Source organism: Nicotiana tomentosiformis, chromosome 3, assembly GCF_000390325.3.
Source record: "Nicotiana tomentosiformis chromosome 3, ASM39032v3, whole genome shotgun sequence".
NCBI lineage: Eukaryota > Viridiplantae > Streptophyta > Magnoliopsida > Solanales > Solanaceae > Nicotiana > Nicotiana tomentosiformis.
The window spans coordinates 19,556,200-19,628,288 of record NC_090814.1 but is presented as its reverse complement, the minus strand read 5'-3'; the positions used below and the strand labels follow the sequence as shown (position 1 = coordinate 19,628,288).

Below are 72,089 nucleotides of genomic sequence, written 5' to 3'. Positions count from 1 at the left end.
AGGTAATTTTGCAGAAGACGAAGAACTGTAAAGGTTAGAATGAGAAGAGTTGAAAGTAAAAGTTTAAGGTAATGAAGGAAAGAGGCTATTTATAGGTTACACAATGATAGTTCAAAATTGGCAGTGGCCGACATTGACTTACGGGTATTTAATGCCTTGGTAACTGAACCGACAGACATTTGTCACATACGTCACAATCGGGCTTTACGCAGACGTCAGTGTATACCTAGTCATAGGTTGAAAACTCATATCATTTCTTGCCATATCCTTTTCGAGAAACGAGAGGACTATCTGTATACGGTCAAAATCGATTTTTTGCCCTTCATGTAATTAGTCAAGACTGGAACATGATAGACCGAAGGTCGTCTTCATTATATCGAGATGAGATCTGAAGCCGGGTTTCCGAGCTCAAGATTCAGGGACCGATCAATACCGAGCTCGAGTCCAAATCGAACTATGATGTGAAATGGTGTTATCGAACTCGAGATCCAGATCAGTTAATACCGAGCTCGAGTCAATATCGAGCTCGAGTCAATATCAAGTTCGAGATCTAGAGATCGGCCAGTTCCAAGACCGACCAAGATCGAGCTAAGAGACAAAGAGCCGTTGTAGCCGCACCAAGGGAAAGAATCTCGGCGGGAATTAAGAAAAAACTAATTAACTAGTCTATCATGGGATCTCCACTATGTATTTTTAATTATATCCAAAGTAGAATCCCCCACTATAAGAAGAGTGGCTATCATTTCTGTAAAGACAGATTAGGAACATTAAGATATAGGATCCCCCACTATAAGAAGAGTGGCTATCATTTCTGTAAAGACAGATTAGGAACATTAATATATCTATACACTTTCATATTTCAAAGATTATTGATATTTACACAGAAGTATAGCAGAGATTATCCTTTTTAGGTTTTGGATATTGATTCATCTCGCTTGTTTATAAATCGTTCTCCACTTAATTTGGGTTGTATTTCATTCTTTTTTACAGTCAATATTCGATATTTTTCTACTTACTTTTTCGATTTGTACCAAGTCATACCACGTATCCTTAGAACTACGTATAAATTCAACTCTATCCGTTTTTCGGGTAAGCAAAAGTGATTTGAAAACTTTTTTTACAATGGATGTAGAACAGATATATCATCCTATCATGAAATAAGAAATACTCTATACTGAAACTTGCAAGAAAGGTAAAATAGTTATCAAACCTTCATAATTTTACCAAAATCGTGTTTCGCCGTAAATTAATTAGATTTTAAGCAAACACGAAAGTTCCACCAAGAGGATTAAACAAAAAACCTAGTAAAGCATCTTGAGATAACAATAAAAATAGAGATACACAACTAATATCCTGAAATTAAAAAAAAAAAAAAAAAAACTAAAAGAACAAAAAGAAGTGTTGCATACTTGTGTTCGATAGCAAAGAATGCATCCAAATGGAGCTTAGATATATACTAACTGCATTTTCTCATTATTAATAAAATATAGCTCTAGAATGGTAGTATAATGTACAAATAATTCTTGTATATATACAATATAGCGCTATGCACGTGATTCAAGATTTTAATTTGATGGTTTCAATCTTTTAAGCTATTATTACATGCATTGTACTTGTGACGTTTTAGATAATATATATTTGTTAAAATTTTAATAATTTTTCAAACACAATCTATATTTCGTATAAAAATAGTGGATTCAGTTGGGGCTGTATCAAGCCTAAAGTCAACAGCATAGCCGGAGAAGAAGGGGTAATCAAGATCATATAAAAGAATTAATTAAGGAAAACCCTAAGTACCTAAAAGAACAAGAATATTGAAAAAACAATTAAATTGTGATCATCATTAGACTAATTAACTCCATTGATATTTCTCATCTCTCAAGTTATTAACTAATCAGCAATTAATTAATTAAGCAAATTATGATTCTCCATAGGCATCCATGTGAGCAGCATCTAAAGGAAACTGATTAAACTCTTCCATCAAACCATCCAAGAAACCTCCACCAGAATTTGCATTCCTCCATATCTCTTCTTCACCTTTTATTCTTTCTCTCCACTCTGAGGGATTAAGAAATCCAGTCCTTAGCTCCATTTTCTTGTTAAGAAAGGTGGTCACACAGTTCAACGGCTCCTCTAATAACTTATTATTTCTGCTGGGAAGAATTTGCTTCATGTTGTAAATATTGCTTTCTTTCTTCTTCTTATCTGATGGCGATGGCTTCCCTGTGAGCCTTTGAACAAGTTCCCGAAAATTCGCCACGTCTGTCTTGATGATCTCTGGTGCAAATACGTGAATTATTCGGATTTGGGGCTTCATTTTGGTTATTGTTTGTGAATTCTTGTTCATCCTTAGTGCTGAACATGATGATGGACGACTTTCCCTTCTTATTATGCCAGCTTTTTCTTCCATGTTATTATACATCATTTTCTTGGTTCCTTCTTCTTGTTAATTTATTGGACTTTTTTGAGGTTGAGAAAAGGAAAGAAAGAAAGAACAATGGTATGGTTGGTGAATTTGTTTGGAATTGTAGGAACTACTCAAAGGGTTTTTATATATGTATAGATTAGGGAGCAGAAGGGTTTTCTCTTTTGTTTTTTAATTTTTAAATCAAGGACTAGAGAGAAATTTTTAAAAGGAAATGAAGTTGTCCGATGGAGGCAAGGATTGGATGAATCCTATTATGACATATAATAAAGAGAGAGTCAATAGAATGTAGAATAATTGGTCCCCATTAATCATACAATATATGAATATCAAAGAGAGAGATCCTTAAACTTACAAAAAAGGACCTTCTTGTCATTTACTGGATTAATAACATAAACTATACTATTAGAGCTTGTTTGATAGAGATACAAGATAATTAATTTCGAAAATAAATTTGAGATGAGTTTATCTCACGTTTGATTGAGATAAAATCACGGTATAACTAATTCCAGAATGATAGTGTTATTTTTATCTATATGGAAGAACAGGATAACAATCCCGGGATAACTAATTCTAGGATAACTTGCTTCCCAACCAAACGAACCCTAAGAATTGGAGTTCTAGTTCTTCAAAGGATCAGTATGAACACTGTTAGTTTATTAGTTTATGCTTCAAGTTTGAGCCTCAAGTTTTATTATTGTAACAAAATGCAACTACTTAGATGTCATGTGCTTATTTTTTGTTCCTTCTCTCTATGTATATCTGTATATATGGGCTAATTCACAAACTGTAAGAGCAGAAACTAGATGTTTCCATTTGGCTAGAGCATGACATACTCTGCTGGCCAGAGTTCTATTTTAATTTCTTTCATTTGTTTTGCATAAGAATGGAAAAAGAAACTTTGAACTCATCAATTGAAAAACTTAATATAGCACATAGCTCGGATAATCTCATGGGTTGTGAGTTCGAGTCATCCCAAGAACAAGGTGAGAAGTTCTTGGAGGGAGGGAGCCGAGGGTCTATTGGAAATAGCCTCTCTACCCGATGGTAGGGGTAAGGTCTGCATACACACTACCCTTCTCAGACCCCGTTAATGAGATTATAATAGATTGTTGTTGTTGTATAGCTCGGATAATCTTAACCGATGTAATACAATAGTGAATGATAAATAGTTAACTAGAAGAGAAATAGAAATGCAAGAGGAGAATTAGAGTAATTGGTAACAAATAACAATGTTTAGTAGGGAATATAGCTGACTCCATCACTAAGTTTAGGGTAACAGACGGACGAACTTTGGGTGGATCAAAATGGACTGAATCAATAAATAAATTATTGTCCAACCCTGTTACTTGGACTGAAATGAGATGATCAAAATTAAATGGGCTAAACAATGGATCATAATCTGCCCAAACTTGAATAATTGGGCAGATTATATTTTTATGAGCTAATTTTGTCACCCCTAATAAATTATATAGATTCTTGTGGTTTTTGAAACAAAATAAACCAAAGGTCATGGCCTGCATTATTAATGGTTCTCCTGTGAGGGACATATCCGGTACATAATCTCCTGATTGCAAGACATGTTTCCAATTTCCGAAATTAATGACGGCCACTTAGACATTAAAATTTGCCGATTAATAATTGTCTAAAGAAATGATGTTAATTTAAAAAATCTCCAATCCAAAACCTTCAACAAACGGAAGAGGTAGGGGTATTTGGTGATCCGATAAAAGTACAAGTTGTTCCTAGTAAATTAACTGCATTCTAATTCCTAACACTTTTTTTTTTCTTTCCAACTGATACATTATGGGTGTGTTTCACTATAATAAAACAGGCAATTAGCTGAGACCAAATCCCTAGGTAACTCGTAAAAATCCCTAGTAACGTCTTTTTAGCTAAAGATGCCCCTAGTTGAATACCGTTCGCCCGCCTTGCTAAAATCTATCTGGTGGTATATATTGGTTATTCATAGTTAATTTTAGAGGATATTTTGATTCTCAAAACAAATTTTAGTAGGGTTATTCTTAGCTAAACTCATACTAAATTTAGTAATATTATTTCTAAATTAAGTGTTCATACTCCAAACTTAATTTACATTCAATTGATCACTTGATTAGAGAGGCATAATAGGAGCTCAGTGAACGAATATTTAACTGTTTACTGCTTTGGGATAAATTATAAAAAGCGTTTCACTATTTTTCTGAAATCTGAGTGAAAGGGAAAAGAAAAACTTCACAGATAAGTAAACTGAAATGGCCCTTAAAATGTATGTTATCTTATGTTAAATTTTTTCCTATTTAAAATTTGCATTTAACTGTGGTAGCTCAGCTACAAAAAGAAGAAGAGATAATATTAAAAAAAAAAGGAGATTATTAAAAGAGAAATGTACCAAGAAGCTCTCAAACAAAGAAAGAAAACAAACTCTGAATTTTTATATTGTTGCTTACTTTTTAACAATATTCAAATTATTATCAATTCTCTAGATTAGTAACTTGCAGCATGTTGTCTTCACATGTATTTAACATATAGATTTACATTCTTATCAAAACTTCTAAAGCTATTTAATATCTTTCATTTCGACAACTAAGAATCATATTAGATTGATAAATTTAGCATCAAGAGAATGCTAGCGCGCTCTTTAAAGGGGTTACACAAGATTGGGATAATTTTTAGGAGATTATAGATTGCCTAAGATTTGGGGTAATTTTTAAAAATTTGCTAACAGTAAAATAAATTTGGCCGAATATAATAGTAGGGATAACTTTGGTTGGATAATATAAGAGGGGTTAAATATAGATAATATTTGAAAGTATAGGAGTAAATTTAACGCTTTTCCTATTGGTTTTTATGGAATGAAGGGAATATTTCTATGATTTTTCAGTGTTTCATACGCTAAAAGCCTATAACGTCGAAGACTATTTGACTATTGTTTAACGTAAAATTGGTGTTATAGACTGAATCAATTAAATTTAGATTTTTAGGGTACAAACAATCGATTTAACTCACTTTCTCCAATATAAATGATAAGAATTGATAATACAACAAGTAAGAAAATCAAATATAAAGAAAAAGAAAGAGAATTCTTATTGATCAAGATAACTCCTTTTCCAGATCACGTTCTGATTGATTCGAGCAGAATGCAGTGATATAGAGAAAGCTGTAAAATAATTTCTCAAATGTGATACAATATGGGGAAAATGGAGATTTAAATAGTAAAATTATCTGTAATTGTTCCTCTAATATCTCGCCTACCATTATCCCTATTAATTGTACTTTTTGTACATTACACTGAGAATCTATAAATGCTTAGTGAGTTATACCAAATCTCGCTTTATTCAAGATTGACTAATCCCTCTCTTTTTCGTAGCCATGAATCTTTTCAGAAAGTCTTCTAGTGTTGACTCATGAATGATTACGGTATGAACGATCTCGGTATCAAATAACTCCTAATTTACCATGAGACTCCATCCAATTATCTCAACAAGTCCTTATACCTAACACGAACTCGCTCTAAGGCTCAAAATACCAAAAATAACATCAAAAGGAATCAAGCATTAAACCAAATATTTTTCAAGTTCTAAAGTTTAAATTTCTAACTTTCGACTAGAAGCGTCGAAATGACCTCGGGTCAGCCGAGAACCAAATCAAAAATACGTACAAGTTCAAAATTATCACATGAAGCTAATGAAATATTCAAATCTCCAATCCGAGGTAAGTTACTCAAAAGTCAAATATTGGTCAATTCTAATAACTTAAAGCTTCCAAATCAGAATTCTTCTTCCAACACTATGCGAAACCTCTTAGAAATCAAAACAAACCACACACGCGAGTTATAAAATGTCAAACGGACCTACTTGATATCTCAAATCATAAAATAGAGTGCTAGAACTCAAAATGACTGATCGGGACGTTACAACTCTATATGCGAATATGCTCCATCTTCCAAGCTATCTCCACAAGCATAAGAAAATGTAGTACCTTTCTATGTCTCTTGCACCATCCCAAATAGAATAACAAAATTGAGACCCTCAATAAACCTCCTCACCTTCTTTATCTCGATGGGAGTTAAGAAAGCTACATAGCAGGATAACTCAGTAAACTTCATCTCATACTCAGGAACTAACATGCTCTCCTGGCACAAATACTCAAAATGGCTGCGCAACTTATCCTTCTTAGTAAGTGGAATAAACTTCTCCAAGAAGAGAGTCGAAAACTGAGTCCAAGTGAGAGAAAGTGACCCAGTTGCCCTATCCCGCTCATAAGTGTGCCACCATCTTTTGGTTGGACCCTTCAACTGAAAAATAGTGAAATTAACTCCATTAGACTCCACAAACCCCAAATTGCACAGAATGGCATGGCACCCGTGTAAGAAATCATGAGGATCGGCTATGGGATCACCATCAAAACATGAAGAATCTAACTTCTAGAACTGATCCATCCTCTTCTAATCCTCCACAGTCATAGCGGGCCTAATCTCTGGTGGTGTTGCAGTAGTAGTTACTACCCTTACTGGTGGAACTCCTAGAATCTAAAACATAGCAGTAACTTACTCAAAGAATGAGTAGTTAAGGTCCGTGCTATCCTTCCAACATGATGTAATGTTCTGGCAGGTTGTTTTGAGTATTTTAGCCCTGTTCCCCTATCTATTTCCTCATCTATGTTGTATTGTGGTTATGTGATTTGCTGGGGTATTTGTAGTCCCAAAGCTGGAAGTTTAAGTTGAAAGAGTTGACCGTAATTTGACTTTTGTATAGACGACTCTTGAATAGAGTTTTGACAGTTCCAATAGCTCCGTAAGGTGATTTTGGACTTTGGAGCATGTTCGGATAGTGATTTGGAGGTTCGTAGGTCGTTTCGGCTTGAATTGCGAAAGTTAAAAAGTTGAAGGTTTGGAAGGTTAAAAGGTTTGACTGGGAGTTGACTTTATTGATATCGGGGTCGGATTCTGATTTCGAAAGTTGAAATAGGTCAGTCATGTCATTTATGACTTGTGTGCAAAATTTGAGGTCAATCGGAGTTGTTTGGTATGAATCGACATTAGGTTTGGAAATCAAATGTTCATAGTTTTAATAGGCTTGAATTGGGTTGTGATTCATCGAATCGATATTGTTTGACGTGATTTAAGGCCACAAGTAGGTCCTTTATGTGTTTTGGAACTTGTTGGTATATTCGGACAGGTTCCCGAGGGTCCCGGGGGTGAATCGAATTGAAATCAGATCATTTTGGACTTAGTTGTTTTCCTGAAGTTTAAGTTGTTCTGGTGTCATCTCACCTGCAGTGGAAGTGGCCGCAGGTGCTGACTTGCGGGTGCGAGTGAAGCATCGTAAAAGAGGAAAGGGCTAGCCCAGGCCTAGGGTCGCAAAAGCGGAGACCCTCCGCAGGTGCGGGTGCACAGGTGTGCCCATGTTCCGCAGATGCAGAAGCGCAGGTGCGCATTATCCTCCGCATAAGCGGATTTCCTGGCCTTAGTGGGAACCGCAACTACAATGGATTTTTTCGTAGGTGCGGGGTCGCAAGTGCGGCAGTGAGCCCGCAGAAGCGAAAATCGCTGGGCATAAAAGGGAGTGTTCTAGGGTTTAATTCGATTCTTTATCTTTTAACTTAAAGAGCTCGGTTTGTAGCGATTGTTTGAAGAATTTTCAAGAAAATTATCGGGGTAAGTGATTATAACTCGAATTTGGCTATTATACATGAATTCATTATTATTTTTATCATTTAATTAGTGATTTGAGTTGAAAAATTTGGGGGAAAATTGTGAAACTTCTTAGACCAAATTTTGGGAATTTGAAAGGCTATTTGAAGTCGGATTTGAGTAATTTTTGTATGGTTGGACTCGTTATCGAATGAGTATTCAGATTTTATAAGTTTCGTCAGGTTCCGAAACGCAGGCCCAGGATTGACCTTTTGAGTTGACTTTTTGTTTCTCTTTAAAGATTTTAACTTTATTGTTCGGAATAGTTTCCTATAGTTTGTATTTATGGTATGAAGTTATTTTGGCTAGATTTGAGCCGTTTGGAGTTGGATAATCGCGGAAAAGGCTTACTAGTGGATTGCGTTAGCGTGTTTTGAGGTAAGTGTCTTGCCTAACTTTATGTGGGAGAATTACCCCTTAGGATTGGTGTTGTTTTCTGTTAATTGTGATATGTGAAAGCCGTGTACACAAGGTGACAAGTGTGTACACGGGCTAAATGTGGTAATTGACCGGTTTTAGCTATGGAAATTCTTTCCTTGCCTTTAATTGAGTTTTCATAATATGTTATACTCATCATCATTAGTCTATCTTCACATGCTTTAATTGACGTCGTTAATACTTGTCTTATCTCTTACTTGCTAATTATCTTTACATGTTTAGTTAAAGTTATTGTTCTCTAAATTCCTTATTGATTATTTAACCGTTGAGTTCCTTTACTTGAAGTTGTTATTTCTTGGAATATCTTATTGTTGAATTTGGTGTTGAAGTTATAAAGGTCGTGATTCACATTGAGGAAAAGTTGTAAATTTGTTAAAATATCATTCTTGTTGAGTTATTCACTTTCGGTTGCTATTGTTGAGACTCTTGTACATATTGTGGTTGAGCCATGGGCTATTTATTATGGAAACACTATGATTGTTGACTTCTTTGGCAAGTTGTGGTATTGTACACTTGAGATATGATTTGTGATATGTTGTGATATTGAAACACATACGGTGAGATAAAGTGGGCTTGATACGCGTGTTGCTAGTAGGGGAACTGCTTGAATCCACGCGGTGTGATAAGGTGGGTTAGAACGCGTGTAGCTATTTCGGGAAAATAGTTTTCAAAACTAAATGCAAGGCACCCACGGTGATATAAGGAAAGATTGTGATTTGATTTGTGAAATGAGACTACGAGGCGGTTCCTCGGTAGTGATTCTTGTTCATACCTTTCATTTACATCAGTTAAACTCTACATGTATGCTAGACTTACCTAGTCTTAGAGACTAGGTGACATTACGACATTCTACGGAAGGAAATTTGGGGTCATGACAAGTTGGCATCAAAGCTCCAGGTTCATAGGTGTTACGAGTCACAAGAATATTTAGTAGAGTCTCGCGGATCGGTATGGAGATGCATGTACTTATCTTCGAAAGGCTATGGAACTGTTAGGAAACTTCACTTCTTTGATTCTTTATCGTGCAAATTTGTTGACTTTGAAACTCTGAATCTTTGTCTTTCTATTCTCTCATAGATGGTGAGGACACGCACCGCTGGATCCGACGATTAGACACTCGTGCCCCCTACTAGAGCAGCGAGAGGCTGGGGTCGGGGTAGAGGCCGAGGAGGGGCACCTGGTGCAGCCAGAGCACCTGCCCGAGCTGCGATAGAGGAGCCACCAGTAGCTCTAGTTGGGGGCCAGGCATCTGAGGCGCTTGTTGCTACCCCTGCACTTCAAGAGACTCTCGCCCAGCTCTTGAGATATTTGGTACTCTAGCTCAGGTGGGGTTGATCCCACTTGAACCAGCCACATCTCAAGCTGGGGGAGGAGCACAGACTCTCGTGGTCCGTACCCTAGAGTAGCGGGTCTATGTTGACCAGGTCCTAGAGGTTATACTAGTGCAACCGGTTGTCCCAGTCCAGCCCGAGGGTAGGGCAGCAGCGTTTGAGGAGGAGCAGCTCAGACTCGAGAGGTACAAGAAGTACCACCCTCCTATTTTCAGCGGCCTAGCTACATATGACGCACATGCTTTCTGGAAAAGTTCCACTGTATTCTCCGTACCGTGGGTAGAGTGTAGATGATCGGGGTTGCTTTCACTATTTTCCAGCTGTCAGGACCAGCATACCAGTGGTGGCGGGCTTGTGAGAAGGGTAGCCCCACCGAGGCATCTTCACTCATATGGGCTCAGTTTTTAGAGATGTTCCTGAGAGAGTTTGTTCCCCAAAGCCTTCAGGATGCATGGCGCGCGGAGTTTGAACACTTGTGCCAGGGTGCTATGACTGTATCAGAGTATGCTATCAGGTTCAGCGAGTTGCCCAGACATGCACCTGCCTTAGTTTCCACATTCAGAGAGCGAGTCCATCGATTTATCGAGGGGCTCAATTATGGTATTAGATTCAGCATGACTCAAGAGTTGGAGACTAATACCCATATCAGTAGGTGGTAGAGATCGCACAAAGATTGGAGGGTATGTGACGCTGGGAGAGAGAGGACAAGGAGGCCTCAAGATTTTGGCGGATATATTGGTGCTCATGCCCCAATTGCATCCCGTTATAGTAGAGGCTATGTGAGCCGTCCAGTTCATTCAGCACTTTCAGCTTCCAGTGGTATTCCGTCATTCCTAAGTCTCAGGTTGTCCATTATGCACAACTACTGTCTAGTGCACCTCCTGTACTGGGTGCTTTCAGCGGTCAGTCCGGCCAACCAGGCCTGATCCAGTTTCAACAGCCATGCCCTCCGAGAACTAATTTTGAGTGTGGTGATACTCGTAATATGGTGTGGGACTTCCCCAGACTTAGGAGGGGAGCACCTCCATAGACTACTCAGGCTCCACGTATTCCACAGGTCCCTCAGACTTATCAGGCCGTGGTTACCGCACCTGTTGCCACTCCACCTGCACAGCCAGCTAGGGGTGGAGGTCAGGCGGGTAGTGGTCGCCCTAGAGGGGAGGCCAGGGCAGATGTTATGCTCTTTCGAGTAGGACGAAGGTGGTTGCATCAGACGTAGTTATCACAAGTATTGTTCCGGTTTGTCATAGAGATGCATTAGTCTTATTTGATTCAGACTCCACTTATTCATGTGTATCATCTTGCTTTGCTCCGTATTTGGGTATATCTCTTAATTCTTTGAGTTCTCCTGGTTATGTGTCCATGTCTGTGGGAGATTCTATTGTTGTCGATCGTGTGTAGTCATTATTAATGGTTTTGAGACCAAAGTTGATCTATTGTTGCTCAGTATGGTAGACTTTGATGTTATTTTTGGCATGGACTGCTTGTCACCCTATCATGCTATTCTTGATTGTCATTACAAGACGGTGATATTGGATATGCCAGGTTTACCGCAGTTGGAGTGGAGGGGTACTTTGGATTATGTTCCTAGCAGGGTTGTGTCCTTCCTTAAGGCACAACAGATAGTTGGGAAGGGGTGTGATGCATACCTAGCCTTTGTGAGAGATTCAGTGTTGATACTTCCATTGTTGAGTCAGTTCCAGTAGTGAGAGACTATCCAGATGTATTTTCTATGGATCTTCTAGGCATGCCTCCTGATAAGGATATCGATTTTGGTATTGACTTGTTGCCGGGCACTCAACCCATTTCTATTCCACCATATCGCATGGCCCCAACGGAATTAAAGGAGTTAAAGGAGCAGTTGCAAGAGTTGCTTGATAAGGGTTTTATTAAACCTAGTGTGTCACCTTGGGGTGCTCCGGTTCTGTTTGTGAAGAAAAATAATGGTTCTATGCGCATGTGTATTGATTATCGGCAGTTCCACAAGGTTACAGTGAAGAATAGATATCCATTTCCACACATTGATGACTTAATTGATCAGCTACAAGATGCTAGAGTGTTCTCAAAGATTGATTTGCAGTTGGGGTATCATCAGCTGAAGATTCGAGATCCGGATATTCCGAAGACTGCTTTTAGGAATCGGTATGGTCATTACGAGTTCCTTGTGATGTGATTTGGGATAACCAAATCCCCAGCAACATTCATGCACTTGATGAACAGTGTATTCCAGCCCTATCTTGATTCATTCATCATTGTGTTTATTGATGACATCTTGTATACTCATGGAGCCGGGAGGATCGTGAGCAGCACCTGAGGATCGTGTTCCAGATCTTGAGGGAAAAGAAATTGTATGAAAATTTTTCAAAATGTGAATTCTAGCTTGATTCGGTGGCGTTTTTGGGTCATGTGGTGTTGAGTGAGGGGATCAAGGTAGATTTGTAGAAGATTGAAGAGGTGCAGAGTTGGCCCAGACTGTCTTCAGCTACTGAGATCCAGAGTTTTCTTGGCTTGGCGGGGTATTACCGTCGTTTCATAGAGGACTGAGGAGTGTGAGGAGAGCTTTCAAAAGCTCAAGACTGCTTTGACTACATCCCCAGTGTTGGTGTTTCTCACGGGTTCGGGGTCTTACACTGTGTACTATGATGCGTCACGTGTTGGCCTCGACACGGTGTTGATGCAAGACAGTAGGATGATTGCTTACGCGTCTAGACAGCTGGAGGTTCATGAGAAGAATTATCCTGTCTATGACTTGGAATTAGTAGTTATTGTTCATGCCTTGAAGATTTGGCAACACTATTTGTACGGTGTCCCTTATGAGGTCTATACCGACCACTGGAGTCTGCAACATATGTTCAAATAGAAGGATCTTAACTTATGGCAACAGAGATGGTTAGAGTTGCTTAAGGACTATGATATCAGTATTCTATATCATCCCGGGAGGGCCAATATGGTGGTCGATGCCTTGAGTCGAAAAGCGGAGAGCTTGGGCAGTTTAGCATATCTACCGGCAGTGAAGAGGCCATTAGCATTGGATGTTCAGGCCTTGGCCAACCAGTTTGTTAGATTGAATATTTCAGAGTTCAGTCGAGTTCTGGCTTGCATGATTTCTCGGTCTTCTCTATATGATCTTATCAGAGAGCGTTAGTATGATGACCCCCATTTTCTTGTCCTTAAGGACATGGTTCAGCACAGCGATGCTAAATAGGTTACTATTAGGGATGACAGTGTGTTACGAATACATTGTAGGCTATGTGTGCCCAATGTAGATGATTTTCTGCGAGTTGATTCTTCATGAGGCCCATAGTTCGTGGTACTCCATTTATCCGGGTGCCGCTAAGATATATCAGAATTTGAGGAACCACTATTGGTGGTGGAGAATGAAGAAAGACATAGTGCAGTATGTAGCTCAGTGCCTAAATTATCAGCAGGTGAAGTACGAGCACCAGAGGCCAGGTGGGTTGCTTCAGAGGCTTGAGATTCCTGAGTGGAAATAAGAGCGAGTTACCATGGATTTCATTATTGGGCTCCCACGAACTCAGAAGAAATTCAACGTAGTATGGGTGATTGTGGATAGGTTGACCAAGTTGGCTCATTTTATTCCAGTGGTGACTACTTATTCTTCAGAACAGCTGGCTCGGGTCTATATTCGCGAGATTTTTTGACTTTATGGTATGCCGGTATCCATCATCTCCGACCGGGGTACGTATTTTATATTGCGATTCTAGAGGGTCGTACAGCGTGAGTTAGGCACATGGGTTGAGTTGAGTACAACATTCTACCCCCAGATAGACGGACAGTCCGAGCGCACTATTCAGATATTGGAGGATATACTTCGTGCCTGTGTTAGGGAGTTCGGGGGTTCTTGTGAACAGTTATTTCCGCTTGCAGAGTTTGCCTACAACAACAGTTACTAATCAAGTATTCAGATGTCTCCTTATGAGGCCCTATATGGGAGACGGTGTCTTGGTTGGTTTAAGCCGGGGTAGGCCAAGTTATTAGGCACGAATTTGGTTCGAGATGCCTTAAAGAAGGTCAAGTTGATCCAGGATCGGCTTCGTACAACCCAATCTAGATAGAAGAGCTATGCTGACTGGAAGGTTCGTGATATCGCATTCATGGTTAGAGAGCGGGTCTTGCTCCGGGTTTCACCCATGAAGGGTGTTTTGAGGTTCGGGAAGAAGGGCAAGTTCTCACCCTAGGTATATCGGACCTTTTGAGATTCTTGAGAGGATTGGTGAGGTGGCCTACAAGCTTGCATTGCCACCTAGTCTAGCAACAGTTCATACAATATTCCCTGATCCGCTCCATGTTTTAGATTTCAGCTCAGTCCAATTGGATAAGGATTTGTCTTATGTTGAGGAGCTAGTGGCCATCTTGGACAGGCAGGTCCGAAAGTTGAGGTTGAAGAGGATTTCTTTAGTGAAGGTACAATGGAGTGGTCAACCCATCGAGGAGGCGACTTGGGAGACCGGGCATGAGATGCATAGGTGTTATCCTCATCTTTACACCACTTCAGGTATGTCTCTATACTCGTTCGAGGACGAAGATTTATTTTAATAGGGGGACTATGTAATGACCCGGTCGGTCATTTTGAGTATTTTAGCCTTGTTCCCCTATCTATTGCCTATTCTATGTTTTATTATCGTTATGTGACTTGCCGGGGTTTTTGGTTTTGGTTCAAGTGAGTTTCAGAGTGAAATGGGACACTTAGTCCCAAAGTTGGAAGTTTAAGCTGAAAGAGTTGACCGTAGTTTGAATTTTGTTTAGATGACTCCGGAATAGATTTTTTACGGTTACAATAGCTCTGTATGGTGATTTTGGACTTAGGAGCATTTCCAGATATTGATTTGGAGGTGCGTATGTCATTTTGGCTTGAATTGACAAAAAATAGAAAGTTGAAGATTTGAAAGGTTGAGAAATTTACGTGGAGTTGACTTTATTGACATCGGGGTCGCATTCTGATTTCGGAAGTTGGAATAGGCCTGTCATGTCATTTATGACTTCTGTGCAAAATTTGAGGTCAATTGGAGTTGTTTTGGTATGAATCGACGTTAGTTTTGGAAGTCAGATGATCATAATTTTAATAGGCTTGAATTGGGTTGCAATTCGTAGAATCAATGTAATTTGATGTGATTTTAGGCCTCGAGTAGGTCCGTTATGTGTTTTGGAACTTGTTAGTATATTCATATGGGTTCTCAGGGGTCCTGGTGGTGAATCAGATTGAAATCGGATCATTTTGGACTTAGCTATTTTGCTGAAGTTTCAGTTGTTCTAGTGTCATCGCACCTGCGGTGGGATTGGCCGCAGGTGCAGACTCGTGGGTGTGAATGAAGCATAGTAGAAGCGGAAAGGTCTAGCCCAGGCCTGGGGTCGTAGAAGCGGAGACCCTCCGCAAGTGCGGGTGGTGCACCTTATCCTCCACAGAAGCGGATTTTCCTGGCCATAGTGGGAACCGCACCTGCGATGGATTTTTCCGCAGGTTCTGGGTCGCATGTGAGACAGTGAGCCCGTAGAAGCAAAAATCGCTGGGCAGAGAAGGATGTGTTCGAGAGTTTAATTCCATTCTTCATCTTTTGACCTAAAGAGCTCGGTTTGTGGCGATATTTTGAGGAATTTTCAAGGAAATCATCTGGGTAGGTGATTCTAACTCGGATTTGGCTATTATACGTGAATTCATTGTTATTTTCATCATTTAATTAGTGATTTGAATCGGAAAATTTGGGGGAAAATTGTGAAACTTTTTAGACCAAATTTTGGGAATTTGAAAGGCTATATGAATTCGGATTTGAGTAATTTTTGTATGGTTGGACTCGTTATCGAATGGGTATTTGAATTTTATAAGTTTCATTGGGTTCCGAGACGCGGGCCCAAGATTGACCTTTTGAGGTTACTTTTTGTTTCTCTTTAAAGATTTTAACTTTATTGTTCGGAATAGCTTTCTATAGTTTGTATTTATGGTATTAAGTTATTTTGGCTAGATTTAAGCCGTTTGGAGATGGATAATCGCGGAAAAAGCTTACTAGTGGATTGCGTTAGCGTGTTTTGAGGTAAGTGTCTTGCCTAACTTTGTGTGAGAGAATTACCCCTTAGGATTGGTGTTGTTTTCTGTTAATGGAAGCCGTGTACGCAAGGTGACGAGTGTGTACACGGGCTAAATGTGGTAATTGACCGGTTTTAGCTATGAAGATTCTTTCCATGTCTTTAATTGAGTTGCCATAACATGTGATATTCATCATCGTTAGTCTATCTTTACATGCTTTACTTGAAGTCGTTAATACTTGTCTTATCTCTTACTTGCTAATTGTCTTTACATGTTTAGTTAAAGTTATTGTTCTCTCAATTCCTTATTCATTATTAACCGTTAAGTTCCTTTACTTGAAGTTGTTATTTCTTGGAATATCTTATTGTTGAATTTGGTGTTGAAGTTATAAAGGTCATGATTCACATTGAGGCAAAGTTGTAAATTTGTTGAAATACCATTCTTGTTGAGTTATTCACTTCCGGCTGCTATTGTTGAGACTCTTGTACATATTATGGTTGAGCCATGGACTATTTATTGTGGAAACGCTATTATTGTAGACTTCTTTGGCAAGTTGTGGTATTAGACACTTGAGGTGCGATTTGTGATATGTTGTGATATTAAAAATCATGCGGTGAGATAAGGCAGGCTTGATACGCGTATTACTAGTAGGGGAACTGCTTGAAGCCACGCGGTGCGATAAGTTGGGCTAGAACGCGTGTAGCTATTTTGGGAAAATAATTTTCAAAACTAAATGCAAGGCTCCCACGGTGATGTAAGGAAAGATTGTGATTTGATTTGTGAAATGAGACTACGAGGCGGTACCTCGGTAGTGATTCTTGTTGATACCTTTCATTCACATCAGTTGTGTTTTGTTTGCATCGCTTCCTTGGCATCTTTATTATGTTTTTTCTTCTGTGATGTTTTAATTGCCTTAGTTCAGTGTAGCTATTCTTGTTATATTTGTTCATTGTATCATTTCCATTATTTTTCATTATCAGATTATCATTTACCTGTTCAGTTTTCTTATTTATTCCAGTAGGTGTCTTGACCTGGCCTTGTCACTACTCTAACAAGGTTAGACTTGATACTTACTGGGTACCGTTGTTGTGTATTCATGCTACACAGTCACAACCCAAAATCCAACTAGTCGTTATGGCACCTAACCCAACCCGCTAAGTAAGCCAATTAGCAACAATCTAATTCAAAAGAGATTTACTGAGAGAAGTAAAGATAATATAACTGAACTTTTATGCAAGGAATTTCCCAAGGACTGGTAGTACAAATCATGAGCTTCTAAGATTTAGAGTTTACAAAGCTGATATAAAACAAATACATCATCTATTTGAAATATACATGAACGGATTTAAAATGCTAAAGATACCAAGAACAAAAGGCAGCTATGACAGGAATGCAGGTACATCTTCAAATCCAACTCCTGCCATACACAGCAACATCAACATCCAACATCTGCACGAAAGGTGCAGAAGTGTAGTATGAGTACAACCAACCCCATATACTCAATAAGTCACAAACCTAACCTTAGATTTAAAGTAGTGACGAGCTAGGACAAAGGTCAAAGTCCAACACCAATAGCCAATAACAACTCATAACAATATTGTCACGCCCCAAAACCGAGGAGCGCGACCGGCGCTCAACCGAGTGAACCTGACCGAGCAAGCCTGTTAGGTTTCCTACTACCCAAACTCATCCACTAATAAAGATAATACATATTTTCATTAATTAGACAAAAAGGTGTTCATGTTCACAATACCAATTCATTACCAATAGTTCCATCGTTTTTAGTCGTCTTCACTAGAACAAGTAATACAACCATAACATAACGTAGTTTGTCTTTTCCAGCACCAATGCACAACCCACACTATGTCTACGGAGCCTCTATAAATAAAGAAGAGTACAATGATAATGCCGGCGATAAGGCCCCGGCTATACCTCAAACCGAATACATAAATTACAAAAGATACATGACCCCAGAATGAAGTGGGGCTCACTGAGTCAGCTGGAAAAAAGGTGTACTGCTATCTCTGATCAATATCTCCTGTTGTGGAACCACCTGCATCCATTTAAAGATGCAGCGCCCCCGTCAAAAGGGACGTTAGTACCGTCGAATAACACTAGTATGTATAACTAAATAGTCCCTCAATAGAATGACAAATAATACAAACAAGATTATCATAATATCAATGAAAACCTTAATTAACATCAAACCTCAATTTAGGATCAAGATAGTGTTCAAATTAATTCTCATATCTCACATTGGAAAATTTTTAGTATCGATATACCATTGTCCACAATACCATTATTCACAATACCATTATTCACAAAACCAGTACCACCGTACTCTTAGCACGGAGTCCGATCACGACCCGATCGGCTAGGCCATCTCATTAGATATATCAACCATAATTTCTCTCAATATCAATACCACCATCTTTAACACGGAGTCCGATCACGACCCTATCGGCTAGGCTATCCATTAGGGACATCGACCGCAATCACAATTTCAAATTATAAATTTCCAGCACAATCACCACCATGTGTGCGGCATAGTATCCGATCACGACCCGACCGGCTAGGCTGTCTTATTTGAGACATCAACCTTTTTATATCAATCATCGCATTTCGTATTACTTTCACATCTTTTCATCTCATTGGCACTAATGGCCATAATTATAAGATCATTCTTGGCACATTGGCCATATTTAGTATTTCATGCTCACCTTATCAATTTCAATTATCATCATCATCATCAACAACAAATATAATTCAAATCAAGGTGTGTAGTACACATGTGAGCAGTTTAGAGTCTAAAGCACATAGAGATATTTCACAAAATTTGGCATAATAGCCTTCATTTGAAATTGACATAAAGTCGAAAAATTATTAATGCACAACCTATATTTTAACACATCCTCAATTGGTAACATAACATGAATAAAGCATTTGGGATGCTTGTTGAACATATATCTTTCAACACAATCTTACTCGGAATAGCCAGTTTCATAATGAATCACTCGGGACTTACATAACTTACATGAATATCGTGGGATTCAATTCTAAGAGAAGCGTTTAGCCAACATACCTCACTTGAGCTTCCTTAAACTCTAAAACGTTCCGAAATTCTTAGCAACTTCAATCTATTGTAGAAATATAACAAATTGAATCAAAATTTGGAAGATGATCATGGTTCTAGCTCACTTGAGCATTTTATCAAACACTAGATGTGAATAAGGTTTCAATGTCCTTTTTTAAGAAGGATTCCATCATCCCACAACCCAAGCTTTACCATTTTTAGCTCAACAATCTTTCTACACCCCTTGATAACACATGCATGTACAATAACCAACCTTCTTGCCCAGAAATTCTCTTGCTTTTTATCCATTTCTACACAAAATTTGAAATTGAGGGTTAGGGGGTAGAAACTTACCTCTAGGATGAAGACCTAGTGAGTTTCCCTTCTCAATCTTCCAAAACTTGGGCAAGAATTGAAGAACAATTATTGGAGAACACCTTCTCACTCTAGGGCACCCTCTCTTACTCTAAATTGTCAGATTATCTCTCAAAAATGGCCCAAAATGTGTATTTAACAAAGTAGGGTCAGATTTTAAAAACCCAAAAATAAGCTCCGGAACAGGTTCTGGTTATGTGGACCGCATATTGGTGTCCAAAGTTGGCCAAAATCTGCCTGTGTATGCGGTCCGCATAACTGTTATGCGATCGCATAATGCATCGCAAAATAGTTATGCGGTCGCATAATCGATCGCATAATTTCCCCGGACTGGCCCTTCTCCTGCTCACTTCTGCGGCCATTATGCGGCCCATAGAGTGATTCTGCGGTCGCATAATGGACCGCAAAATTACATTTTTCTGCCAAAAATTTTTCTTTTACTTTCCTGTGCATTGTTCAACCCAAAAAGTCCGGCACCATGAAATATTATTTTCTTTGCAAATTTTACCGGGTTTTACACTTAAGTTCTTCAAAATTTTTCGGGGTGTTACAAATATAATAAAAGTGGTACAAGAAATAATTCAAAGATATAATGCTCAGCTCGTCCATAGTTCCGAAAAATAGGCATGCTTTTCAAGTATAACAGTGAAAACCCAAATCTTTTACTGAAATCACCAAAATATGAGAAAATCTAAAAATTTGTATTTTTCCCCAAAAACGTTCAACAATAGGTAAGATGTTTCATTATCAAATGGCATGAGGAAAGTACATCTCTATGCATGCATGGCAATGTGTTTGTGAAGTCATAAATGACGCAATACCATACGACATAAGGAAAATGCATTTCTATGCCTGTATATCGAGTGTGCATGTCGAATGCAATGCAACACAGTGATAAAACCATATGCATACTCTTAGAGTATCAATTCACTCAGTCCTCCCAGTCAATCAGTCCTCACAGTCACTCAGTCCTCATAGTCACTCAGTCCACCCAATCACTCAGCACTCGCACTCAATAGGTACCTGCGCTCACTGTAGGTGTGCAGACTCCTGAGGGACAGATCCAACCCAAACGCTATAATAAGCCAATCATGGCATGAATCAATAAAGCTTGCTGCAGCGTGCAGCCCGATCCCATAAATATCACTCACAAACAGGCCCTCAGCCTCACTCAGTCATCAATCTCTCCAGTCTCTCAAACTTACAATGTCATGAAAATCAGCCCAAAAATAATGATACGATGTATCAATAAATAGTAATAGAGATTGAGATATGATATGCAAATGAATGAGTATGACTGAGTATGTAACTGCAATTTAAGCAAATAACTCCACAACAGATATGACCTCAGTAGGTCCCAAAAGAATAAGCATATAGCCTAAATATGATTTCTAACATGGATCACAACTCAATTACGCTAACACGTAGAAATCTCATGGATAAAAACAAGATTAGGTAACAATACATTACCACAGAAACAACCGAGTCATAATTCACAAGGTACATGCCCACACACCCATCACCTAGCAAGTGCGTCACCTCAACACCAAACACATAACACATATATTCGGGGTTCAGACTCTCATCAACAAGTTTAGAAATATTACTTACCTCGAATAAGCCAAATCCAATACCGAGCAAGCCAAACGATGCTCCAAAAATGCCATCCCGCGTATACCTACCTTCGAACGGCTCAAAACTAGCCAAAAGTAACTCAAGATTATCAAATAATGCCAAAGGAAATAAATCCAATCGATAAAGGTCGAATCTTTAATCAAAATCCCTAAGCCAACCAAAACGTCAAACTCGGGCCCACATCCCGGAACCCGACAAAACTCACAAAATCCGACAACATATTCAATTATGAGTCCAACCATACTAGTTTCACTCAAATCCAACTCCGTATAGATGCTCAAAACTCAAAAATTTACTTTATGAAATTATAGACAAAATCCCCCAATTTCTCTTTTGAAATCATCAACCAAATTCCAAACACGAGGATAGATTCATGAAATATAATCAAAACCGAATAGAGAACATTTACCACAATCCATATGGTGGAAATCCTCTTAAAAATCGCCTAAATCTGAGTTCCCTAGCTCCAAAAATGTTGAAATGAGCTTATAAAAAAAATTGCTCAATAAAAACACTAAAGTGGTTGGTAAAAGTTCAAATCTGGTCGCTAAAGGTACCAAATTTGGGCGCTAAAGGTGCGCACCAGAACTTGCTTGCACCAACAATTAGTTTTTCACTAAAAAGAATCTAAATCCCTCATACGAACTTGTAATTCGACGATTTTTACTCTTATGAGTCACAAATAATAATACGAACCTAATCGTTCAGTCGAAACTCAATTCGGAGCTCATTTTCTCAATACGATATCAACTTCACTCGTTAAATAATTAACTCATACTTCGCAGTGAAAACCCAATCGCGACATAATAAAATTAGACCAAACATTCCATATCATTCTTATAAATCATTATCAAACTCCTGGAAGTCTCAAGATCGAATTCCGATCTCTAGAACTAAAAAATGGACCTTTGGATCATTATATGCTTATGCTCAAAACAATGACAAAACACCAAACACGTTAAAAACCCATCCAAAACTCTCATGAGCTCCACGGGATCCCAACCAAATACACTAACAAGTCATAAAATATGATACGAACTTGCTCGAGCGATCAAAACATAAAAATAACATCAAAACTACGAATCACAACAAATTCAAGCTTTATAAAATTAAAACTTTTAATTTTTCAAAAGCTAACGAAAAATGTGCCTACGCACCTCATAATAACTTCGAATTTTGCACACAAGTCATAATATTGTTATGAAGCTGCTCGAACTCTCGGGATCCGGTATCAACAAAAATCCAATTATGGCCAAATATTGGAATTCAAAGATTTTCAAAGTTAAAATGTTTTCGAAAAATTACGCCAAATCACTTTGGAACCATCAAAAATAAATTCCGGGGTCAAATACTCAAAAGTCAAACTTAGTCAACTCTTCCAACTTAAAGTTTCTGGAGGCCTCAGAGTCACCCTTTATCTAGTTCTATATCATTCTTCTTTTATTAGATACTGTTGTATAGGGATGTTCGGTATACTCATGTAGATCTTGTGACTCGGTATCACCGGATTTTGGGAGTTTTGTTCAGTTGAGTTGCAGAGTCCTTACTTTTTATGATAGCTATTGGTTAAATTGAAAGTTTATCATTATCTCAATTAAACTCTGCAAGTATGCTAGGCTTACCTAGTCTTAGAGACTAGGTGCCATCATGACATCCTACAGAGGAAAATTTGGGGTCGTGACACCTGGGAAGTAGCTGAAACCACAGGTATTATACATGCATGTCCATACCCTCAAAGAAACTCAACATATGAACTATAGTCTCCTAAAGTACTGGAGTAGCGATAAATCCTACGAGAACAAATGATGGACATGATGGAACAATCTAATATGGGACCTAATCTACCTCTAGAGCTGCAGGTGACCCAATTGAAGCCGCTCTAGCATGAGCACAAACAGCTACGGGTGTTCCACCTCTCATAGGTGTTTTCATACGTGCATAGATCTGAGCTCCAGCCCTACCCCGACCCTCGTCTATCCCGGCCCCATCCTAGGATACTAGCTCCTGGTCAATAGATGTAGATGCACACATCCTCACCATCTGTGAGAGAATAGAAGAGTAAAGATTCAAACTTCAAGATAAAACAAGGTTGCGCGATAAGGAGAGAAACAAAGAAAAGTTTTTTAATTGCATTGTAGTTTCTCAATGATAAGTATACCCGTTTCTATACAGATCCGCAAGACTCTACTAGATATGCCCATGACTCATACAATTTGTGAACCTAGAGCTCTGATACCAACTTTGCACGACCTAAAATCTGATTATGACCGTGATGGAACCTAACCCAACTCTCGTGGTGAATCAACACACACAAATAACCATAACAAAGCAATATAAAGGATTTTCAACTGCCATAATATAGATAAACGCAGAAATAAGTCTGAAATCAACATCAAGCGAAGAAATAGTACATCAACCCCCAAGAATTGGTAGTACAAGTCATGAGCCACTAAATGGTATACAACATAGATTCAAAGTACAAAATATATTTTGGAACAAGAAAAAGTAATACAAGATAGAAGGAGACTTCATAAGCTACGAATCCAAGCATAGAAGCTCACCAGGAAGTCTCTAAATTCACGCTCCTAAGCTCCCTCCTAAATACCGCTATGACCAATTCTAGGATCTGCACAAAAATATATAAAAGTATAGTACCAGCACTAAAGACAACATATACTGAGCAAGTATCAAGTCCAATCCCAACGAAGTAGCGATAAGGTTTTGACAAAAGATACTCATTTTTCTAAACAAGTGTAGTTCATAAGCATACATAATAGTAGAGAAGTAACTAAGAAATAGTATATGAGATAAAAATAGTTAAAGCAGGAGATAATATGTATATTTCTTAGGTAAAATGATCAAACACATAAAATAAGGCACTGCATCCGCATATAAAGATGATATGCAATAATTAGAATGTGTATAAATACTTCTACATGAGTCTAGAATATACATGCATATAATGCTCAACCACTACATTAACTGGCACATCTTCGGTGTCCAACAACTGTATGTTGTCTAATAACACTATGCACATATAGCCCAAGGTGGAGCGGGTAATCACGTGACTCAAGAGGAATAAATACAAATTCAAAATCAATATCAATATCTCATAAATCAGTTATCGAGCTGCACAGAATAAATGATTGTGCCATAATCATAACAATCGCACAGAATATCCCGTCAAGCTATAATCAGAGAACCAAATATAGATGTATGCATATGAACGAGAGATAAGAATATGTAATGCATGACATATTATAAAATATGCATGTATGTATATAAAATATGACTATGGCTAAAATACGTAATCCAACGTACAAAATAGCCTATTATTGTTCAAATAAAAAATCGATAACATAGACATGATTTCTAGTAGTCATACAAATAAATAAAGGCACATTACAAGTAGAACATGTATCGAAAAAAACATAAAGAAGCCTAAAATCTATCCTAAATATGGTATAATATTGGTATCTGCATATACACTCGTTATCTCGTATGTACGTTACCATCAAATACATAGCACTCAAGTTAAGGTTAGTCACAATATAGACCTTCTTCGAAATAAGCTTTAACTTTCTAAAACACCTTTTCTTTTATCCTCAGCCTCCAAATGCCCAAATGTTTTCAATTTCAAATAATATAAGTTTGATCTTTAACCAAATCTCAAAAGTAAATAAAAGTCAACTGCGGGCTCACGTGTTCAAATCCCAAAACAAAAGTTAGATCTCGTGACCCATAACCTCATAAGTGCAAATATGTAATTAGTTTCTAAATCCGAGTTCAAATTAGTGATCACAAAATTCTAAAATACATTGTCTTAACTTTCAAGTCAAAACCCTTTTTTTCTCTTTTAGATTCATTAATTTAGAAACAAAATTATGATAGATTCAAGTAATAATCATAAATTAAGATTAGGATTTTCCGGTGATGTAGATTAAATCTCCTTCAAAATCTTCCAAATTTGTATTTTGTAGCTCTGAAAATGATAAAATGAAGTATATGCACAAAATAGGATTACATAGCTAAAGGCTAAAATTTCAGCAACTAGAGTAGCTCATCTCCTTCCCTCGCGTCACGAGCCCATTGCGAGGGCTCATCTATTCCCCTCACGTCATAAGTCAAGTCGTGAGCCTCTCTAACCTGGTGTTGATTCTGGTGATTTTCTATTTTAAACCACTCCCGAAACTCACTTGAGCCCCCCAGAACCCCTCTAAGCCATCCCGGCTAGTACATATACTTAATACAAACTTATCCAATGGTTTGAAATACATATGAAAATATCTTAACTAAGAATCAAGGTACAAACCAAACTATGAACTCTCTTAAGTTATTTAACATCCAACTTTCACAAGATACGCCTGAATTGTAAATGAGCCGCTCGAGCGATAAATCAAATATATGTATAAGTCAAAAATCATCATACAAACCTATCATAGCATTCAAATCACAAAATCAAGCTCTTTTACCTAAAATATTGGCTTTGTTCAACTCCTTTCAACTTAAAGCTTCAAGTTAGAAACTAAGCGTTCTAAATCATTTCTGAACCTCTCGGAATCCGAACCACACATATCCACGATTCATAAAATACCCTCTGAACCTATAAGAAGTTTCAAATAGGAAAATGGGATTCTAAAACTCAAAACAACCGATTAGATTGTTACAGTTTATGATCTCTTTTAGAAGAAAGTAAGTCAAACCTGACCCTCCATGATACATTGCATGGAATGTTACAGTTTGTGTCACATAATGGTTATTATGTGACATAAAAAAATAAAAAATTTCTGCAAGGATGGATTCCGCCTATAACATATTTTATGGATAAAGGTTTCCATCGTTTTCGGATACCAACCAAATAGATAGTAATGTCAGAAACGGGTTGGGATCAGCTCACTAATCCAGTAATTATCAATGGAGTCTCTGATTAATGCTATGTGTTACTTAAATCTTAGAAGGCCATGGATTGATTCCAGCTCGTGTATGCTTTTCTTTTAAGGAAACTGATGTTTTCTACTTCAATGCCACACAAAAGGGGGGTGATTTACGTGGTGTCTAATTTTCGTGTGCACTGATTATAGAAGGACATGGTTCTTCTAAGCGTTCCTTATACTACTGTTACGAAAATAGTAAATGCGGAAAGTAAAGAACACTAGTATTTTTACGTGGAAAATACCCGGCTCAAAAGTAAAAAAAACCACGACCTACTGCTCAGTAGGATTTTTTCCAACACTTCACTAAATCACTGAGCCAAAATAGTATTTACAAAACTCTTTGTAAACCTAAGGATTAACTCTAATCCCGTTGTGGCAGCCAACCTCTAACTGTTGCGACAGCTTCAAGTTAACTCTAACTTGAATACTCAGAGTACCTAATACAATTGCTTCTAGATAAAGCTAAAAGGTATAAATTGAAAACACCTACTACAATTGAACTAGAATAAAAGACAGACGCTTGGAACTGGTTCTTCTATTTGGTTCATGTAGCTCCAGGTTCGCACACTTGAATCACACAAGAATTGCTTGCAAAATGCCTTCCTATTTTGCTCTCAACTCACGTTTAACTTCAGCGTTTGTGCATACCTGTAAAATAAGAACATCCTGCAATATATAGAATTAGTAGAATAAGAAATAATAAGAGTTCTAATGCTACTCTTCCTTGGTGGAAGAGTTCTAGTTATCTTCAACTTCTAACTCCTCCCTTATCTTGGATAAAGTTCTCTTCGAGTAAGGAGTCCTTCTCCTCATCATTTATGCAACCTTTTTGATCAGGAGATATCAGATATAACAACTTAAGCTTATCTCCTTCACGTGCATCCCTTATGCTCGAATCTGCTTGTGTCTGTCTACACTGTATGGACCTGGTTCATACTGAAGTTCCTCTGTCAATCATAAAAAAAAACTTCACTTGGGCTAACAAATTCCCCTTTTTTGATGATGACAAACTCTGTGCTTTTCATAAGCATAGGCCCTGTGTCAACTTAGCTCAACATCAACACAATATTAGAACATTTTCCATTTTAAAGACACTAATCATCAAGGACCAAGTTCATTAGGTTATAAACATCACAATCCACTAATCATAAAGCACAAGCACAATCTATCTTCCCCCTTTTGGCATCATCGAAAATTTGTATAGAAATTATGTTAGATAACCAGATTTTAATAGAAATCAGTCATGATCACTGGTGCGACTTCAAATGCAATCATGGAGTCAAGTATCATTTATCAATCTAATGATATTATCCATCTAAGAAGCATCAACAAACAGTTATAGCACAAAAACAGTCGATTATCATTGATACTTTGTCATCCACAAGCATAAAGAGAAATAAAAACACTGGATCATGAGCAAAAGAAACAAAAAAAAATACCGAACAGGGTCACTGGTTGATCTATACTGAGCTAGGAAGGCTTAAGGCTGGGAAGGACCAGGTTCTTGGTTTTTGGCTTGAAGCAGTTTCAGCATATCCTAAAGAATGCCATCATTCTTCTCCTTTTCTTTTGCCAACTTAGCTCTGAGAGCATCTCTCTCAGTCTCCACTTCTGCCAACCCCTTCTTCAGCCTATCAATTTCAGCATCCTTAGCCCCACTTTCTTGCACCAAGGCTCGGACTTTGTTGTTCACAGGTACCTTTTTGGATGAACCGGGTTCTTTGGGAGTGGTGTGGACTTCATAGTCACAAGCAATCAACGTATTTGCCCCAAAGTGATCTTTGCTTGTACCAACCTCCCATTTCTTTATGGGTACCTTAAAGTTTGCAAGTACAACCGTGAGAATAAAGCCATAGGGTATGATGTGAGTTTTGGTGCCATTCAGAACCCTATCAAGAAGCTGGATAATGAAACCAGGCTAATTGATTTGCCTCCCACTGTCCAAACATTCCATAAGGACCAGGTCCATGAATGTTTCAATGTGCCGCCTTTCCTGCCTAGGCAGCATAACTTTGTTCACAAACTCGAACAACACTTTGTGGGGGTGGCTTCATCTTATCACTTTTGTAAATAGCCTTGGGCTCAAGTTCTTCATCATTGTCACCAAACTTTCTTGTAATGGCAAGGGCAGTAGGGAGATTCTCTAGACTCGGCCATTTAAGCTTCTTATAATCATTGTACCCTTCAGCAAGTAGACCTAAGATCTCTCACATTTCTCTATCATCAAAGCTCACTGTCACCCCCCTTTACCACACTAGTGACCCTACCATCTTTGATCTCACAATTTGCCATGAACTCAACAATCTCAGTTCTGGCCAGCTTTCTATCCATCTGAAGGACCATGTCCTTCCATCCTTGTAATTGTAACTTCTCTAGCAGCACTAACATACCTTCCTCCTCCAAGTCCCCGAGGAGTCTACCTTTCAAGATAGTTCTCTTCCCAAACATAACCATCTTGTCCCGCTCAGCATCAGATTCTTTTTTTCTTCTTCTTCTCCACTCCATTCTTCTTCCTCTACTATTTTCACTTTTTTTGGTTTCAATGCAGATCTGGTTCTTTTAACCAAAGTAGATGGCTCCGCACACTTTGTTTTTAAAACAGACTTCTTTGTGGAAGTCTTGGCTTTATTTGCCTTTAGAGTCACAACCTCCATTTTCTCTGTCTCCTCTTCATCCCGAAGGACCAGGTCCATCTCGTCAATTTCAACAGCCTCAACAGGCTCAACCACCTTCTTTTTTCCTTTAGCAGCAGCTTTTCTCTTATTTTCTTCTAAGGCTTTTTCTAGTTCAACCTCACTCTACTTCTTCTGACTCCTTGTAGCTCTTGCTCTTGTAGGAGGAATCTCTACAGGGATAAAAGAGGCAGCCTTTCTCTTCGTGTTTGCCCTAGCAGTGCCAGGAACTTTGACTCCTGAACTCCTTTTCTTTTTTGGGATTGTAACTGTCAGTCACCCTTTTCAGTAGGTCTGCGGGGGTTTCCTGGTCAGTTGGAATAGGTTCTTGAACATCCTTCCCTAATCGAACCAACCCCTCAGCAGCTTTTTCAGACCCACTTCCCCTTTTTTCTTTTACACTTTCTTCAGTGGATTCCTTACTCCATACTACCATTGCTCCTGTTTCTTTAATCAGACTAGTAGGAGTGGGTGAACCTCCAGCCACTCCTTTTTCCATACCCCTCACAACTCCTTGAACACCCTCACTCTTTTTTCTTTTCCCTTTTTATATTTACCACATATTCTTCCAGACTCAGAAGTCTCAACCCCAATCATAGTTCCCACCAGAATGAACCTATTCTCCAGATTAGGAGCAACCTCAGAGATGATTGCAGTAGTAGTATTTGGGCTAGATGTTACCTATTTTGTGTTAGACGAAATAGTTTCTTCCCCCTCAGTAGCAGATTTGAACGATTCATCAGATTTCTGGGGTTCTTCCAATCAACTTGCTTTCAATTTTCATTAATTTTCTTGAGTTGTTCTTTACCCGCAACAACCTTGCGAGCAAGCATCTTGACTCTATTTTTCTTAGAGGTAGACGTGGTTGAAGGTGTGATAGATAGTGTAGGTATGATTTCTTTGGGTGGTGATGAGGGATTTTCAGAAAGGTTTGCCATTTCTGTGTTTGGGAATTTGGGAAAAATGGGTTTGTGTGTGTTTTGGAAGATGAGAGAAGAGAGAAATTCTTGACGGATTGAGAATTGAGAAGTGAGGAAGCAACTAAGGCCTAATCAATTTAAAGTGGAAGTGTTTGATTGGGTAACGGCAGCCTTTGCAGAAGTCTAATCAAACTGGAATTGAGTTTGAAAAGACGTAGAAGAGTGTCCCTGAAATCTAGTCACTTAATGTGGTTTGGACTCTGTTGAATAAAATCGGTCCATTTCGTAACTGATAAGATCGAGGGGTTTAGGATTGAATGGGACTCTCCTCTTAATCATAATCCAAATATAATTATTTCAAAATATGCATAGTGGAGAGTACGTACCAAGTAATCTTGATGAACCAGGTTCTTCACTGAGAAATCTCTTGTGTAAGTCTGAGTTTTCCAAGAAAACAGATATAATATCATTAGAGATTAATGAGTCATTTTAGCACATGGCACAAGAGTATACTTATGAAAGTATGAGTCTGAGCAAAATCTAATCTAATTATTTACAGAAATTCACAATTTTTCTTACCAATATTTTGAGTTGGAACTGGATCCTTTTAGGTGATCTTAAACATCCCTAATTCTAACATATTCCTTTCAAAGTGATCTCTACTTAGAGCTTTTGTGAATATATCATTTATTTGCTTGTCAGTAGCACAAAATTCTATAGTGATCAAACCTTTTTCATAGTTGTCCCTTAAAAAGTGATGCCTAACATCTATGTGCTTCGTTCTTTTGTGATGAACCGGGTTCTTAGTCATACTAATTGCACTGTTGTTATCACAAAAGATGGGGATACAAACTATATCAATTCCAAAGTCCATTAATTACTGTTTGATCAACAACAATTGAGCACAACATGAGGCAACAACAACATACTCAACTTCAGCAGTAAATAAGGCCACATAATTTTGCTTTAAGGTGGACCAAGACACAAGACATGAGCCAAGAAAGTGTGCCATACCTGAGGTGCTCTTTCTATCCACAAGAAAACCTATATAATCAGCATCAACATACCCCACTAAGTTAAAATTACTACCTTTTGGATACCATAGACAAAGCTCAATGGTGCCTTTTAGGTAACTCAGGATCCTCTTGACAACAGTCAAGTGAGACTCCTTTGGACTTGCCTGAAATCTAGCACAAAGGCCTACATTGAAAACAATGTCAAGTCTGCTAGCAGTGAGATACAACAAAGAGCCAATCATTCCCCTATACAACTTCTGATCAACAGATGAACCAAGTTCATCTACATCAAATTTTGTGGCTATTGCTATAGGAGTGTCAATTTCTTTGGAATCTTCCATTTTAAACCTTTTAAGCAACTCTTTCACATACTTCTGTTGATGGATCATAGTTCCATTTGAATTTTGTTTAATTTGTAAGCCTAAAAATAAATTAAGCTCACCTATCATACTCATTTCAAATTCACTCCCCATTAGTTTAGCAAATTCTTTACTTAACTTATCAGTATTTGCTCCAAAGATTATATCATCAACATATATTTGAACTACCAGGAGATCTTTACCTTTTCCTTTCAAGAATAAAGTATTGTAAATTTTACCTCTCTTGTAGCCATGCTCAAGCAAGAATTTTGATAATCTTTCATACCATGCTCTTGGAGCCTGCTTGAGCCCATAAAGTGCCTTGTCAAGCTTGTACACATGATCAGGACATTTCTTGCTTTCAAAGCCCGGAGGTTGCTTGACAAACACTTCTTCCTTTAGATAGCCATTGAGGAAGGCACTCATGACATCCATCTAATGGAGAGTGAATTCCATATAAGTAGCAAAAGCTATAAGGAGTATAATTGCCTCCAATCTTGCAACTGGAACAAAAGCCTCATCATAGTCTATGCCCTCCTCTTGACTATATCCTTGAACCACCAATCTTGCCTTATTCCTCGTAACTGTTCCATCTTCATCAGTTTGTTTCTGAAGACCCACTTTGTGCCAATTACTGATATGTCCTTGAGTCTTGGTACCAGATGCCAAACTTGACTTCTCTCAAATTGATTGAGTTCATCTTGCATTGCATTCACCCAAACTGCATCTTGCAAAGCCTCAGCAAAAATTTTAGGTTCAATCAGAGATAAAAAAGCATCAAAAGCACAAAGATTCTTCAAAGAAGATCTGGTTTTGATTCCAGAGGTTGGATCTATGATTATGTTCTCAATGGGATGAGAACTTTGATACTTGTAAGGTTTCACAACCAGCTGGTTTCCCTTAGATGTTCCTTCAAAGTTTTGTTGTCGAGGAACAGGTTCATGGATAGGTTCCCTTGAGGTTTGAGGATTACTTCCTCTTTGTTCAGTTCCCCCTGTCAAGTTGCCCTGAGCTTGGATGCGCATACATATGTTTAAGTATTCTAAAAAATATAATTATATTATATATGATCTAGGGAGGGAAGCATAAATTCACGTGCCCATGTACCCTCCTAGATACGCCCTGTTATTAGGGAACTACGTAAAAGTTAAGTAGTTCAAAAGAAAAAAGCATTGGATTACTTTTTTTCTAATCACTTAGTAGGCGTTTGGACATAAAAATTATAATTTTAAAAAAAAAAAATAGTATTTAGAATTTAAAATTATGTTTGGACATGCATTTTACTTGAAAAAATATTGCAGTTTTGTGAGTGGGAAAAATAATTTGAAAAAGTGGTCTTTTGAAAAACTCATATTCGAAAAACTTTCACTTGCAAAATTTTATGGACAAACATATTTTTGAAAAAAAAGAAATTTTTTTATGGATAAACGATATCTTACTCAGTAGTCAGCAGAAAGGGCCTCTCCGGTTTCTTATAGTTGCAATCTTGGGACACAATTCTTAGAAATATCAGAATGTTCTAATAGGTGCTGCTTGCATTACTCTCAATGCAAGAGGTGTGCTAGCCGCTTCTACAATTTGGTTGTTTCTGTTGGCCCAAGTGAAGTTTATTTTGATGATTGACAAAGGAACTCCAGCATGAACCAGGTCCATACACAGTATACACAGACATGGGCCGATTCGAGAATAAGGGATGCATGTGAAGGAGATAAGCTTAAGTTGTTATATCTGATATCTCCTTACAAAAAGGTTGCATAAATGATGAGGAGAAGGACTCCTTACTCGAAGAGAACTTTATCCAAAATAAGGGAGGAGTTAGAAGTTGAAGATAACTAGAACTCTTCCACCAAGGAAGAGTAGCATTAGAACTCTAGTTATTTCTTATTCTACTAACTCTATATATTACGGGATGTTCTCATTTTACAGGTACGCACAAACGCTGAAGTTAAACGTGAGTTGAGAGCAAAATAGCAAGGCATTTTGCAAGCAATTCTTGTGTGATTCAAGTGTGCGAACTTGAAGTTACATGAACCAGATAGAAGAACCAATTCCAAGCGTCTGTCTTTTATTCTAGTTCAATTGTAGTTGGTGTTTTCAATTTGTACCTTTCAGCTTTATCTAGAAGCAATTGTATTAGGTACTCTGATTATTCAAGTTAGAGTTAACTTAAAGTTGTCGCAACAGTTAGAGGCTGGCTGCCACAACGGGATTAGAGTTAATCCTTAGGTTTACAAAGAGTTTTGCAAATGTTGTTTTGGCTCAGTGATTTAGTGAAGTGTTGGGGAAAATCCTATTGAGTAGTAGGTTATGATTTTTTCACTTTTAAGCCAGATATTTTTCACGTAAAAATACTTGTGTTCTTTACTTTTCGTATTTGCTATTTTCGCAACAGTAGTATAAGGAACACTTAGAAGAAGCAGGTCCTTCTATAATCAGTGCACGCGAAAATTGGACACCACACATATCACCCCTTCTTGTGTGGCATTGATTTATAAAACATCAATTGGTATCAGAGCAAGTTATCCTTGAAGAGGCTAACACCTTAGGAGAAGATCAAGATGAGTGCACCACTAGGAAACTGGGAAGGGCAATCCATTGCTAGGCCACCACTCTTTAATGGCTAGTACTACTCTTGGTAGAAAAACAAGATGAGAGATCACATTATAGGAGAGGATTTTGAGTTATGGGATATTGTCATCGATGGTCCACTGGCTACCTTAAAGATAAATGCTGAAGGAGTAGAGGTGCCAAAGACAAGAGCGGATTGCACTGCTGAGAACTTGAAGAAATGGGAAAAGAATGATAAAGCCAAAAAATGGCTTATTTGTGGACTTGGTCCAGATGAGTACAGTAGAATCCAAAGTTGTACCACTGCTAAGAAAATCTAGGACACTTGAAGATATGCTAGGACTATGCTTCTTTCTAGTAAACTGCCCCATAGTTTGTGGACAGAAGCTATGAACACTGCATGTTACATCATAAATAGGGGCATGACTAGACCTCTTGTAGAGAAGACTCCCTATGAGTTACTTAAAGGGAGAAAGCTAAACATATCCCATCTTAGGGCATTTGGATGCAAGTGCTTTGTGCACAATAATGGTAAAGACTCCCTAGGTAAGTTTGATCCCAGAAATGATGAGGGGTATTCTTGGGATATTCTTTACATAGTAAAACTTATAAGATTTATAACAAAAGAACTATGTGTGTAGAAGAAAGTGTACATGTGGTTTTTGATGAAACTAACATTCTTTCTGAGAGGCAGGAACATGATGATGAAGCAATTGGGCTGGTGAGAAATTCAAATGAAACTACAGCACAGACTGAAGCTGCACCAGAAGTAGGAACAGGTGATGGAACAGGTCCTTCCACCCAAAGTATCTCTAAGTGAAATTGTGTGTTCAAATCTTATGTCAATATTGATATTTCTTTTTTCTAGGACTAGGCGCACACGAGAGATGGGTGCATGTTTGGTGTCACTTTTTTGCGTATTAATTAAGTTCTTTTTCTTTCTTTTTCTGTTTGGTTTATTCTTTCAAATTTTCACACCTAGAAATTTCTAGTCTTCTTCTGTCACCGTAAAATCTTAAATGATTAAGTAAAATATGTATATTAAAATTAGTAGCAATGGATAATGTAGCATTTAGTCCATGGGTTCAACCGATCCCAACATTTGCTACAAGGAGTATAAATATATGTAACAAAATTACTATTTAAAAAAATCAATTTTGAACTTATAATTCCAAAAGTTTAATGGATCCAATATTAAGAACTAAAGGTTGAACCCGTAAAATTTATATCATGTATTTACTTATTCTTAATAGTGCGCCCATCTTACTAAGATCCTGGATCCACCTCTATTCCCTATGCTTGCACTCTGAGTTTCAGATACAATGAAATTAATATCAAGCCACTCGTGGATTACAAATTAAGGAAAATGTATCTAGAAGTTTAATCATTTGATCCTGATAAAAGAAATCCAGTTTAGTATTTGATATCATAATACGTGCAAAATTCTTTCTATTCGTAATTTTAGCATACAAATGATCACAGATTGTAATTATAAGCCTCTCAAACTCTTAATTGAAATCCTGTCTCAAATCATGTAATGTACTTTTTCTGTTTACAATTAACCATAAGATTTTGTGATTTATGATCATAACGAAGCATTCACCGTATTTTGAGACCATTGCAATTACGGAAATCACTTTTAGTAAAATTGAAAGTTCACTAGAAATCAATCAAAACAAGCCTAAATCCCAGGAAGGGAAGCAAAGCCTCTTCTAGCAAGGGACTAAAACTTCCCAGTCTCTTTGATTGCCATGGTATTACATTCTATGAGAACCTAATGAAGCTTGTTTTTATACCAAAAGACACCCTTGTTCTGGTCACCTTCATCTGGCTCAACGTAAACACACTCCTTTGCTTCTCTATACATGGCCTTCCAAATCGACGTCCCATCAAATTGATAGTAGTCACCTAATATTGGTTTTATCGCCTTTGTGGCTTCCATTGCATGATAATGTGGCATGGTTGAGAATAAATGGTGCGCGACATGAGTGTCTGTGATGTTGTGGAATACCTTGTTGAGAATGCCATAATCTCTGTCAACTGTGGCCAGAGCACCCCTCAACCAATCCCATTCGGATGAATCGTAATGAGGCAATGAAGGGTGTGTGTGCTGCAAATATGTGATCAATACGAGGAATCCGTTGACAATGAGCAATGGACATCCATAAACACAGACAACCCAAGCAAGTCCTTTTGCTGCCACAAGATGGTAAAGTCCAAAGAGTACAGCAAAAATACCAGCATCAGAAACAAAGATCTGAAGGCGCTCACGGTCTGTGTAGATAGGGCTATTAGGATCAAAGTGGCAAGCGAATCGGTCATAAGGTCGGCCTGAAACATTGAACATCAAGTATAGAGGCCAGCCTAGAGTGAGCTGGACAAGAAGTATAAGGATTCTGCCTGGTGGATTGTTAAGATAAGTGGAGAACCAACTAATACTCGACTTCACCTTTGGTACAAATACTTCATCGCGATCCATAGAACCTGTATTAGAATGGTGGCGACGATGACTGTATTTCCAAGAGAAATAGGGGACAAGGAGAGCAGAGTGTAGGACAAGGCCAACAGTATCATCAAGCCATTGATAGTCACTGAAGGCATGGTGACCACATTCGTGGGCAATGACCCAAACTCCTGTTAGATTACAGCCTTGGCAAATCCAGTACAGCGGCCAAGCTATATAGGAGAGATTGTAAGGCAGGAGATGGAAATAGTTGGTCGCGGCATAGTAGAGGAGAAAGGCTATTGTAAGGTCATAAACAACATAGGAGAAAGAGTGTAGGACAGATCGCTTGAAACAATGGGGTGGGATGGCTTTCTTGATCTCACCAACAGTGAAGGGTGGTTTCGAATGGGGTACTCTTTGCAGGACATCAGACTTGGACTTCTTGCCCTCAGATGGAACCGACATTCGACCTCCAGCACCCATTGTTCAGTAGCCTGCAATAAGAGGAATAGGGGTGTTCATGGTTCAGTTTTTTCCTAAAAATAAACCAAACCAAGTAAGTCGGTTCTTCAAATATTAAAGCCAATTAAGTCGGTTTTTTATCGATTTGGTTTTTGTCAGTTTTTCGATTTTTTCAGTTATTTATCAGTTTTTTTCTTAAATATGAGACATACACTACCAAACACATATTCCGAAGACTTCATTTTCAATGTAACACTATCAAACCAATTGCTCTTTGAGAAATCTATCATTTACCAAGATAAATGGATAATAATTGAATTAACTAGTGATGAATAATTTAAGTACTCAATTAAAAATCGATTATTTTTAACATGAAAGAAATTCTTGTACTTAGCAAAAGAAAATTACCAATCAAACTAGAATGTAAAGGCAAATAATTAGATTATTATAATAGCAAAAAACTAGACTAAAAATATAAACGACTAATATGTACCATAAAATTTTAGAAACTTTATATAAAAATATACATATATAGGTATAATAATAAATTTAAATAGCTACTTCTATAGTCGGTTTGGTTCGGGTTTTTTCGGTTATTTTTTTATTAAAACCAAAACCAAACCAAATTTGATCGTTTTTTAAAATTCAAAACCAAAACCAAACCTAAAAAGTATCGGTTTTTTTGGTCGGTTTGGTTCGGTTTTTCGGATTTTTATGAACACCCCCAAAAGGACTATAGGAAACTGTTGCTGTTTTGGAATGTCACATAAATTTGTTAAGGCTAATCATTGGATAAAATAGGTCTCAGCATTTAAAGATATAACAAACCAACTGATTTAGCCTGCCCTATTATAAATTCAAAGACAACGGCATATACAACCAAAATGCAATACCATGGATTAAAAAAGTTTTGTAGAAGCAGATATATAATATTAGACATATTCCAAATGAGGCAAACTCAAGAGAAGGTGGTTAATATTATCAAGTTGCCATTAGACTGCTGCAATTTCAACATGCCATGAAGGTTACAGCTGATGTTTTATCGGCTTGCGTTTCTTTAGCCGTCAAATTTAAGATTAGCAATTAATAATAATGGTTCTTAAAATCAATTAGGTCAGTCAAATCCAAGAAGCAGCCAGTATTTAACTGTATACTTTAACTTCAACCTGAGATATAAAAGACGTAGGCGAAAGTTCCATTGAAGGTGAACAAATTTTAATTCTTCTTTTCCCATTCAACCAAATACAACAGTATCAAGGAAAATCCTTGCATGAGGCCATCAACTTGTTGTTTTCTTCTTGACTAGGTTAAAGGTAGTAAATGAAACTTTAATACTAGTGGAAAATACGTAGGAATTGCTTTTCTTGGGTCAGAACTTTCTTCAGAGCAAACTATATAGGTGACAAGCTTATCAATTAAATAAAGCAGAAGAATCAACAATTTTCTCGCCTGACAATTATTAATTAGTCAAGGGAAATAAAGAACTACTTGGGCGGTCATTAACTATTGAAAGCTACGAAGCTCGAGCAAGACAAAAGAATTTTTAAAAAAAAGGATGGACCACATAATCAGGGGCAGATTTATTACAAGGCACGTGAAGCCGTAGTTTTTCTGTAAAAATAAATATTTTATATACATATTTTTTAAAATTAATATTATATTAACTATTGTATAGGTAGATTAAAAAAAATTATATATATATATATATATATATATATATATATATAAAAGCCTCTGCTGACTTAATCTGGCAGAATAAACAAAGGAAACCAGAAGCCGCCAAATAATACCAGTTTAATTTAATAAAAGTGGGCCATTTATGCAAGAAAAGTTAAAGAACATGTTACAAGGTCACATCAGATCCAGTGAGCAAAAATCTCAAGTTCATACGAATACACGTCCCAATTCAATATATTATATTCCTTTCGTGAATATAATATAGTTATATGGAGACGAACTAAAATTATGCAAACTAGCTACACATCTTCACATGACAATACAAAGCAATACTGCTATGCATGTGACTAAACAAGATCAGAATTGGACAATTAAAAAAATACTCCACGCAGATCTGGTCGTCCAATTAAACTTTTGCCTGACTGCAATTAGTTTTTGAAATATTAAACATAGTATGGGAATCTTTTCAAACTTAGCTTACTTCAATTTGGAAACAGGAACTTGTAAAAGGACTCTCAAGCAAGAAAATGAGCTATGTTACTCCTCATACCTTTTTCCCTATTTTTGGAAAGGGAGGAGACACTGGCTGATCTAAAATTCGTTCTAAATTGAGACAGTGAAATTTGAGTTTAATTCCATATCATTGAGTTTTACCTATGGATTGCCACTTTGGGGGTGTTCACTCTAGCTGTATCTATCAACATCAGTATAGTGTAGGAATAAAATTCTTTAAATTATGGTAAGGAAATCTGGACCACTTCATAAAGTCAAGATTCACACCCCTTGTACTGGCCAAAAGCACTAAGATACAGAGTAGTTATAATTAATACTTTCACTTTAATTATTTTTTTTGGTCGCTTTGACAATATTAAGAAATTAAATTTTTAGCATTAATTAACAATAAAAATAATTATATTAATCTTAATTTATTTATTGCAAAATATAACAAATACTCCTAGAATCTTTAATCCAACGAAAACTTTGAAAAATAATAATAATTTCTTCTTCATATATGAAAAAAGCAAATATTATGAATTACAAGAAAAAGACCAAAAAATCAATTAAATTGAACCAAAGAAATATAAAAAAATAAACATTAAAAATCAGATATCTGCCTAGATCTTGTTCCATCCACTCGGACAATCAGTACATTAAATCATAGCATAAAACAAGAACGCTGATAACTTTTTAGATTTGAATATAAGTAGCACTCTAATACCATAGATCCATAGCTACTGTATCTATTAAAAATGAAAAATTGCTACTGTATACAAAATGCACATCAAAAATTTAATCTCCCTCTGTTGCTTGAATGCAAATGCAAAAAATCAAAACTTGAAGCTTCAAATCACCCAAGAAAAAGAAACCAGCTCTCAGATCACCATAAACAGAAAATGAAAAAGAGAGAGGCAGAGACAGAGAAAAAGGAAAGTACCTGACACAACTTAACTCCCTCTTTCTAAAAACTTCACAGGACACTAAACTTTTCCTATTCTCTCTCTATATATGTAAATGTTATTTGTTCAGAGGCTCCAATGAATTGGAGCTTTCTCTGATGTATTTTTGAGGAATGAGAAGCAGAGGAGGTATGGGTATTTAAGCTTTTTAGTTTCCCTGCTCCGTAATGTATGGCCTACGCAACGGGTGGAGAAAAAATTGAAAATAATGGGGTCCATCCACTAGCTATGTTTATGGCTTTCGGTTTTTCTTTTTCTTTTCTTTTATCCACCGTACATCGTGAATATTTCCTAGCGCCCACTCCTTGTAATTGTAGGCTATTGAGTATAGGCAGGGGTGTTCATAAAAATTCAAAATATCGAACCAAATCGAAAAGCGAATTAAATTGATTAAAAAAGTGATATTTTTTAGGTTTAGTTTGGTTTTGATTTTGAATTTTAAAAATCGATCAAATTTGGTTTGATTTTGATTTTAATCAAAAAATAATCGAACTAAAACGACTATAGAAGTAGCTATTTAAATTTATTATTACACCTATATATATATATATATATATATATATATATATATATATATATATATATATATATATATATATATATATATATTTATATAATATTTCTAAAATATTATAGTACATATTAATCATTTGTATTTTAAGTCTAGTTTTTTGCTATTACAGTAGTCTAATTCTTTGCCTTTACATTCTAGTTTAATTGGTAGTTTATTTTTGCTAAGTACAAGAATTATTTCATGTTAAAAATAATTAATTTTTAATTGAGTACTTAAATTATTCATCACTATTTGATTCAATTATCATCAATATATCATGGTAAATGATAGATTTCTCAAAGAGCAATTGATTTGATAGTGTTACGTTTGAAAATATAGTCGCCAAAATATGTGTTTGGTAGTGTAGGTCTCATATTTAAGAAAAAAATCGATAAATAACCGAAAAACCGATAAAAATCGAAAAAATCGAATCCCTAAAAAACCGACTTAATTGGTTTGGTTTGGTTCCAACATTTTAAGAACCGACTTACTTGATTTGGTTTCTTTTTAGGGAAAAATCGATCCAAACCGAACCATGAACACCCCTAACTATAGGAAAATGTATTTTTCTCGTTCACTTTTACTTGTTTATTATATTTACTTGTTTATTATATTAAATTAAGAGAAAAATAATTTTTTTAAATACTTTATCCTTATCATTAATTATTCATTCCCCAAATCATTTCTCAAGTCTTGAAAAAGCTATCATTATTATGGTAAAATTGTAAAATACATAAACAAAAAAAAATTAACAGCTTGTTTGGATGGTTGTTATGTATAGTTTCATAATGTATCGTATAGTATTGTATTGTATTGTACTGTATCGTTTTGATTTATACAATATTTGGATAGATTGTATTGTTTGCCTTTGTTTCATGAAGTCATGCACCAATAATATGAAGAATAAACTTACAATATTATAAAAGAAAAAGTAAGGTATGAGGTAATACTATTGTATAAAAAGGTATGGTAAAAGATAAAATAGAATTTTTTTTACTAGGCTAATAACCTTTCAAGGATCCATAATAACCCTTTTCCCCATAACACACAAGAACAACCATCATAACCGGAACAAACTTTCACAGTTCACAAACCAAATAAATCGAGCGCCCTCCAGGCATAAATTCTCGAATCAACGATATTACCACAATCTTCATACTTGGTTTCAATCTTCACTCAATCAAGTGACTATATGCCATTCTTACACAATCTTTCCATGGGACACGCTCTCCCGACCTTTCGCACTAGGTAATTGGTCTGCACATCCATGTTACCGGTTACACTAATGATGTAAAGCATATCAAGAATCCACAAATCAATACACAAGGTCTCTTACACCTGTCATCGACCTTAGGTGACGCCGAAAACAATACCATCTTAGTTTAAACATCTAAATCCTTTTCCTGCTCATCCGAGCTCATGACATCCTTGTCAACACCGAACCGAAAACTTGAATCCTCAACTTTTGAATCCCATGCTACTTAATGCACTTAATCACGCAAATGCGCAGGAGTACAAGAATTCCATCATAACTCCCCGAACCACTAATATGGTAAACACTTCATCATATAGAAACCTTCTACTTAACTCATTTTAAGAGAGCCATTGCAACACGTGACTGAATTTCCATATCCGCAGAAAATACCTGCCTCAAGTAGTGGTCTAAATCACCATAACTCATCTAGGATCCCTCTACACATAACACGCCATAATACTTGAATTCCTCCAAATAAAATCAATTACGGCGGCCGTCAAGCCTCGCACGTAACGCCACAAATCACATGCATAACTCAATGTGCTGAAGGAACTGATCATTGCCACCATCATGTCGATTCAACCATTGTTAGTTGACCCGTCTTTTCTCAATTTATTCTCAACTTACCTTAGAAATAATAATAGCTCCATTCATTATATCACGAACTCAAATCTACACTCATCCCGAGTAACCTTATTCACGAGACCACGCTGTTTCAAAACCCACTATTCATCTCATACCCCTCCTTGTGCGCACTTTTACATCTTTAACTGGTACATACATTCTGATACTTCTTTTATGAATCCGAAGTTATTTTCTTCCGTTTCTCTAATGCTACACCACAACCTGAAGATAACGCAGAGTACTCCAAGCCCCGTTTCATAATCTGCTGCAAAAGCTCGATACTCAACCATACTACGGACTCGAGATCCTTAGACACCGCACTTTAAATTTTTGAACCCACTAAGACCATTATTGAGAGTCACTTCCTCTACTTGTTCCCAAACATGATCAACTCCAAGGCCCTGCTAGCACATGGACACTTTTTCAAGGAAACACCCGACTATCTCACTTTCCCTGTGCATTATATCTACACGAAGCATAAACTATGAGTCTTCCCAAAGCCTAGACATGAATCAATAAGGACAAATATGGCACACATTCCTCAAATCCTTTGCTTAAATTACCACCGATGTTTTTTTTCTTTAGTCGTAATGACCCACCAATACACCGATAACCAGGAACCGCACAAGTTGACACTACGCAATCCAATCATAGACGGTGGGCTCTCCCACTTAGCTTGAAGCTACAATTACATAAATTCTGGAATTCACCGAGATTCTTTCTTCATCGTTGACATGATCCTGCATACACAACTCGCCAAATTTTTAAAAATCCTTCTATTAACCTTTAATAAACACTCTGAACCACTAGCCATATTTACATATTAAATCGCTTATCGGGTAGCCAGTAGAATTCTTCGTAGAAGATTTGTCAACACCACGTGACCGCTAACCTGCTCACAGGAGATAACCCATATGTGAAAATTACATGCCGACATATTCCAACGTCGCTTCACTGGGTGTAATTACTACGAAATCAGTAGATCATCCTGAGTCCGAGCTCATTCACCAGCTGCACCAGTCCGTTCACTCCTCATGGACGTCAACTAAAGGTGCGACAATACATTCCAATCCAAAGTCATGTTGTATCCTTCTTCATATCACGCAACTCCCTCCTGTCACACCCAATCTTCCTCAATATAGTAGCCAATATTCCAAATTAAGCCCGTAGACCTAGTCACTGTCCATCATGAATCCCAAATCACTCTAAACTTTCCTCAAGACATGTAGTTATCCTACCCCGTAACCCATATGCTACCTTGCCACTCTCCCACTTTGGTCAAACCATTTCCTTTAAGCAACCATTTGACTCCGGTTCCTCACTCTTGGCCTTCTAGAAAATTTAACCACCGCAAGGCACCTCCCACATGCACTTCCTCATCCTTCGCTGCCCAGTGGTTGCCAAAAAAAAATCTATCATTATAGCACTTGAACCAACAGATCGCTACTAACTTTAAACCTCTTAAAAGATCATCTTTCTTGAGCCATCAATACTAGAAGTACCAATTTGATTCCGAAACCTCTACACTCTGTTATCGCTGACAACCGCATCTCAAGCACCATTTCACAATATCCTGCCCCGAATGCAAATTGAAGAAGGCCATAACATCGGCAAACCTTAACCCGTTCAACAAGGATGATGACACCACATCACAGTTTAAGAACTATACTACGCTCGAAAATACCAAGTCCCGTTACTCCATCAACCTAAGTCTGAACATTCTTAGTTCAATTTCATTTCCTCCGTTGGAAGTAAATATCGAATCTCTGAATCATGTACTGAGTAAACCTCCTTTCAAGTCATTCACTGCCCCGACACATTGGCAAGTATCCTACCATCACATCAATACTGTGCGACAATAACTCTTGAGCATCATAGCACATGTGCATAGCCTCAAAGCTCTCAGAAGTACAGCTACTGAGTAGAAATGACAGAATATCCTTCCGCAAGGCGACGACAATAGCCCATTCAACTATGCAGAGAGAAACATCCCGCACCACATCTATAGTACCATTACCATTCCTCAATTCTCGATTTATAACCAGTGCTTCACGTCGCATAAGATTGAATGAGAAGGAAATGAAGACATAAGCCTCAAAGGAATCAAATCGCACGATGAGGAATCAAGAAGGGAAGTGCTCCTAACAGCATTGTAGCCTCTCGAAGATAAGTACAAACATCTCCGTACCGATCCGCAAGACTCTACTAGACTTGCTCATGACTCGTGAGACCTAAGTAAACCTAGTGCTCTGATACCATGTTGTCACGACCCAAAATCCATTAAAGATCGTGATGGCGTCGGACACCGCTGTCACGCAAGCCAACAATACATACTTAGCTTAATTACCCATTCTAGTAATTTTAAAATCAAAATTTCTTCAATGAAATAATAAAGATAAAACTCATAGAGTAAATGATAAATATTTTTAGCAACTAAATTTTTAAACAATTCATAACCATTCCCAAAACCCGGTGTCACAAGTGCATGAGCATTTACTAGGGAATTAAAAATAAAATACAGCATCTGTCCATAATACAAATTAAACAAAAAAAATATAAATAACTCTGAAAGAGACTCTGATGGCTGCGGATCGTATTACAGAATGCAGCTCACCTATGTCCCCACAATTTTAACCACACCTCTGCGCCCACAAGGCCGCTAGACATATATGTACCTGCACAATAAAATGTGCAGCAAGTGCAGCATGAGTATGAAAAACAACGTGTACCCAGTAAGTATCAAGCCTAATCTCGAAGAGGTAGAGACGAGATGGTCGACTTTGACACTTACTAAGGGTCAATAATAATAAGTAACATAAAAATAGAAATATTTTTATCAACATGATTCACAGAGCTACCAATAATTTTATTAAACCAGCAGAAAAAATTAAATTCCTTCAAATGCAACAATTTCCAATCTATTAATTAAATTCCTTAAAATTCAACAATTCTCAATCTATTAATTAAATTCCCAAGTTGCAATAACATATCAAGTATCGTGTAATTATTATTATTAGGCACGATTTCTGTCGAGGTCGTGTGGCCCGAACCAGAGTGTCGTGTATACTACAGAGGGACGTGCGACACGATCCATAGATGCATCTATCTTGCCGAGGCATTCAGCCCGCTCCACAAGAAAGGAGGACATTTTCTTATGTACCTCCGGAATGAGAGTATATTTATTATAAGATAAATTCGAGAGGATGAACAATTTCTTTTAACAATTAATTAATTTAAACAAAAAATTAAGTATATGAGATTTCCATCTTTATTATATTTCCTAACAATTCACAATATATATATATATATATATATATATATATAACATAATTTAATTAAATAAAGAATACAATTTACACAAGTAATTCATGATTTAAGTCCTAAACTACCCGGACTTTAGCATAAATAGTAGCTACGCACGGACTCTCATCACCTCGTGCGTACGTATCCCCTACAATTAGAAACGTTTATTAATTTAATCACCTATGGGGTAATTTTCCCCTCACAAGATTAGACAAGAGACTTACCTTGTCTCAAAGTCCACTTTCGAATCACCACGTCGCGTTAAATTCTCAATTCGATGCCGAACAATCTGAAACTATCCAAATATTATACAAAATAATTAATACATGTTCAATAATTCGAATTTAGGCTATTAAATAAATTATCCTAACCAAAACGGTAAATTTTCTAAAATTCACCCCGGGACCACATGCCCGAATTTCGAAAATTATCGGATAATCTCAAGAACTCAAATATATAATTTTCATCCAATTCCATAACCATTTTCGAGGTGAAAATCAAAAATACCAATTTCTAGGTTTTTCTTCAAAACTCCAAATTTTTACAAACTTTTATGTCTAAATCCATGTATAAACCTTGTATTTAGCTCACAACTAGTAGGAATCACTTGTCTCATGATTGATGGTGGAAATGGTGCTCAAAAACCGTCCCCAAAATCGGCTCCTATGAAGAAATGAGGTGGAAATGAGTCCAACCCCCGTTTTTAACAGAACATTGCCCAGACCCGTTCTTCTTCGCGTTCGCGACAAATGCCTCGCGTTCGCGAAGGCTAAATGTTCCTGCCCCAACATTTCCTCTTCGCGTTCGCATGACCAGTGTCGCGTTCGCGAAGGCCTGTCCATGCAAGTCATCGTGTTCGCGTTCAAGCCATCGCATTCACGTAGGCCAAGCGACCTCAGGCCCAACTCCTCCATTTCTTCTACGCGTTCGTGATTAGCCTCTTGCGTAGACTCCTCAGGCACCTCTCTACATTCGCGAGCCTTCCTTCGCGTCCGCGTAGGCCAAATCCAGTACCCCAAAAATTTCTTCTTCACGTTCGCGAAGAAGGAAACCAGGCATCAAAAACAGCAGTTCCAAAACAGTCCGAAATGATCCGGAACCACCCGTCCAATCATTCCAACCAGTCACATAACATAACACAAACTTGCTCGAGACCTCGCATCGCACCAAACAACATCAAAATTATGAATCATACCCCAAACCAAATTTATTCAACTTAGAATTTTCAAATTCTTCAAACTTACTCCGAACGCGCCGAAATGGTGATGATGAGGTCTCGAGCAAGTTTGTGTTATGACACCAAATTTTGCGTGCAAGTCTTAAATCACCATGCGGACCTACTCCAACTTCCGGAATCGGATTCCGACCCCGATATCAAAAAGTCCACTCCCGGTCAAATTTCTCAAATTATCCAAATTTTTAACTTTCGCCAAATGACTCCAAAATGATCTACGGACCTCTGAATCCACTTCCGGGCACGCTCCTAATACCAGAATCATTATACGGAGCTATTCCCAGACTCGGAATCCCAAACGGACATTGATAACATTGAAATGTACTTCAACCCAAATTTATAAAATTCTTCCAAAATGCCAACTTTCACAATAGGCGTTGAAACGCTCCCGGGTCATCCAAAACTCGTTCCGGACATACGTCCAAGTCCAAAATCATCATACGAACCTATTGGAACAGTCAAATCCCGATTCTAGGGTCGTTTTCTTAAAATATTGACCGAAGTCAAACTTAGCCTTTTAAAGTCAAACTAAGGAACCAATTGTTCCGATTACTTCCAAATTCCGAACCAACCATCCCCGCAAGCCATAAATTAATAAAAGCACATACCGGGAGACTTATTTAGGGGAACGAGGTTCAAATAGTCAAAGCGACTGGTTGGGTCGTTACAGGATATTACGACCCAAATCTTGCCCGATATCAACTTCGTATCAATGTTTACTGGAAGAAAATTTTTTTACCTTACTTAGACTTGTACTAGGATTAAAACTCCCTACTATATAAAGGGGAGAACTTTTTATTTTGAGGACCACTGTTGGCACGCATACCAAAGCAATAAAATTAATATTTGTTCTCTAGCTTCTATTCAAAGTGTTCTTCAGCTGCTTGTTTATTAAGTTGCAATCGAGCCCGTTCCGAGGGCTAGATCGGATCCAACTTCCACCATCTATCATAAAGCTAGACCTAATCATCCATCGCATTTGGTTTGATCATTTTGTTTTCCTTCAATTCAATTATTTACCGTTCTAAGATCATTCGTGTTAAATTAAACGACAAAGGGTCAAATATACTCTTCTACTTTCGAAAATAGTCTAAGAGTACCCCTCGTTATACTATTGGATTATCTATATCCCTGCAGTCATACTTTGGGTTCAAATATACCCCTCATTTAAACGGAGGGACACGTGTCATCGTCCTGTTGGCCAATTCTAAATCTCTCCTAATTAATTAAAAAGACTCATTACCCAGACCCGAAAAGCAATTTTCTAAAGCAATACTTTTTTGTAAAAACTGGAAAAAATTGAAAAAAACGAAAATATTTTTTTTTCAAGTTTTTACAAAAAAGAACTGCTTTTAAAAAAAACTAAAAAATATTTTCTAAAATAATATTTTTGTAAAAACTGTAAAAAAAACTGAAAAGCAATTTTCTAAAGTAATATTTTTATAAAAACTAGAAAAAACTGAATGTATTTTTACTAAGAACTGAAAAAATCAAAAATAGTTTTTTCCAGTTTTTAGAAAAATTTTGCTTTAAAAAAACTGAAAAATAATTTCTAAAGTAATTGTTTTTGTAAAAACTAAAAAAAAAAAAACTAAAAAGCAATTTTCTAAAGCAATATTTTTGTAAAAACTAAAAAAACAAATATTTTCTTTTTTTTAGTTTTTAGTTAAAAAAAATTCAGTTTTTTCAGTTTTTAATTGCTTTGGAAAATTGCTTTTTAGTTTCTTTTTTCAGTTTTTACAAAAACATTGTTTTAGAAAATATTTTTCAATTTTTTTAAAGCAGTTGTTTTTGTAAAAACTGGAAAAAAAAAATATTTTCATTTTTTTCAGTTTTTAGTAAAAAAAATTCCAGTTTTTTCCTATTTTTACAAAAAAAAAATTGCTTTTGAAAATTATTTTTCGGGTGTGGGTAATGAGTCTTTTGAATTAATTAGGAGATATTTAGAATTGGCCAATAAGACGATGTCACGTGTTCCTCCGTTTAAATGAGGGGTATATTTGAACCCAAAATATGACTACAGGGGTATAGACAACCCAATAGTATAACGAGGGATATTCTTAGATCATTTTCGTAAGTACAAGGGTATATTTGGACCTTCGCCGTAAAGTAAATCATATATATTTTAAACCGCGTATAATTTAATTTTTACTCATTTTAAATATAAACAACTTGGCGCCCACCGTGGGGCTAAGGATAATATATCGAATTCCCAGTCTGCTCACTTGAACATTGACGCCGAGTTAGGCCACCACGATGAAAACAATAACGTGGTGCCAAGAAATAACGTACCCCCTGTTGATCCTAATGGTGTCCCAATCGTTGACCCAGTCGACGCCAACTCACATGTTGCCATCAATATCAACATGCCAACTGATCCCGAAAATAGCATTCGCGGGGCACCCCGACCATGGGCTTGAGAAGCACCCGAAGGGGAAGGTAATGGAGTTAGCTTACGATTGACTTTTGAAATGCTACAAACTCAGCAAGTGGCAATAGCATAATTGCAGACTCAAAATCACACGCAGAACACGACCGAACCTGAGCGGGTTAGAGAAGTCGCTCGGAGAGATGAACGGATTATCGCAGAACCAGATGAATTCGGACCCGGAGAAACTTTCGAGGTGATGAAAATGCTCAAAGCACTAACAAAATGGGTGGAGTCTGGCGAAAAGAAGATAGAGGCAAATGACAAGAAGGTGGAAACTAACAATTCGAGGTTCAAATAGATCCTGGGAGCGCCTCCAATATTGAAAGGATCGGATCCAAGATGTTAATTCAGAAACCTTTTCACCCGAGTGTGACACCGAACCAATTTTGAAGAGATTCCAAATGCCCGATATTTTCAAATATAACTGGACCACGGATCCAAATGAGCATGTGACCTCCTATACGTGCACAATAAAAGGCAATAGCCTAGAGGAAGACGAGATCGAATCGGTGTTGTTGAAGAAATTTGGAAATGATATGGTGCCATAACTTACCTCCAAATTCTATTGATTCATTTGCTATGCTTATGCAGATGCCTTCATTAGAGCCCATGTCGGCGCTATCAAGGTCGAGATGAGGAAATCGGACCTCTTCAAAGTCAAGCAAAGAGACAACGAGATGCTTAGGGAGTTCGTTTCGAGGTTCCAGATGGAACGGATGGACCTGCCACCGATTGCATATGGTTGGGCCGTTCAAGCGTTTACTCAAGGGCTCAACCCCTGAAGTTTCGTTGCTTCTCAATAATTGAAGCAAAATTTGGTAGAGTACTCGGTGATTACATGAGCCGATGTTCATAACAGGTACCAGTCAAAGATTAGTATCGAGGACGACCAGTTGCGGTCCCCCTCAGGGTCTGTTTATCCCAATAGAGTGAACTACAGGTCTAAAAGAATTATGAATCAGGATCCAAGGCCGACTAGAGGGGGAAACGGACCGGTCGCCGCCCAGCCAGGAATAACAGGAGAAGCGACCAAGGTCCTAGCAACCGAGGTCTGATGAGTAAGAATGGTTTCGATATATCACTTGGGGGAAGGGAAGCCTCGAGACTATCGGAATATAACTTCAACGTAGATGCTGCGAGTATAGTGTTGGCCATTGGTCGCATCAAAGAGACCAAATGGCCAAGGCCACTCCAGTCCGATCACGCACAGAGGGATCACAACTTGATATATAAATACCACAATACTCACTGTTACAGTACAGAAGATTGTCGATAGCTAAGGGAAGAAGTAGCTCGTCTATTCAACAATGGGCATCTTCGGAAATTCCTTAGTGAGCGAGCCAAAAATCATTTAAAAAATAGGGACGCCAACAAACAAATTGAGCAGGAGGAGCCTCAACACGTGATCAACATAATCATTGTGGGAGTAGATGTCTCACAAGGGCCAATGATAAAGCGCATCAAAATTTCTATCATAAGGTAAAAACGAACTCGGGACTACGTCCTGGAGGGGTCCACCTCGTTCAGTGATGAGGATGTCGAGGGCATCATTCAACCTTACAATGATGCACTGGTAAATTTGTACTTATTAATAAATCTCGAGTTAAGCATGTGTTAATTGATCCAGGTAGCTCGGCCAACATCATCCGATGGAGAGTCGTAGAATAACTGGGATTATTGGACCAAATCATACAGGCAGTACGCATATTGAACGGGTTCAACATGGCATGCGAGATAATGAGGGGTGAAATAACCCTACTAGTAAAAACTGTCAGGAACACCCATGAAACAAAATTATATGTAATCGAGGGGGACATAAGATATAATGCCTTGTTCGGGAGGCCATGGGTCCACATCATGAGAGCGGTGCCTTCGACCTTGCATCATGTGCTGAAGCTTCCCACCCCAATGCCGAATCGAAACGGTCAACGGAGAATAGTCGGCCGCAAAGGATATGTTCATTGTCGAGGAAGTTTCCTACATATGGGTTACGGTGTCCTCTCGTTTCAAATTTCCTTGTCGAGGAAGTTTCCTGCATATGCTTCAAATTTCCTCAGTATGTTGAAGGTTTCCTGCATATGCTTCCTGCATATGTTCAAATCATCAAAGATGAGGTATCTAAACTCTTATAAGGACCTGAATAAGGCATATCCGAAGGATTCATTTCCTTTGCCTAACATCGACCGAATGATTGATGCAACGACCGGGCACGAGATACTGAGTTTTCTTGATGCTTATTCCGGGTACAGCCAAATATGGATGGACCCAGCCGACCAAGAAAAGACCTCTTTTATAGCTAAATTAGGCACTTATTGTTATAACGTAATGTCGTTTGGGTTTAAAAATGTCGAAAAAGCCATGTATCAACGCCTAGTTAACTGGATGTTGGAAGAACAAATAGAAAAATCAATAGAGGTTTATATTGACGATATGTTAGTTATGTCCCTACAAGCAGAGGACCATTTAAAGCATATGCAGGAAACCTTCGACATACTGAGGAAATACAACATGAAGCTGAATCCAGAGAAGTGTGCCTTCGAGGTCGGCTCGGGCAAGTTCCTTAGTTTCATGGTATCTAATAGGGGAATAGATCAAACGGATAAGATAAAGACCATAGAAGATATCACCGTAGTTGATAACGTCAAGGAGGTACAGAGACTGATCGGGCGGATAGCCGCATTGGGCCTGTTTATTTCGAGGTCATCTAACAAAAGCCATTGATTTTTCCCATTACTGAAGAAGAATAAGAAGAAGAACGACTTCTCTTGGACCCTAGAATGTCAGCAGGCTTTGGAAGAACTCAAACGATACCTATCAAGCCCTCCTTTGTTTCACACCCCGAAGGTGAATAAGCAGCTATACCTCTACTTGACAATCTCTGAGGTAGCGGTAAGTGGTGTCCTGGTCTGGGAAGAAGAAGGTACACAATTTACTATCTATTATGTTAGTAGAACCATAGGCGATGCTGAAACGAGGTATGCACACTTAAAGAAATTAGCGCTCGCCTTATTAAGTGCATCTAGGAAACTAAAACCTTATTTTCAATGTCACCCCATATGTGTCGTGATCTTGTACCCACTAAGGAATGTTATGCATAAGTCCGAGCTTTCGGGTTGACTGGCCAAATAGGACGTAGAGGTTAGCGGGTGCGAAATTGAATATAAACCCTGAACTGCTATAAAATCTCAGATTTTGGCAGACTTCGTGGACGACTTTACATCGGCCTTAATCAGAATTATTGCTCTCCTTGGGGACTAGCTCAGGGGTTTGGACCCTATTCACAGACAGTGCTTCTTACGCGAAAGGGTCCGGGTTGGGAATCATATTAAACCACCTAATGGTAACATAATAAGGTAATATATTAGAACTGTGAAATTGACTAAAAACAAAGCCGAATATGAGGCTATAATTGCAAGTCTAGAACTGGCTAAGAACCTGGGGCTGAGGTGATTGAAGCTAAGTGTAACTCCCTTCTCGTCGTTAACTAAGTCAACGTGACATTTGAAATAAAAGAGGACCGGATGTGGAGATACTTGGATAAGTTGCAAGTGACATTACACCAGTTCAAGGAATGGATACTATAACTAGTACCCCGAGATCAAAATAACAAGGCCGATGCGTTGGCTAATCTAGGGTTGTCAGTTGACTCCGATGAATTCAATTTCGGAGCGGTGGTGCAATTGATGAACTCAATGATAGAATAGGTCACACCGAGGTAACTCAACAAGCTTAACTTGGGATTGGAGAAACAAATACATAGACTACCTTCAGAAAGGGAAATTAACATCGGATCCCAAAGAATCGAGGGCCCTACGAACTAAAGCTGTCAGGTTTAGCTTGGTTGGTGGAGAATTATATTGAAGATCATTTTTCGGATTGTTAGCAAGGTGCATGGGTCCATGGGAGACTGACTACGTGATGAGGGAACTACACGAGGGTACTTGTGAAAACCATTCGAGAGTAGAGTCCTTGGTTCGAAAATTGATCAGAGCCGATTATTACTGAAACGAGATGGAAAAGGATGTGAAAGACTTCGTTCAAAAGTGTAACGAATGTTAGAGACACGCCCCGATGATCTACCGACCTAGGGAGATGTTTCACCCGATCCTTTCCCCTTGTCCGTTTATGAAATGGGCAATGGACATTGTCGGCCACTTGCTGTGGGCACCCGGCAAATCCTGGTACATCTTACTTATGACCGATTACTTCTCCAAGTAGGTCGAAGCACAGTCGTTAAAGAAGGTTAGGAAAAATGAGGTCATTAACTTCATCTGGGATCATATAATATGTCGGTTCGGGATACCGGTCGAGATCACGTGCGACAACGGGAGGCAGTTCATTGGCGGCAAGATAAATAACATTTTTGAAGATCACAAAATAAAAAAGATTTTATCGACGCCCTATCACCCAAGTGGGAACGGTCAAGCAAAATCAACAAACAAAACTATACTCCAAAACCTGAAGAAGAGATTGGCCGACTCAAAAGGAAAACGGAAAGAAATTTTGCCCGAGGTCTTATGGACATATAGAACGATTTCAAAGTCAAGTATCGGTGAAACAACGTTCTCTCTAGTCTACGATGCAAAAACTCTAATTCTGGTAGAGGTAGGAGAACTGAGCCTAAGGTTCCAATACACTACGAAGACGTCAAATGAAGAGGCCATGGCTCTGAGCTTAGATTTAACAGACGAAAGGTGAGAAGCCGCCCTAGTCCGGTTAGCGGCCCAAAAGCAACGCATGAGGAGATATCTTCTTTCTAGTTTATTACGCTTTGAATTAACTCGTGCAGGTACTCAGTCGAAGTCAAATATAAGGATTAGGTCTGAAAGCACGCGTTGCACTCTTTTTCCCTTGGACTGATTTTTTTCCGAAGTGGGTTTTATGGCAAGGCGTTTAACGAGGCAACAATAAAGTGTGCTACCTTAGTTTTGAAGACCGGTCTGAGACCGGGGACTGCGGATAATCCATATCTGATCAATAGTGTTCGAGCCCTCAAAAATTTGGTCTTAAACACTAAGGGTCCATCACACCCTAGGTCAAGATCCTGAGTTCGGGAATGTAGAAGGCATTCTTATTCGGTATTGATAGCCAAGGCTTGAATATTAAGATTAATTGTGAGGGTCAAGCAATCAAACAAACCGTGCATTGTGAACATCTAATTTTTGACCACAGATAGATTTTGTACCATCAACTATTTACACGACTATCAAAGTAATAAAAGGAATTTGCCTTCTATGTTTCATCGGTTCATATTTGCATTGTGAACATCTAATTTTTGACCACACTCAAATTCGGTACTATTTTAGTGCAAATATTTCTTTTAGGTCTAATCTTAATATTTTAAACTTTTATCTTACTCTTAATAGGTTTTATTTGAAAAAAAATATATTAAAAACTACAAAAATAGTCACATTCTTAGAGTATAAATTTTATTTCTTTAAAAAAAAATTAATTAATTAAAATATATAGTTTTTAAACCATTTAAAGAACATGTAAATATTTAGTTTTCATATATTGTAAGAAATGTTGGTTATTCTTCTTATCTTCATAATTTAATAAGCTTTTAAAATAAAGGACAAAAACAAAATTCAAAAATGAAGTAAAATCACGTTAAAGATTTAAAATCTGATTTTTACTTTAAAAATTCTGATCAATCCCAACTTCCCCCGCCCCTCACGTCACTCTACACCAATGCACACACTCACACCCCAATCCCCATGTCCCCCACTCTTTTTCACGCTCACACATACCAACACATTAACTTCCGTCACCCATACATCTATATATAATACACACACATTACATAAAAGAGAGGAAGGAAAAACTGGGAACAGAGGAAAAAACGAGATTGAGAGAAAAATGAGAAAGAAGGAAATCTGAAAATAAAAATCAGCACTAAACAACCATCTCTTTGATACCATTAATGTCACTTTTGCTCCTTCTTTAACCATCTCCTTCATTCCTTTTTCACCACTGTTTTCGGCTATTAAAAGCGGTTGTCCATCTCTATAAACCACCACAGTCCTCCTCTCGATAAGGTGTAGTCAAGGTGATTCGAGTTGTTTTCGGTTCTGTTTAAAAGACGAGGTTGCCGTTCAAGTTTTGCGACAAATGTTCTGGTCCGGTTCTTTTGATAAGTTTAACTTTTGCTAATTGAAAGATACTCCTGTACAATTCTTGCCTTATCAATATTGAAGAAAGTTTACTTCGTTGAGGTAACAATTTTTATAGCCTTTGTCTATTGAAGCTTTCAAATACGTGCTTGATTAGTTATATAAAGCTCGTGAAACTGGGTTTAAAATTTAGTTTATAATCATCTATACCATGGTTCATTTTTCTTTCTATTTATTGTCTCATTAATGTTTTGGGTCACTTTTATTTCGATTTAATTTTTGAGTCTGATATAATTGGGTTTGCATATAATTGAGTTTACATCTGAGTATGCTTAGTTTGATATGTCTTCTGTCGAATATGTTTCAAGATTGGTTCGTTGCCTTTTTTTTTTTGAAAGTTCATATGATTAACCTCATTGATTAACTTGTATTAATATTTCTGCTTTTCTTGTTTACTGCATGAATTATTCCTTTTAGCACTAAACTTGTCTTCTAGAGGTAATTAATGGGAAATTAAGCTAGGAAGGAATTTATTCCGTGAATTATTGGGTTTTCCATTTTGTCGTACCTTAGATCCATTTTAACCTCCTATCTTTCAGTGACTAACTTGTTCTGTTCATATCTATTTTATTCATGCAATAGATTTTAATCTAGTTTCATATATTGGTTAGTAGTAAAATATAGGAGATTATGCTGGGCCATGGTGGGTGTCAGACTATAATTGCATTTAAGACCTCCAACATATTTATGGGCTAATTAATTTTGCCACGGCCTAAAAATAAATGAACACGAATAAGTTATCCCATCTCTTGTAAATTAATAGCTATTAAAGTAACTCCAAAATATGCTAGTAAGTTTTAGAAGCACTTTAAATATTAGCTCATGTGTTCATACACGAACCTTGGATTGATATGCTTAAGTAATAAAATGGTCATGTGCGCATTCCTGCATCTCGATGCCTTTAAATTTAAAATAATTATGTTTTGACCATGTGTACAATCTGTACCATAGTTTAACATTTATTTTCAAATAAATATCTTGTGTGCATACCGCATCTAGGTCAAAATAATTAATAAAATATAATAAATTAAGTGAAGTTGTAATAGACAAGCCATAACCAATAAAATACAAGAATAGCTAAGAACTGATTTAAGCCGGACATGAGTCAATAAAGCGACCGTGCTAGAACCACGGGACTCAAGGGGTGCCTCACACCTTCCCCTCAGTCAACAGAATTTCTTACCCAATTTTCTGTTTTCGTAGACTATAAATAAGGAGTCAAACCTTCCATTTGATAAGGGATTGAAATAAAAGGTGACTTGGAACACCAAAACTCAATTCCAAGTGGCGGCTCTAAATAATAAATAATCCCTTTTCAAAACGTCACTTTAATTGGAAAAACTCTTCTAACTCAACCTCGTAATAAGGGTTGCGGGACAAAAAGAGGTGTGACAGCTCTGGCGACTCTGCTGGGGAGTAATTAATAAGAATTCGAGCTTTGTATATTGATTCTTATTTGGCTTTTATCATGTTTTGGATATTATTGTGTTTGGGAGCCTAATGTGCTATTTGTCGCTTATTTACCGCTTTAATATTTATGTGAACTATTATATAAATTGTATCCTCTCTCGCACCCCTCTGAGTCTTCTGATAGGTAGTTATGTTGTGTTTGCCTACCGGCATCACAAAATTTCTGTCTTGAGATAAAGCCAGTTAGTCTACCAGCTTCTGGTGAAGGATTTAATCACACATGTTTAGGCAGGAGAGCCGTTAGCTAGCCAGAGCTGTTCTGCTACTGGTGACGCTTGACGCTCCTCGGCTCGGGTCGTCCACCCAGTTAAGCCAGGTCTAGATACCATCTCCTTTAGGATTTGAAAACTTAGAATAAGCCATGAGCAATGAATATCCCTAGTAGGCTACACTTTATTTGCATCATGTGCATTAGACTTAGCGGGACTTAGCACAGGGGCCGGACCCTCTAGGACAGGTACCAATTTTTCAGACCAACATGTTCATTTTGTTTTGCTACATGTAACATTATTTGGTAGGCTTTACTAAAATATTGACCGGCTTTAGGATAGATTGATTGAACAGGGAAGAGAGAAAGAGAAAATTTCTTCAAAATTTTCATAAAAAAACCATTTTTTTTAAAATAAAATTTTGAAGGGTTCTATTGTGTAAAATCATAATTTTTAAAATATTTTTTTAATTTATTTAAATCGAACTATACGGGTTTGATTCTCACCGGATGTGAGATACGTAGGCAACCTTCATCAGGTTCAACCCCATTAAAAACAATTAAAAAAACAAAAAAAGTTGTCTATGGACTATTATTGTTTTTATTTTCAAATAATAATAATAATAATAATAATAATAATGTAGTCACTTTGTCAGTTTTATCTCTTTTGACTAGTTTTGTCCTTGCGTCCGGTCCTTTTGTCGAAATAGCCTTGAAACCTTCCTTAGAAATGCGAAATGGTCGTTTTAACAAAAGAGGCCAGTTTTTTTTTTCTGTTCACTTGTTTTTACGAAAACATAGTCATTTTGAGCCTTTTATTTTTTAATTTCATGATTATTTTACTAATGTAATTTTTTTTTTAGTCCCACAATTTGGCTTTTATTTTTTATTTTTATAGAGTCAAAACCCAAGAAATCTGATTTTTTGTGTCCATAATATATTTTATTAAAGCCTAACCTCGTGTCTGGGTAAACATGTACACCATGAGTGGGGAAGGAAGTAAATCTAAAATGAGGCCCAGATCAGAAGGGATACCGAATTTTCTAATTGTCGATCAAATACCGCAGTTGTTGTGGGATTGGTGGAGAGATTTTAAGGAATATGAGCGAAACCAAATAAAGAAGTACTTGGGACATTTAGTTCACATGATGACGATCAAGCCCAGGAGGGATGTGATCGAAGCTTTGATTCCGCACTGGAATCCTGAAAATAATGTGTTCATTTTTACCAACTGTGAAATGACTCCGACCTTAGAGGAAATCGCCCATTTTCAGGGGTGGGGCTGCAGTCTTCGCCGCCAAAGGCCCATAGTACCAAAAAATATGAATGAGGGTAAGTTTCTGAAACTCCTGAACATAAATTACGGACAATATAAAGGTTTAGGAGGCAAGTGAGTTAAGTTGGGATTTCTGTTTCACTTGTATGGCCTAGAATGCTATTTCGAAAAGAATGTGGGAAAATTGAAATCAAAGGAAAATAAGAAAATATGGAAGGTTCACAGAAGGTTTGCGTTTATGGTTGCTTTTTTGGGGCGTGTAGTTTTTCCGGAAAGGGAAGGACGCATTGACCTCCGCTTGGCAGGTGTAGTTGAGGCTCTGACTTTAGAAGGGGATGATTATACTTTGGTCCCTATGATTCTTTCTTGCATTTTTCGTACTTTAACTAGATGTAAATTAGGCGCGCGAAACTTTGATGGCTGCAACATTTTGCTACAGATATGGTTTTTGGAGCATTTTTATCGTCATCTTACGATCACTGATTTTAGGGAGCTATGGCCCAATCATACTTATGATCACCAGAAAAGAATTGACGAATGTGACTTACCAGAAGGGATAGATGCCTGGAAAGAACTAATTCTTACTCTTTCCGCCAAACGGATCACTTGAAATTATGATTGGTTTTCCTCTAAAGAGGTCATCTGTGAGTCTGCATACCATTCTTATTTGGTACTCATAGGTTTGGATGGTGTTTAGCCCTATGCTCCACTTCGGGTAAAGCGCCAGTTTGCACGACTACAAGAGGTGCTACCAACACAAGATATGAGCAAGTCCTGTTATGATTTTGGTAAAGATAAACCTCATCACGAAGAAGAAATTATAAAAATTTAGTATGCAAGTAAAGTCTCGGAGTTGAATGAGATGGTAGAAGACAGAGATCGTGGAGAGGTGATCCCTGAATATATTACCTAGTTTAATGATCCTTCGTCATTTGGAGATAGGCATGAGGGGTTGAATAGGAGGAGAAATGATCAAAGAGCTATAGAAAGGCTGAAAGAGGAATTGGAGCATGCTCAGATGACCATAGCCAAGCAACAAGCCGGAGTCGCTCAGATTTATTTAAATATTGAGAAAGATTATCAATTTGCCTTACGGGTCATGGATAAAGATCTAAAACATGCTAAAAATGAGGCGGCCCGCTTAGAAGAAGAACTGGCAAACATGATTGGTTTAGTCAGAAGAGTTGAGGCGAACAAAAATGCTGAAATACATAAGTTGCAAGAATACTTGAGTATCATTGAATAGGATGCGCACCAACAACAATTGGAGTTTGATCAGCAGAAAGAGCAGTTTAAAAGAGAAAGGGCCCACTGGATACGCTCAAAGGGTCAGCTTCATGCACAATTAGAAAAAATAAAAAGGCAGAAGAGGGGTCATCAACATGCAGATTTTGAGGCAGAGCGACGTCAGTAGATGATTGAGAGAGGTGTGCTAAACCGTCGCATTGAAGAATATGAGGGACGGGAGGCTCAGATAGGGCACGCCCTCAACACTACCAGATGTGGTTGCAGAATTGTCACGTGAATATGGGGCAAGCTAGAGAGCAAGTACTTTGATTGACAGAAAAAGCAGCATATATGCATGATGATCATCGCCATCTAAACAATGAGAAAGTTGGTCAACAGGCACGTGCCCTCGTCCCACAGTTGCCCGTGGTGTTTCAAAATTTGTACGAGACTTTGGGGGGAGAATTGAGGCCAAGAGATATAGATCATTGATGATATCAATTTAAGCAAGAAGACCATTGAAGACTAAAGTTTTAGTGCAATCAATTAGCTTTTAGTTTCATTTTCGTTTGTCGCATTTTAATTTAATATTTGGAGTCTTTTATTCTTATCAATATTTATTTTATTCCAGTCATGTTCATGTCTTTAGAGTTAGTAGAGTCAATTTCTATATATTTTCTTTTCTCTCATTGTATATATAAAAAAATTGATTGAAAATGAATGAAAAATATTTTAGTTTGTTTTATTTTATTTTTATAAAAAAAAAATCAAAATTGTTATTATTTCTCCCCTGAACTACGTAATGGTCTGATTCATGCGGCGTCATGATACGTAGGAAATCCTCATCGGATGCGATCATAGCCATAATTAATCTAAAAAAGAAAGGAAAAAAAAAGAGGAAAGAAAAAAAGAGCATTAAATACAAGAGGAAATAAATCAATAAGCCGGGATGAAGCATGAAGCCTTCCAAGATCATTTTAGAAATGAAAATGGCATTAGGTGCATGACATACAATGTGTGATTAATATCTGCAAAATGCCTAACTCTAACACGTTTGTTGTTTGTCATTTTAAAAGATAAAGTTAAACAGAGGTGGTTGGTTTGTGGTTTAAACTGGCGACTCACCCTTACAACACAAGATCAAAAGGAAAAAGTAGAATGGCAAACAATAGTGAGAATGAGTCAGATAATGATGATGTCCATGGACAATTAGTTGAACAAGGTTCAGGACTGGTTGAAAAAGTAAGAGTCTTGAAACAACAATTGGCAGAGATGTACCAAGCCTGGGTGAATAGACATGCACCGCCGCCTTCGGATAATCTTCATAATGTGTTAATTGCAAATCAAATGCCCATCTCCATAACAAGTAACCCATTGTACCAACCTGGATTTAGTCCGAGCATTAACCTTCCCACTATCCCCAGTACCTCCATTCCACGTCCTCCAATGGCACCCCTCAGAAATGACCCACCTACTGTATCCATTGTCCCTACTTTCACTGTTCCTCAACCGACTCTTACTCAAAAGTCCAACAATGATCCACAAATGAATGCTCATGATGCCCAATATTACTCTCCAAAACTGGCTTTCAAGATTCCAGATTCATACAAGCATACTCCTCAGAATGTGTTCCCAATCGAGATCGAAAAACCCGACAAGAATATGGAACAAAAGGAAATGACCAGAAAAATGAAGAGCCTGGAACAAACCATGAGAAACATACAGGGTTTCGGAGGCCACAAGAGTGTTTCGTTTAATGATCTATGCATATTCCCCCATGTTCATTTGCCACCCGGCTTCAAGACCCCCAAGTTTGACAAGTATGATGGGCATGGTGATCCCGTTGCCCATTTGAAGAGGTATTGTAACCAATTAAGGGGAGCAGGAGGCAAAGAAGAATTACTCATGGATTATTTTGGGGAAAGTTTGATAGGAATTGCTTCAGAGTGGTTTATAGATCAAGACATATCTCACTGGCACATTTAGAACGACATGGCTCAAGATTTTGCCCAACAGTTTCAGTACAATATTGATATAGTTCCAGACCGCTCCTCTCTCGTCAACATAAAGAAGAAACCAACAGAAAGCTTCAGAGAATATGTAATCAAGTGGAGAGAAAAGGCTGCTAGGGTCAAACCACCAATGAAAGAGGAAGAAATGATTGACTATTTTCTCCAAGCTCAGGATCCTGATTACCTCCATTACATGTTAGCCGCCATTGGTAAACCTTTCGCTGAGGCGATTAAGATTGGTGAAATAGCTGAGAATGGCATGAAATCGGGAAAAATTGTGAGTCAGGCAGCCCTTAAGGCGACCACCCAAGCAATTCAAAGCGGATCAGGCAGTTTCGGAAATCGAAAAAAGAAAGAGGAAGGATCCATGATGGCATCTGGGTTCGGGGGAGTTCAAAGAAGAATAGTTCCTTCTTATGTGCAATTCCAACAAGGACAATCCAATTCTCCTCAACATTACTATCCATCTCAGGGTCCCCATTACTTAGTTCCCCCACAACAATACACAGTGTTTAATGCTCATGCTTATGCTAGGCCTCCCAATCACAAGCAATGGCGCACACCGATTCCACAAGGCTCCCATCAACTCCGGCCGAATTTTCAGGCGCCATATAATCCCCATCCTCGACAGGAATATGTGAGAGAACATGAGCTAAAAAAAGAGTTCACCCCAATTGGGGAATCGTATTCAAGCCTATATCGAAAGTTGATGCAGCTGAAGTTGATTGAACCTATCATGCCACATTATGTGAATCCAAGTTCAAAAGGTTTTGACTCCAATGCAAGATGTGAGTATCACTCTAACACCCAAGGTCATAGTACCGAAAATTGTTGGACATTAAAGAAAGCCATTGAAAATTTGATTGAAGCAAAGGCAATTGTGGTAACAAATAATGAGGATACTCCTAATATCATAAACAATCTGCTCCCAGCTCATGATAATACATATTTTATTGGGATGATTTATGATGATCGGGATTATAAGAAGTCTGGAAAGACAGAGATGGATGTTGGGACCATAGGGCAAGAACCAAAAGTGATAGTGAGCCCACCACAATTGGCACCGTTGATTGTGAAAGGTGCGAGTTCTAGTTTGAACTTGGTAGGTTCTGAAAAAATGATTCTCTATGTCCCTAGAAGCACAAAAAAGGTTGAGGTTCAATTGGGTGGGCCAAAACTTTACATCCCTGGGGGCATTCAAAAGATCGTTCCGAATAATAGTTTGAGAAATATAACAGAGCCAATTGTGATCCGACTTGTTGCAATAGTCCCAGTGACAAACACAAAACCTATTCCCTGGAATTATAACAAGACTGTCATGACATACAGAGAAAAAGAGATAGTTGAAGAAATAGATGAAATAGAGGGTTTGACCCGCTCTGGAAGGTACTACTCACCAGAGGAATTGAGAAAAGCTAAGCAAGCCAGGGAAAGTCACTTGCCAATGAAAGAACCCATTGCAGAAAAAGAAGGAGAGGAATTCCTTAAGAAGATGAAAATGGAAGACTACTCAATCATTGACCAACTAAGGAAAACCCCTGCTGAGATATCTTTGTTATCTCTGCTTTTGCACTCGGAAGAGCATCGCCGTGTGTTGATCAAAACTCCTAACGAGGCATATGTCTCAGAAAAGACAACAATTAATCAGCTAGAAAAAATGGCTGAAAGATTCTTTGAAGTAAATAGAATTACTTTCAGCGATGATGATTTGCCTGAGGAAGGGGCTGTGCACAATAGAGCTTTGCATCTTTTGGTGAAATGTGAAGGGCACTATGTAAAATGAGTCATGATTGACGGAGGCTCAATTGTAGATATATGCCTTTTTTCTACTCTACAACAACTGAACATTGACACTAACAGAATTCAGACTAGTAATGTCAGCATCAGATCTTTTGATGGTTCAAGAAGAGACACTATTGGGGAAATCGAACTCACCATGACAATCGGCCCGATTGATTTTAACATTATCTTTCAAGTGTTGGATATGGAGACTTCCTATAATTTTCTTCTGGGAAGGCCATGGATTCATATGGCCAGCGCTGTACCATCCACCCTACATCAAATAGTCAAATTCGAGTATGACAGGCAAGAAGTTGTTATTCATGCGGAGGACGACTCATCCGTCTATAAAGACATGTCCCTTCCATGTATCGAGGCCAAGGAAGGGTGTGAATCCATCATATATCAAGCTTTTGAGGTGATTGAGGTTGACCAAGTGGAAGAAGGAAAACTAATTCTGTATCCCTGTCTTTCAACCACATCCATGATAGCAGCTGCGCTGATGTTGAGGAATGACTATGAACCAGGAAAAGGATTAGGATCCTCTCTGCAGAGAATTGTGAACCCTATTGATCTTTTTTCGAAGAAAGATACCTTTGGCTTGGGTTTCAAACCAACATCAGCTGACACAGATAGAGCCAAGGCCCGCAAAAAGAATGGTTGGAATTTGTCCAAACCAATCCCTCACATTGCCTACTCTTTTGTCAAGCCACAATTTGAAGAAGTCCAAAATCCTGCTACTCAGGATGACATTGATGAAGTTTGCCAGGGTCTCAAAGAGATGTTCTATGAGATCAATATGGTTCAAGTTGGTGAGGGCCCTAGCCGTGCAAGTATTCAGTTGATTGGTCCAGATACCTCGCTCAATAACTGGGAAGTAACTCCTCTTCCCATTAGGAAGGAGTCTTGGTAGTCTGTTTTGTTGCTTTTTCTGTATTTGGATTATTTTAAGGGTTGTAATCCAGATATTTTAGTTTAATTACTTTTCTTTGATGTTAACCCTTCTATCCTTTCTAATTCAATGAAGTGAAGTTCCAATTTTATAGTAAAATTATGTCTTTTTATTTCCCTAATTTTTGTTAATTTCTTATCATTTTCAGTTTCATTAATGCTGGTTTTAAAAATATGACATGCACACGAAATTCATGCCCAGATCTTAAAAAGCTGTCTAATCTAGAAATAATGAATCAAGAAGTTGAGTATGATGAAGATGAGGCTCTTAAGGAAATAAAAAGGGAATTGGATCAATTTGAGAATAAGCCTAAGCCTAACTTAAATGAAACTGAGGCAATTAACCTGGAAAGTCCTGAAGAAACCAGAGAAACAAAAATAAGCATTCATACTGAACAAAAGACTAGAGATGCCATAATTCAAGTTTTGTTCGAGTACAGAGATGTATTTGCTTGGTCGTATGATGACATGCCAAGTTTGAGTGCCGATTTAGTAGTTCATAAGCTTCCCACATACCCTAATTTTCCACCAATCCAACAAAAACAAATGAAGTTTAAGACAAACATGAGTGATAAGATTAAAGAAGAAATCACGAAGCAACTAAGTGCAAATGTGATCAGGGTCATCCGATATACTACATGGTTAGCAAATGTTGTGCCGGTTCCAAAGAAGGATGGGAAAATCAGAGTTTGTGTTGACTATAGGGATCTAAACAAAGCAAGTCCAAAGGACAACTTTCCCTTACCCAACATTCATATCCTTGTTGACAATTGTGCTAAACATGAGATCCAATTTTTTGTGGATTGTTATGCCGAGTATCACCAAATTCTGATGGATAAAGAAGACGCAGAAAAGACCGCCTTCACCACTCCATGGGGAACTTATTATTATAGAGTCATGCCATTTGGTTTGAAGAACGCAGGGGCAACTTACATGAGGGCCATGACTACCATATTCCATGACATGATACACAAAGATATTGAAGTGTATGTTGATGATGTGATCATTAAGTCCAGAACACAAGCTGACCATGTGCAAGACTTAAAAAAGTTCTTTGAAAGGCTACGAAGGTACAATCTCAAACTCAATCCAGCCAAATGAGCATTTGGAGTTCCTTCTGGGAAGCTTTTGGGTTTTATAGTTTGTCGAAGAGGCATTGAGTTAGATCCCTCCAAGATAAAGACCATTCGAGAGCTGCCTCCCACGAAGAACAAAATAGAAGTCATGAGTTTACTCGGGAGGTTGAACTACATCAGCAGGTTCATTGCGCAACTTACAACCACATGTGAGCCCATTTTCAAGTTGTTGAAAAAGAACGCCGCTATCAAGTGGACAGATGAGTGCCAAGAAGATTTTGATAAGATCAAGTAATATTTGTCAAATCCCCCTATTTTGGTCCCGCCGGAACCTGGAAGGCCTCTATTTTTATATCTGTCAGTAATGGATAGTTCTTTTGGTTGTGTTCTGGGTCAACATGATGCCACAGGCAAAAAGGAACAAGCAATATATTATTTGAGCAAAAAGTTCACCACCTATGAGGCAAAATACACTCTTTTAGAAAGGACATGTTGCGCCTTATCCTGGGTCGCCCAGAAGCTTAGGCATTATCTTTTGGCCTATACAACTTACCTCATATCCCAAATGGATCCCCTGAAGTACATCTTTCAGAAGCCTATGCCAACTGGAAGATTGGCAAAGTGGCAAATCTTGCTCACAAAGTTTGATATTGTTTATGTCACTCGCACTGCCATGAAGGCAAAAGCTTTGGCTGATCATCTGGCAGAAAACCGGTTGATGATGAGTATGAATCTTTGAACATATATTTCCCACATGAAGAGGTTAATTTAGTTGAAGAAGTAGTCCAAGATGACAGTCAAATTTGGAAACTATACTTTGATGGGGATGTCAACATCAAAGGCGTAGGGATTAGGGCAATTCTTGTATCACCTACTGGGCAACATTACCCTGCCACGGCGCGACTTCGTTTCTTCTATACAAACAACACGGCAGAATAAGAAGCTTGCATCATGGGTCTAAATATGGCAATAAACTTAAATGTGCATGAACTAATGGTGATGGGAGATTCAGATTTGCTTATTCGGCAGGCTCAAGGTGATTGGGAGACTTGAGACATCAAGCTCATTCTATATAGACAATGTGTGGAGGATTTTAGCAAAAGGTTCAAGTCCATCGAGTTCAGGTACGTTCCTACGTTTCACAATGAATTAGCCGATGCCTTGGCGACCCTAGCCTCAATGCTTCCATATCCGGGTAATACTCACATTGACCTACTAGAAATTCAAATTCGGGATCAACATGGTTATTGCAATACAATTAAAGCAGAACCAGATGGTGAACCATGGTACCGTGATATTAAACAGTTTCTAAAAACAAGAGAATATCCGGAACATGCTAATAGGAATAAAAAGAGAACTATTAGGCGTCTCTCTAATGGTTTCTTTTTGAGTGGGGAAATCCTATACAAAAGAACTCCAGATTTGAATTTGTTGAGATGTGTAGATGCCAAAGAAGCTGAAACGATTATGAATGAGGTGCATTCGGGAGTTTGTGGTCCGCACATGAATGGATATGTTCTAGCAAAGAAAATCCTTCGGGTAGGATATTATTGGCTTACTATGGAGCGAGATTGCTTTCATTTTGTTTGCAAGTGCCACAAGTGTCAAATTCACAGTGACTTGATTCACTCACCGCCTTCAGAGTTGTATCCTATGTCAGCTCCTTGGCCTTTTGTTGCTTGGGGAATGGACGTCATTGGCCCAATCGAGCCAAAAGCTTCAAATGGACACAGATTCATCTTGGTTGCAATTGATTACTTCACCAAATGGGTGGAAGCTATTACATGGAAAGCAGTTACCATGAAAGCAATAGTAGACTTTGTTCACTCCAACGTCATATGTCGTTTCGATATTCCAAAAACCATTATTACAGATAATGCTGCTAATTTAAATAGTCATCTGATAAAGGAGGTATGTGAACAATTTAAAATTGAGCATCACAATTCTATTCCTTACCGTCCCAAAGCTAATGGAGCTGTTGAAGTTGCGAATAAGAACATCAAGAAGATTCTTAGGAAGATGATCCAAGGGTCTAGACAATGGCACGAGAAACTGCCTTTTGCTCTTTTGGGATACCGGACAACTGTCCGTACATCAGTTGGCGCAACGCCCTACTTATTGGTTTATGGAATTGAAGCGGTCATACCTGCTGAAATTGAGATTCCCTCTCTCCGACTCATTGTTGAAGCAGGGATTAAGGACACTGAATGGGTGAAGTCCCGATTGGAACATTTGAGTTTGATTGATGAAAAGCGTTTGGCGGCAGTTTGTTTTGGTCAGTTATACCAACAAATAATGGCACGCGCTTACAATAAGAAAGTGTGCCCAAGATAATTCGAGGTAGGACAACTTGTTTTGAAACGTATCTTTCCGCACTAGGAAGAAGCAAAAGGAAAGTTCACCCCGAATTGGCAAGGTCCTTACCTCGTCAAGAAAGTATTTTCAAAAGGAGCTCTACACTTGGCAGATATAGAAAGAAAGGTGACTGATATATCCATCAGCGCAGATGCGATCAAGAGATACTATGTCTGACATGGCTCTGTTGGGGCATTCTTATATTTAGCATTCTCATGTTGGGATGATGAAAGGATATCATTCTCGCTACCCAAACACTGGTCAACCCTAGTTATCCCTTTGAAGCCTTGTTTATATTTCTTTGTTTTCCCCTCTTTTGGAACCAATGTACCTAAAAAAAAAATCATCAAAACAAGTTCATGTTAATTGAACTACGTTCGACCAGATTCCGAAAGGATACGTAGGCAGCCTCACTCTGGGGTTCGGTCACACCAAAATAAAAATTCACATTTTCCCAATAATCAAATAAACTGGGGCATGGTTTTATTTTATTTTCGATGGTTGTTCCATCAAAATGGTTCCAAAAGTTGTAATTCAGTTGAATAGTTCTTTTTACCTTTCCCTGCTAAGACCTTCTGATCAACTTTCGAGAATGCTAAGTCAGTATACTACGGGTAATGCCTCAGCCATTGAAGAGAGAAAAAATAAATGAGAGAGTCTTATTAGTGAAAACCTTCACGGGAACTATAAGGCAATGGTGAGATGAGAGAAAACAAATGAGAGAGGTCAAATGGTGAAAACCCACAAAGGGCATCATTGATCGATTTAAGGCTTCGTATATCCCGACACAAGCATGGTCAAGACAAAGAACTCAGTTTCAAAGTTAAGTTTACAACAAATTTCGAGAATTAGACGGTTCAAACGGATCGGGCATCCAGTCCAAAGGGCATGTCATGTCCATTGAATTCAGCATATTTCCTCCAGATAAGTCCTTTCTTATTCTTTCCTCTGAAAGGGACACTTCTTGATTAAGTTGTAATACCTATTAGTTCACCTTCTTATTTTCTTTCGCATTACCTTTTTGAGTCCCTTTCAGTATAATCTTGTCAAAGCAAAGCAAACAAAAGGCCGCAAAATTGGTTACAGTTTTCCCGTTATATAAAGCAAAGATTGTTGGGCATAAACCGTATGGGCAAAGGCATAAAGCCACCTGTGATTTTCCTTGACGAGCAAAAGGCTGGAAGGACTAAACAATGTTCTAAGGGTCAACAAAAGTTACTCAGTTAAAAAAATTTTGGGAGCAAGGTTGTTTGCACCATAAACACAAATGGTGATAGGCGCAAAATAGTCAGGTTTCGATGCTGAGAAAGAAGATCTCCAGAAAGTAAGGATAGAATCTCCCGGCAATTTGTACGACCATTGACGGAGTTAGTTTTTCTAACAAGTGTAATGGATTCAAGGTCAAGTCACCCAAGAAATCAAGGCCACAAACTGACCACCATTTTAAAACTAACGAATATTTCTTTGTTCAAAGCAGGAACTGAACAGTTTTAGGAAACAGTTCGTAAAGGGACGAACCCCACCAAGTGAAGTTCTCAAAATCCTTGATTTTCTTCCAATATATATATAATCATGTTATTTTTAGTTTAATTTTAGGGAATCAATACCCTATCTTCAACACAGGGTACTACATCCCCTAAGTATATTTCTCATTTCTAACATAGGGTACGACATTCCCTAGTAGCATCTTAGAGTGCCACGAGCCTCGTCTTATCGCTAACACAGGGTACTACATCCCCTGGTTACATTTCTCATTGCCAACATAGGGTACGACATTCCCTAGTAGTATCTTAGAGTGACACAAGCCTCATCTTATTGCCAACACAGGGTACTACATCCCCTAGTTACATTTTTCATTGCTAACATAGGGCACGACATTCCCTAGTAGCATCTCAGAGTCCCACGAGCCTCATCTTATTGCCAACACAAGGTACTGCATCCCCTGGTTACATTTCTCATTGCTAACTAGGGCACGACATTCCCTAGTAGCATCTCAGAGTGCCATAAGCCTCATCTTATTGCCAATACAGAGTATTACATCCCCTGGTTGCATTTCTTGTTGCAAACATAGGGTACGACATTCCCTAGTAGCATCCTAGACTACCACGAGCCTCATTTTATTGTCAACACAGGGTACTATATCCCCTGGTTACATTTCTCATTGCTAACATAGGGCACGACATTCCCTAGTAGCATCTCAGAGTGTCACGAGCCTCATCTTATTTCCAACACAGGGTATTACATCCCCTGGTTGCATTTTTTGTTGCAAACATAGGGTACAACATTCCCTAGTAGCATCCTAGACTACCATGAGCCTCATCTTATTGTCAACATAGGATACTACATCCCCTGGTTGCCTTCCTTCTTGTTAACATAGGGTACGACAATCCCTATTATAAAATATTATTAAAAAAAATCTCTCATTTCCTTTTCAATTCTTTATTTTGCAATAGAAAGATAGTTTATTGTATTTTCAATAACTCATAAAAATTTCTAGTGCAAACTGGGGCAAAAAACTTTTGTTCGTTTTGTTTGTTTCTGATGGTTTGCAGGTTTTTCTGCAAAGTACGGATTGGATGCGCAAAAATAAGATTCTAGCTCTTGCCAAAAAAAAATGGAATGTTTGATCTTAATACCAGCCAAACCAGCTTTGACATAGGCATACAGAGACATAAGATCTCAAGATCCATCTTCTCATCAACAGATCAAGAAACAAGCCTGCGAGAATATTTCATAGTTTGTTGCATCGAGAGCATCAAGTTTCAGTCTAAAGTCAATGGGAGAAACAAGTTAAGAATCAAGACAAGACTCCAGATGACATTTAGATAGGAATTTTGTAATTCTTATATTTCAAGAGTATATAATTAACTTTTCATTTTTGATGTAATAGTAGGAACCGCGGATCGGAACCTTGACGAAACTTCGCTCGGCTCTCCATCTAAGCATACTCTAGCAGTCATTTTCCATTTGAACTATATGTGACTTGATTCCCTTATAACCCGGGATATGTAGGCTGCCTAAAACCAAGGCTCGGTCGCAACCTCTTCTTTTCTCTTCTTTTCTTTTTTAAATAATAGTGAGGTCAAAAATCAGTCACCTTATTCATTTTCTTTGCTTGAAAACTCTTCATGTTTCCAAGCAAAGAGGGGCATGCTGTGAACACCTAATTTTTGACCGCACCCAAATTCGATACTATTTTAGTGAAAATATTTCTTTTAGATCTAATCTTAATATTTTAAACTTTTATTTTACTCTTAATAGGTTTTATTTGAAAAATAAATATTAAAAACTACAAAAATAGTCACATTCTTAGAGTATAAATTTTATTTCTTAAAAAAAATTATATATATGGTTTCTTTATATTAGAATTTTTAATAAGTTATGATATTTTTCGTAGTACCATTTAAAGAACATGTAAATATTTAGTTTTTCAATATTGTAAGAAATGTTGGTTATTCTTCTTATCTTCATAATTTAATAAGCTTTTAAAATAAAGTACAAAAACAAAATTTAAAAATGAAGTAAAATCACGTTAAAGATTTAAAATCTGATTTTTACTTTAAAAATTCTGATTAATCCCAACTTCCCCCACCCCTCACGTCACTCGACACCAATGCACACACTCACACCCCAATCCCCATGTCCCCCACTCTTTTTCACACACACACACCAACACATTAACTTCCCTCACCCATACATCTATATATAATACACACACATTACATAAAAGAGAGGAAGGAAAAACTAGGAACAGAGGAAAAAATGAGATTGAGAGAAAAATGAGAAAGAAGGGAATCTGAAAATAAAAATCAGAACTAAACAACCATCTCTTTGATACCATTAGCGTCACTTTTGCTCCTTCTTTAACCATCTCCTTCATTCCTTTTTCACCACTGTTTTCAGCTATTAAAAGCGGTTGTCCATTACCATAAACCACCACTGTCCTCCTCTCGATAAGGTGTAGTCAAGGTGATTCGAGTTGTTTTCGATTCTGTTTAAAAGACGAGGTTGCCGTTCAAGTTTTTCGACAAAGGTTCTGGTCCGGTTCTTTTGATAAGTTTAACTTTTGCTAATTGAAAGATACTCCTGTACAATTCTTGCCTTATCAATATTGAAGAAAGTTTACTTCGTTGAGGTAACAATTTTTATAGTCTCTGTCCATTGAAGCTTTCAAATACGTGCTTGATTAGTTATATAAAGCTCGTATAACTGGGTTTAAAATTTAGTTTACAATCATCTATACCATGGTTCATTTTTCTTTCTATTTATTGTCTCATTAATGTTTTGGGTCACTTTTGTTTCGATTTAATTTTTGAGTCTGATATAATTGGGTTTGCATATAATTGAGTTTACATCTGAGTATGCTTAGTTTGATATGTCTTCTGCTTTCTTGTTTACTGCATGAATTATTCCTTTTAGTACTAAACTTGTCTTCTAGAGGCAATTAATGGGAAATTAAGCTAGGAAGGAATTTATTTCACGAATTATTGGGTTTTCCATTTTGTCGTACCTTAGATCCATTTTAACCTCATATCTTTCAGTGACTAACTTGTTCTGTTCATATCTATTTTATTCATGCAATAGATTTTAATCTAGTTTCATATATTGGTTAGTAGTAAAATATAGGAGATTATGTTGGGCC

At 37.7% G+C, this 72,089-nt stretch overlaps 4 protein-coding genes across 4 annotated transcripts; 2 read left to right on the top strand and 2 right to left on the bottom strand.

Moving 5' to 3' along the window:
- Window positions 1-1,918: 1,918 nt before the first annotated feature.
- On the bottom strand, window positions 1,919-2,410 carry LOC104089718 (VQ motif-containing protein 25-like). Its single transcript, XM_009594685.4, has one exon. The coding sequence runs from the start codon at window positions 2,408-2,410 to the stop codon at window positions 1,919-1,921; it is 492 nt and encodes a 163-aa protein (XP_009592980.2).
- Window positions 2,411-33,558: 31,148 nt separating this feature from the next.
- LOC138907451 (uncharacterized) lies at window positions 33,559-34,298 on the top strand. The gene is made up of 2 exons (XM_070198047.1): window positions 33,559-33,760; window positions 34,120-34,298. The coding sequence occupies exons 1-2, from the start codon at window positions 33,559-33,561 to the stop codon at window positions 34,296-34,298; spliced, it is 381 nt and encodes a 126-aa protein (XP_070054148.1).
- Window positions 34,299-35,102: 804 nt separating this feature from the next.
- LOC104089719 (delta(12)-fatty-acid desaturase FAD2-like) lies at window positions 35,103-39,639 on the bottom strand. Its single transcript, XM_009594686.4, has 2 exons — window positions 39,499-39,639; window positions 35,103-36,418 (listed from the first exon to the last, which is right to left on the bottom strand). The coding sequence occupies exon 2, from the start codon at window positions 36,405-36,407 to the stop codon at window positions 35,253-35,255; it is 1,155 nt and encodes a 384-aa protein (XP_009592981.1). The 5' UTR covers window positions 36,408-36,418; window positions 39,499-39,639; the 3' UTR covers window positions 35,103-35,252.
- A 21,777-nt stretch (window positions 39,640-61,416) lies between these two features.
- LOC104089722 (uncharacterized) lies at window positions 61,417-63,069 on the top strand. Its single transcript, XM_009594689.2, has one exon. It carries the CDS (start codon window positions 61,417-61,419, stop codon window positions 63,067-63,069), a length of 1,653 nt encoding a protein of 550 aa, XP_009592984.2.
- Window positions 63,070-72,089: the final 9,020 nt, after the last annotated feature.

Bases quoted from the DNA above. Each gene is read 5' to 3' on its own strand.
- LOC104089718 (XM_009594685.4), bottom strand. From the start codon at position 2,410: ATGGAAGAAAAAGCTGGCATAATAAGAAGGGAAAGTCGTCCATCATCA.
- LOC138907451 (XM_070198047.1), top strand. From the start codon at position 33,559: ATGAGAGATCACATTATAGGAGAGGATTTTGAGTTATGGGATATTGTC. The intron at 33,761-34,119 runs GTAGAATCCAAA...CTATGTGTGTAG, and splicing joins ACTTGGTCCAGATGAGTACA to AAGAAAGTGTACATGTGGTT.
- LOC104089719 (XM_009594686.4), bottom strand. From the start codon at position 36,407: ATGGGTGCTGGAGGTCGAATGTCGGTTCCATCTGAGGGCAAGAAGTCC.
- LOC104089722 (XM_009594689.2), top strand. From the start codon at position 61,417: ATGAAAGAGGAAGAAATGATTGACTATTTTCTCCAAGCTCAGGATCCT.